Raw genomic sequence first — 61,804 nt, 5'->3', positions numbered from 1 at the left:
ATTCTGGCATATAATTTATCATAACACCAATTGAAGCGAATACATAAAGATTTTGTACAAATATATCATGCCATTGCGAGCAACGTGTCTAGGCGCTAACACAGACACAAACATTATGCATGACACTGACACGTAGACAACTGTAATAATTTAAGGAAATAAAAGTGATTTATGTAATTATGTATGTCGGTGTCGGACACAAACAAGTGTTGAACAGTCGGACTCAAGTACAATCTAAAGTATCAGTGTGGCATACTAGGACACATACAAATCATGATTCTATTAAATAAACCAGAGAAAAATTAATACAACATTTAACAGGATACCAAGATGAAAATTTTAAATAACATTTAACATTGCATTAAGAAAAACATCAAGCATTCTTATTTTTAACATTGTTGTGAAAGTGACTCAAAATTGGAGTTTTGAATATGTCAAAATCGGGGTCCGAATGGTGCTGTCCGGGGCCCAAATTTGGCTGTTGTTTTTCAGCCTGTTGGTACGTGAAAATTCGGTGGCCGAATGGGGGAATTCAGGGCCCGAATTCGCCAGCAGAAAATATAACAGAAACGTATTTTTGGGCTCAGATTTGTTCCAGTTTTTTTAGGATACTTTTACTATAAATCTAGACCTTGTATCAGAGCAAATCTTGAGATACAGGGGGCTGAAAACAAGGGTTTAGAAGGCAACGCAAAAACTAGGGTTTGTATAGAGTTTTCTCTTGGCAACAAACACTAGGGTTAGGGTTGATTCACCTTGGGAAACACTATTAGGATTGAGTCTCTTGGTCACGGGAAGAGATTGAGACTTTGGGTAGAATTAAGTGGGAGACTTATTCTTGCAACCCATTGATATCTCTTTTGTAAAGTGACTCATCATTGTAGTGGAATGGAGGGCTGCTCTCTCCCCCAAACTAGATCAGTTTTGGACCGAACTGGGTAAACAAATTTCGTGTGTTCTCTCTTTCTTTTCTCTCATTGTTTTCTACTTTTGCTTGTGTTTATAACTTCCATACACTTTATTTTGTTGCTTGATTATTACTTGCTCCACACATTAAATATTTTATTGGTGTGATTTTTCATCGAATTCACGGCAAACATCCAAAGGAAATGACTTGAACCAAGGTATCCACGCTGAAGTTGTCTTCTGATAAAGCCTAAAGCTTCTGCTCTACTCTTGTTTCAACATTCTCTCCTCCACAAGCCTAGTCACATAAGCCAGACACAAGGTATTAACCAAAGCTCCAATAAAGGTCCATCCATGTCCAAGGTTCCATGCAAACACAACTAATCCCCACCACCACAGCGTCTCACCAAAGTAATTCGGACGCCGGCTGTAATACCATAGGCTAGTGTCAAGAACAGGGATTACAGGTTTACCAAGCCCTTTCAGCTTGTTGTTTCTACTCATAAAATCATGGAGCTGTGTATGAGCAAAGTATGCGAGAAACTCTTCTATGGTCACAACCCCAAATAAAAAAATATTTGGGCACACTCATATAAAATGGAAAAAATCAAAGGAGAATAAAATTCAATAATATTAATTGATATGACTAAATTATTTTTATTTTAATTTTAGTATTTTACGTGAACGTGCCTAAATCTTTTTTATCTGGGGTTGTGACCATCGTAGAGTTTCACTGCTATAAACAATGCCACTTAAACAACAATAGTCACCCAAGTCCAAGATACTCAAAGGTTTGTTGACAAAAACACCTGCAACAAAAAAAAAAACATTTTCAATGCAGAAAAATTAGGCTCCATTTACTTTCTGAAAATATTTTATATTTTCTTTTCCTAATATCGTGTTAATTTTCCATTTCCTAAAATTGTATTAATTTCACTTTTGAAGTGAACAATTGTTAAAAAATGAAAATATCAAAAGTGTTGTTTCTATTATTTCCAAAAATGCATCATCCCTAACTAGCATTTCATCTTTTTTTCAATCACAATGATTCATTTCATCTTCCAAATAAGAAGATGTAACACTATTGAAATGAACCATTGGGACGAATGCAATATGATTAATATGATGAAAGCTTAGATTTGTATGTACCCAGTGACCAGGGGCGGATCTCTTTGGAGACCCCCAGGTGCCACTGCACCCCCCAGTTTTAATATAAATATTTAATATAAATATCATATTAGGCATGATAAATCAAGTAATGCGCTGTGTTGCAGTGGTTATGCGATCTCACAATCCATTTTATGTCCCGAGTCCGAGTTCGACCCCCTAGCACCCTCCTTTTTAATAATCTTAGCGAATTTTTCATATTTTATTTATAATACTCAAGTATTTGTACCACTACAACTACAACAACTTACTATATTGCATATGTTTTGAAAGCGTTTAATATATATTTGGCCCCCCCAAGTTTTTTTTAAAGATCCGCCACTGCCAGTGACTAGATTGGATTTGACCAATGAGCCAGAAGAGAAGATTGACATTGAAGAAGAAGAGAGCATTGGCAAAGAGAAGAGGGTGGTGATAGCACCATGTCCATACAGTTGAGACAAAAGAAGGGTTGTTTGGGATGGAAATTGATGAGTGATAGTTTAGCATATATGGAGTGTTTGGTATTTTTAGGCAATGCAAGGGAATTATCAATCATTTTCTTTTCTTCCTCTTTTGGTACAAATTATTAATCATTTTCTTATTACAAGATTGAGTTTATTCATTACGAGGAAAATTAATTTGCTTGCTAGTTTAGCAAAACCATCCATGCTGTATCTTAGCCCTATAATTATGTTATATGATCATTTATTTGCTACGACAGCATTCTTGATTACAAACCATTATGTCTTGGTTTTGATCTAATGTTGTGTGTGAGTGAGTGTTTGTGACTAGTTGAGAGTTCCATTCCTATAGTTTGTTCTTCTTCTAACTTAGTTTTATATATAACTTTGATTTGATTATATAAAATATTATTATTATTATTATTATTTTAGAATTGTTTGAGATGATTTATCTATTGCTGCTACTACGGGAATAACATCCAAAAAGATATTCACATAAGGTAACATAATATTGATGCGTTTGTCTCCTACGTATGTAAGGGTGAATTTTTAGGATAGCTAAAATGACAAGAATCTGTTAAGCATGGTGTAACACAAATGACAAATACTTGGGTTCCTTAAATATGTTTTAGACACATCACTGATAAGAATTATTCTCATGTCGCGTACCGCAAACTCGTACCGACCGAATTGTTAATTACGTGACTGTCTAAAATAATGTGTTTTAAAAGATCTTAATTAAAACGAATCCCAATTATTTCCAGAAATTAGTCTTCTCAAATACGTGTAGAAAACATCTTGATTTACGGACAAAAAATTAGAATCCTTTTGCAGTCTTATGTTTCTTTCATTATTACTAGAGTTCCCCTTGAATTAATTTAACTTGATTACTCCCTTGAGGCCAAAAAACTATTCTGATTTAGTAGTTCAAATTCTTTTTGGTTCTAAGGCAATACATATAAACTTCAAATTAATGCAATACTCCTATAAGTAGTTAATGAAATTCATTCCTGCTTTGTAATCTTCAGCCTTCTATTGCAGTTTCAAATTACATGATATGTATATTTAGAGTTTCCAATTTTTATGAATAAAAATTTGTATAATAACTCGATACAAATTCCAAAATAAGTAATCATGTGGATACACCAATACTTCTCTTGCACTGCATCTCTTTCAAACTCTCAATTTCCACCAATTTGTTTTTTGCCACTACTTCCTGTAATGAAAACCAAACTAGACCATTAGTCCAAGGACAACATAAGAGTAAAAGAATCATGTAACGCTATGTCATAATTTAGATTTCATCACTTTCAATATGTAGCATAATTTAAGAACATGCAAGAGTATACACCAAGCATTACATGATATCTTACCGGAACTGCTCTTGCTCCATAGGACCTCACCATCAATTCCAGTAAGATGCTGATCATCGAGGCGCTTCCATGATTTAATTGACTTGACAACTTCCTTTATCTGTCTTCTCCAAGCTAGCTACCACCACTCTTGCCCTCCGAGACCATCCAGCCTTTCCATAAGCATGGTATCCGAACCCTCCAGCATAACAAAGTTGTATATTCATTAGCTTGCCGCAGAAGTCATTGAGGTGATCGTGGCCAACGAAAACGGCCTTCACATCTCCTGCTTCAACCAAGGTTGTGAAGAAACCAGAGTTCACCGAAGCAGAACTTATGCCATCACCGCCATCTGTTTCCATTTTCACGCCTGTCATGTTTGATGAATCAAAACTTGTATATTCCGGCAAGGGGATGTGAAAGTATGCAAGACCAGGAGCAGCTTCTTTCTGTGGCGCTGGTCCTTTTATGTATGCTTTCTGCAGAATAAATAAAGAGTTAAGTCAGATACTAAACAATAAAGAGAAACTAGATAATTTGGTACAAGCTAATGTGATAGTACCCGAAGATTCGCAGACGTTCGCTCAAACCAAAGTTGCTGTGAGGGCTTGATCCAATCATAACCACGAATAGTAGGAACTTTGGAATAATCTCCACTATCTAGAAAGTATAGATTGAGAACTGATTTATTCTCAAAAGCAGTACCTTGAACACCACCAATCTCCAAGTTATTGTTTCCAAAACCATCAATAATGTGTACTCCTGGAGGATTGACTTTAGATAAAGAGTTTTTCATTCCAACAATATATTTCATCACACCTTCCCTAGAGAGTGATCCTTGTTGGTCATGGTTCCCTAAAACAGCCACCCAAGGAATGTTTGATTCAATTGCAGGAGCAAATGCAGCGTCCATCGATTTAGCCGAATCCGAGGAATCAGAGCCATAGATGTTATCTCCTGTCATATCAGAAAAAATAAATTTGCAAAATTGGCTTATCTCATATGAACAACAATCCAAAAAACTTGTAATTGTAATTTGCTTAGATGTACTCAAGATGATTAAATAAAGCAACAATTTCAAAAACAATACCAGTGAAGACAATAAGATTAGGCTTCTCAGCAAGGATCATTCTATGAATGAAAGCAGTAGTATTGAGGTCAGTACAAGAAGCATTTTGTGAAGGAAGCACATTTAAGCAAAGTGTATTCTTTCCATTTGCATAGTGCATATCTGCCACTTGTAATATCTTGAATTCACCATTTTTATCAAACCTCAGCTTCTGGTTCTCTTGTTGTTTTGCAGCCAAGGCACATGTAGTAGGAATTGACCAAAACCATGAAACCATAACCATCAAAATCATAAAATTCAAACCCATTTCTCTCTTGGTGTCAAAATTAAATATTTTACTCAAATTCATCACTGTTTTGATAATTCAAGTGGCTAACACTAATTAAAATCTAAACTTGTTGAGTTGGGGTTTGAGGGCTATTTATCTTATATATATAAGAAAATGAAAATCTTTGCATTTGAGGGCTATTTATCTAAAATTAATTTCTTCATATTTTCCTCGTCACTTTCTTCATATTTTCCTCGTCACTTTCCCTTTCTCTTTCCTACTTCTTCTCCGTCTCTTTCACTTTCACCTTAAATTTTTTTATCCACCTCTCTTTCATAGCCACACCACAACCAAGAGTATCTCATTTTTTCTCAAACTCTTCATATTAATCAGAATTATGTTATGATGTATGAAGACTCGCCATATATAGACAACAACAATTCATCACCAAATAATTAATTAGGATCATTAGATTAAAACAAAATGAATGGTAGTGATTTGAAGTTACTCTGATAAGTTACTCTTGGAGTCAAAATACCTCCTCTCCTCTGTATCGTTAGATTAAAACAAAATGAATGGTAGTGATTTGAAGCAACTCTAAACCTCCCCTCATATATCAATGTATATATCTAATTTCTTTTACTCTTATATCAATACATTGATAATTTTTTGTAATTATTTTTGGTTAAGTAGTCTAGTGACTAGAGAAAATTCAGCTTAAAGATGAATAAGTGGGGTGTCTGAGGTTCGAATCCCGACCCCTGTATATAATATATATTATCCCTTATATATAGGGCTGGCAATGAACCGAACCAACTCGTCAATAGTTCGGAATTCGATTCGACAATTAATTCGTTGCACTTGGTTCATGAACCAAATGAGCTGAACTTGAGTTGAAAATTAAGTTCGTTAAATAAATGAACCGAACTTGAGCTATATATAGTCCGACTCGGTTGGTTCATGAACTGACTCGATAATATATACACATATATATTTAATTAATTACAAGCTTCCTCTAATACTAAAATTATATGTATACTAATTATAAGTAAAGAGATCCTTAAAAAAAAAAAACGAGAGAAAAAAAAGAAGCTAATAATAAACTAGTGCAAGCTTAGGCTTATAACCACACATATGTATACTATAATTTGTCCCACATCGGTAAGTTTACACAAACTAGCGAGGATGAGTAGTTATAAATAGAAGCACATTAGTTTAGGCAGCGCAACAGTAGTAACTGTAAGGTGCGCATGCTCTTTTACTTCTGCGCATGCTCTTTTCCTTCAATAGTTTAATACTATTTTGATTTTTTGAAAAATAAATTAAAAGGTTATGATATACTTTTTTTCGACAAAAATAAAATAAAAAAACTTTTGAATTATGTTACTCGAGCAAGCGAGTTGAACCTAACGAGCCGAACCGAGTTGTTCGTGAACTTTAAACGAGTCGAACTCGAGCCAAAAAAAATGGTTCGTATCGAACTCAAGTCGAGTTTCGTGCCGAGTCAATTCTTATCGAGTCGAGTCGAGCTCAGACGAGCTCGACTCGGCTCGGCTCATTTCCAGCCTTACTTATATATATTCCATATCTATACTTTTACTTATTTATACATGTATATATATATTTTCACGTATATATCCTTAAAAGATTTAATTTAGGGGGTGTATTCAATTGGGATTGGGAAGGATTTTAATAGACTTTTTTATGATGAAAAAGTCATGTGGTATTCAATCAAGACTTTTGTTTAAATTAAAAAAGTCTAGTGGTATTGGATTAGGATTTTATAAACTTTTAAAACAATGTCTTGAAATCATATGGTATTCAATCAAGACTTTTTACAACTCTTAATAAGTCTTGTGGTATTCAAAAACATTATGATTTCGATGGATTGTTAAAAAAATGAGATTTCAATGGACTTTGATGGACTTTTCATTGATTTTTTATCTTTAAAAAGTCTTTACCAACATCATGAGATTTCTACGGATTCTATTTTTTATTTCTTTTATGTTTTTGCATCTCCCTTCTCTCCTTCCCCTTTCTCTCATGTCTATGTATCAAGTATGTTTCTTATATATCCACGTCTCTTCCATTTTCACATTTTGCTATACCACACATATTTCTCTTGCTGCAAAAAAAAAAAAAAAACAAAATGTGATTGCAAAACTCCCAAATACTAACTTCCTGACACTTTTGATAATACTGTCTCATGCATGTGAAAAACAGTATCATCACAGTTTCATCATGCTGTGAAAAACCTTGCAATCAAAAATTGTATTTCTTTATAAAGAAAAAAAAGCTAATAAACACCATATCCATTTGAGTTATAGCAGACACTCATTTGCAATGCTCTATACCAAACATCGTCTAAAAAAAATTAAAAATACCAAACATATAAATGATTGATTTTTCATTAAGTTGCTTAGTAATTAACACCAGATGATTTTTCATTGAGTTACTGACATGATTTACTAGTAGAATTGATTTTTTTTGGAAATAATTTGCATTTTAACAAGTAAGAGTGTGTTGAGAATATTGTGCTAGAGTGTTTTTAAATTGTTTTTTTAATGATTGTTTAAAATTTAAAGAATCCTTTGAAATCTTATAAATCCATAAAGTCATTTTAAATCCTATAAAATCTTATGATGTAAATCCTTTAAAATCCCAATTACAAATCTTAATAGTCTTTTAAAATCTTCAAAGTCATTAAAATCTTTCAAAATCTTTTAAAATCCATAAGACTTTTTTATACAAAAATTGTCTTTTAAAATCATAATCCAATACACCCCCCTTAGACACGTATCTATATTTTTACAGCACAACGCGCTCGGCCATACTTCTTCTAGTATGAATGATGACATTGGTTCGTGGAACAAACAAGAACATCTTAGGACTTGTTATTGTTCAAGAACCATAATGGGTGGAAAAATCAATGTACTTGCGCCAACCAGACTTGACTGATGACACTGCAAATAAGTCATGAATTTGGTTTGTATGTTTTTTTTAAGGGATTGACTTAGAGTCAAAAGTCGTCCCGTTTATATTTTTTTAAGAAATAAAATTACTTTTTAAAAAAATAAAGGTTTAAATATGTTTTTGACCCTATAAATATACCAATTTTTCATTTTAGTCTTTCTAAAATTATCCTTCAACATTTAGTCCCTATAAAATTTTTAATCACTATTTTAAAGTTAATTTTTGTATTTTTAATGAAATTGTGCAGAAATGAGTAGAGTATTGTAAAAATCATTCCCAAAATAAATTAATTTTTTTTAACAAAATAAAAATTAAATTTGAATTTTTTACCACCAAAAAAATAAAAATTCATATTTAATTCATGTTTTTTGGGAGAGATTTTTATAATATTATAAATTTTTCTGCAAAATTTTAATTAAACATATGAATTCTACGTAGTTTACTTTAAAGGATAACCAAAAGTGAAGATAAAAACTTTTAAAGAAATAAAAGTTGAAGAAACTTTTTAGAGGACCTATAAATAACTTGCATGTTATTATTTATAGGGTTAAATAAGTTTTTAGTTCCAATAAATATAACGATTTTTGTTATTAACCATCATAAAAAAAAAGTGACATATTTGGGTCCCTATAAAAAAAATTGGCACGCAAATTTAGTTCCTATTAAATTAAAATTGGTTTAATTGTGCTTAATGAATTATAAGAAATGTTAAGAACATTGAAGTATATTTTTTTTAATAATTTTTGCAGACATGGGCCCGTTTGGATTGAGCTTATTTTAAGCTGTAACTCTCATTCTTCGATTGTTGGATAAGGTTAAATTGTTGTCTTTAGGTTGACTGAAAGCTAAAAAAACCACATTTGTTTTTCGTACGCAGAGGTGGTGGTCGAGCCCTTTAGCTTGTTTAGGCATTGTCTAACTGCTTCTTGTTTTATGTTTCGACAATGTAACACTTTGTATATTTTTTAGTGCTCTCTTAGGCACGCCTTGTACTTTTGGGATTGCTATTGTGGTTATATAATTCTATTTTGACTTGTTAAAAAAAAGAATCAATTAGCATAAAATATACTTTCTTAAAAAAAAATTAGCATAAAATATTCAGGTATAAAATTGAGAATTAATCAATTCTTTAATGATATAGAATATAATGCTAGCATAGACTAGGCATAAAATATTCAGGTATAAAATATTCAGGATTAATTCTCAACTATGCTAAGATGTCAACTTGACAGGAATGCTAGGATTTTTACGTCTAGGCATAAAATATTCAGGTATAAAATTGAGAATTAATCATTCTAATGCTAGGATGTCAAGTTGTTCATAGTGGGGAGCAAGTTTCTTAGAAGTGCAACATAGACGCAATCCTAGCATTAGAATGAGTTAAGTTTAAAATTTAAAGATATATAGAATATAATAGAATAGATAAAATGTATACAAATCATGCAACCAACATGTTTAGACACTGACACATACACGAAAATCAGGCACAACACAAACACGTAGACAAACCTAATATTTTAAGAAAATAAAAGTGATTGTATGTGGCACATGTGTTAATGTCCTGTCGGATGTGTCGAACAATCAAACACAAGTACATCGGTGCTACATACTAGAACACATACAAATCATGATTCTATCAAATAAACAAGGAAAACAATACAACACTTAGCAGGATACGAACATGAAAATTTTACAATAAAAATAAAACATTACATTAAGAAAAACATCAAGCATTCTTAATTTTAACATCTGAAGGAAATGACTTAAACCAAGGTATCCACGCTGAAGTTGTCTTCTGATAAAGCTTAAACGCTTCTGCTCTACTCTCTTGTTTCAACATTCTCTCCTCCACAAGCCTAGTCACATAAGCTAAACACAAGGTATTAACCAAAGCTCCAATAAAGGTCCATCCATGTCCAAGGTTCCATGCAAACACAACCAGTCCCCACCACCACAGCGTCTCACCAAAGTAATTCGGACGCCGGCTGTAATACCATAGGCCGGTGTCAAGTACAGGGATTACAGGTTTACCAAGCTCTTTGAACTTGTTGTTTCTACTCATAAAGTCATGTAGTTGTGTATCAGCAAAGTATGCTATAACGATGCCACTTAAACAGACAACAATAGCCACCAAGTCCAAGATACTCAAAGGTTTGTTGACAAAGTGCACAACATATAAAGGAAGGGACAATCCAATCAAAAACATCTGCAACGAAACAAAAGAAAAAACATTTTCAATGCACAAATGACAAGGTTTAAAACAACAGAAAAATATGCCGTGTTGATTTCCATTGCAATTCAAATTCACTCTCCTGACTAACAACTCACAATAACAAAAAGCTTACATGATTCCGCTGAAAAATAACAGACCTAACACAAAGGAAATATAGATTTTTTTTTTGACAGAAGGAAATATAGAAGATTAAGAGATGGAAAAAAGCAACTCTTGTAAGCATATCTTAGAATTCAATGTGAGTTTCCATAGCTGAAACTAGAAATTCCAAACACAACGATATTAATGTTATCAAGATTTTTGTCTAAACTACGTCTCAGACAACTCTCCTACAGAAATCAATTCTTCACAGAACTATGCCCATTTAATTGTTAGAAAAAAGTAGCATTTCAAATTCAGAAGACACAATCAACAAAACATTGATACAGATAGAGACACCAAAAACAACGCTAACACATAGGCATCGTCATGCCGTCCATTTTGACTGACGTGTGTGAAATTTGAACTTGGTTGTCTATTTTTATTATTTTAGTCAGGAACGCATGTGAGCACACACACGCACGCACGCAAGTGCACACGCACATGCGAGCACACACACAAACTAGTTATTAATTGTTCTAAAACAACTTCAAGTGAAAGATGTGTGAACGATTAACATTATAACAATGTTGATTCCACAAAAAATCCTATGAAATGTTTTTATCGCCATCAAATTTCAGTGAGACAAGAAGTGAATTTAGCGCATTTGACAGAGTCTGTTTTATTTTTTATAGATAGGACTGGATCTGTTAATTGTATAATTTTTTTTTACTGTAACACAAACACTCCCTCTGTTACAAAATATAAGCAAAATTGAGTCAAAGAAAATTGATGTATTTGGACCAAATTTTGAACCAAATATATCAATTTTCTTTGACTCGCTGTTGCTTTTATTTTATATCAGAGGAAGTATTATGTCAAAAAAATTTGTCATGTGCGGACGGATAATTGGCACATTCTTAAAGGTCACCCCTCAACACCGAAAAATAGAAATAACTAATAACAGAATGTAAGCCCATGTGTTGGTGTTGGACACCGGAACATGTCAAATCCCACCAAGCAGGAACTTAGTCCTCCAAATTATATATAATTCAAAATAATCCCTAAAATTGTAAAATTTCAATCAAATATGTCCCTCTTTCATAATCTGATATCAAATGCATCCCAGACATTATTCACTTATTTTCACTTGCATCTCCGACATTACCAACTTAATGTCACTTTAGTCCATATCACTACCAACAAAGGAACGGATTTGATTAACATTTTGCAATTTCAAGGATCAATTTGCAATACTATTAATGTATGAGATTATGTTGATGCAGTTGTACAATTTCAGGGACCAAATTGATTATTTATCCAAAAATTAAACCAAACAGACAATTCATCAAACATGTTCAAGGTGCTAAAGTAAACCAAAAACCAACCTGCTGAGAGACATAAACAGCAAAAAATGAAACCCACCACCAATGTTTTCCATATTGTTGACCCATCTCAGTGAAACGCCAGTCTTCTCTAGCACCCCATTGCCACTTTTCACGTCTAAAGTAATTATGAGTGAGTCTAATACTCCAAACCCAAGTCAACAAAATCACAATGTTAGACCTCCACAAATTATATTGAGCCAAAGGGTGTGTTGCATAGTAATGAACAAGCATCACAGGGATCACTGTCCAATATGGATCAATCATCTGCATCATCACTAACAATAAAAATGTCAATTTATACATACCCATAAACCAAAATTTGAAAATTGAATCATTTAATCAACTTGGTCGTTTAAATTTGCAAAATTTTAAATTTTTCAATCACATTAGTACTCTACAATAGTACCGACACTTCTAATCAAAGATGTGTTTGTCTGGTGTCTGACACATGTCGGTGTCTGACAAGTCTCACACCGACGTAATTACATTCAATTATGTGATTCTCTCAAATAATGATCATGTTAATGTGTCCGTGTCAGTGGAATATGATGAAAGATTGGATTTGTATGTACCCAGTGACTAGATTGGATTTGACCAATGAGCCAGAAGAGAAGATTGACATTGAAGAAGAAGAGAGCATTGGCAAAGAGAAGAGGGTGGTGATAGCACCATGTCCATACAGTTGAGACAAAAGAAGGGTTGTTTGGGATGGAAATTGATGAGTGATAATTGTTGAGGAATGTGAGATAGAAAATGATTGATGGAAGAGGAACTAATATTGCTATCACAGCATTCTTCAAATTTTGATTACAAACCATTGTGTGTCTTGGTTTGTGTGTGATTGTTTGTGACTAGTTGAGTTCCACTTTTATAGGTGGACTTGATTTTGAATATCTATTGGGTGTGTATAATTACATAGATTAATTCATTTGCTCAAGGTAGCTGACATATTTAAGAGATTGACATCTTCTGTTCCGTCAAATGTTTTTTCATATATACTCCATCCGTTTCAAAATACATGTTCAAGTCAATCACTTCACATATGCCAATGCACAATTTTGACCCTTAATATCTTTAATTATCTGAAGTAAAAAATTATAAAAATTTAATATTTTGAAAATATTTGGCGAGACAAATCAAACAACATCTTACATGCTAATATTTGTATTTATACATTAGTTAAAAAGTATGGTCAAAGTAAGTCAAGTGAATAGTGCACATTACAAAAATTGGACATGTATTTTGAAACGGAGGAAGTATATCGATTAGAAATCAAACTCTAGACATGATTAAAGAATTTAAAAATCTATAACTTATGTCACATTTCCTTCGTATAAAATGACTTGGAAACGAAATAAGATGTCTTAAAAAAAATGTGGTTAAAAGAAAGGGTCATGTTAACTTGTGCCCTTAGGGCACATGTTAAGGAACCTAAAAAAAGCAACTTTGCATTGGAAAAGATAACATTTTAACTTTTAAGAAGTTGACTGCACCACTTTTAATACGTATATTTCTATATTGAGTTCCTTAACATGTGCCCTTGAGGGCGCAAGTTAACATTTGCCTAAAAGAAAAGATTGTGCGAATTTGTCTAGTCAAATTCTCCAAAAGAGTTTCAATCATTTTACAAACCCTTAAGGTACTTTTTTTTCCCCACATGATTTTGTGATAGAACTTGCAATTAATGTTTAAAAAAATCTAATAAACATCAATTTTTATTTTTAACCTTCCGATTCTTAAGGGAAGATCTTGATAATCCAGAGTTCACCCGTGATAGACAACAATTATTGTAATAACTATGCACCATCTTTTTTTAATTCTTTTATTAAGTTTACTTATGAATTAAGAGGGTGTATATGATCATTTATTTGCTATTAATTAATTTATCCTACTCAACTGTATATAAACTTTCATCTACTAATAAAGGAGAAAAACACATAAGACATAGTTCAACTGACAATATCAATATCATTAATTAGTTAAACACTTTCACACGGATTCGAATTCAAAACCTCACAGTATGTGTGAGTTTCAAGTGGTGTTTACCACTTCGTCACACAAAAAAGGGAAAAAGGCACAACCCTTCATATCACAAGTGATTAATTGGCGCAATGCGCTTTCTGCTTGTGGCTTCCCACATAAAGCCACGCTCACCTGCTGATATAATCAGCTAAATAATTCATTATCTCACACAATATGATTAGGCGATCTTTTATATCCCCACAGCCAAGTTATCTTAAACAATATGTATTTATAAGAATTTCAGCAAGACTATCCAATGATGCTTAGCATTGTTGTGATGATGTTTGAAGCTTATACAATTGTGCCCCTAATCATGTAATGAATCCTCCCACATGACAACTTTATCATATAATCTTGGTCCCCCCCACTTCTAACCCCGCTTCCATAATCTCTAAAGGGCAACATTCTCTAAATCCCCTCAATATTTGCAGAAAGAAGGAAAAGAAAAGAAAAGGTCTCAATGCCACGCTTGAGTTGGAGGGACTATGTACAAAGCATGCCCCACACACAAGAAGGCCTTGTCAGGATTTTTTTATATACTCATCTACATGCCTAGGCCAGCATGTTGAATGAGTGATCTTTCTGCAGTTATTACTTTGTATAAAGCTTGCCATCAATAAATAGTTTTAGGTACGGCATAGTTTGGAATATTGTATACTTTAATGCAAGTTCTTAAACCAACAAATACAAGATCTTTATCTATTTGTTAGCCTATTGGAATATTGTTTGTACATTGTAATGTTATTCTTGTAACTATTGCAGTTTACAATCATCACAAATGCAGCCATAGTTTCACATACATCTATGTCAATCGCTTTTAAAATATCATGAAATCATGTGACCAATATGTTGAGATTTGCTTACAATAGTTGTTTAGGTTCTTTTGAGACACGATCACATTGATGTCAGGAAAACCCTCTAACATTGCAACAAGGTTAATAAGTTAAGTATGTGTTTGGATTGCATAGGAATCACAGTGTGATTGTGTAATTGCTCTAAACTTATAAATCAAAACTTAAGTCGACACACGGAAAACCCCATGTACTGCATTTATGAACATGCTCTATGCTAACATTAGGTTATACACGCTTCTTGAATCTCAGCGTTTGGCTTCTGATGTTTTGTCGGAGTATAATTTCATCTTATACACACAACATCAAAAATGAGTTCTGCAGTCAGCAGGCGCAGCAGTTACGATCTCGACCATTGTATACGGTTTTATACTGGTAACCCACTTGGAGATATCCCTAGTAATGCTGTCAATGGCTCAACAATTTACAGAAATATATTCATGCCATATGTACACAAGGAATGAGGTGTCCCACACCACACACTACTATTCCTACACTACTCAAACTACAATGGGATGCTGAAAGTGTTTACCATTGATCTAATGCTTTCATTTCTGCACAATCATATATTCAATTGCACTACTGTATCATAAATAAGAGTAGGGGTGGGAACAGGCCAGGCCGTCCGACAGGGGCCTATGGCCTAGCCTATTTAAAGCCTAGCTCGGCCCAGCTCGTTTAATAAAAAGGCCAGGCTCAAGCTTTTTATAAAGCCTATTTACTTAAATAGGCTAGACTAAGGCTTACAAAAAAGCCTATTAAGATCGTCGGGCCGGCCTATTAAGCTTTTAATATATAATATGCATTTCATTATTGATAATGTTGATGCTTTATTTTTATAAACTCAAGCTTTTATATGATTTGGCTATTTAGTAGCAGATATATTGGTGTGATTAGCCCTTCGTAAGTATTTGTTATTTAGTAGAAGTCATATTTGTGTGTTTTAGGCCTTCATAAGTTTTGGCCTATTTAGTGGTAGGCTTATAGATGTTCCTAGGCGTTAGTGTAAAATAGGCTTTTAAATAGGCTTTCAGGCTTCATCAGGCCTTTAAAAAGGCCAGGCCAGGCCTCGAAAATAAGCCTATGACGGGTAATAGGCCAGGCTCAGGCCTATAATTTTTGAAGTAGGCCAGGCTTAGGCCTTACAAAGCCCGGCTCGGCCTAGCCCATTTCCACCCCTAAATAAGAGTATTTGACCTCTTAGACAGTTATTACCATAACTAAATTCTTAATGTGACAGTACATGATTAAATAACAGTGCTGACAAGGATCAGAATTATATAAAAGTAGAAATTCATTATGGAAAAGGTATAACATCTGATATCAATATCCCAAAAATTAGACACCACAGTATATGGCAATTATATTGAATCCAGATGGTTCACAAGGACCAACATAATTGCAGAAGGTATCAAGCTCCCTAAACATCGCTCTATACATGAAAGACATCTCATCATGGAGTTCAAAACACTCCGGAAAAAAGGCTTCTAGAGCAGGAAGGATGCATTGTATCAAGTATCACTGATTGTCTTGCTCCTCGTCACCATGTTGGTTAACATCAGGTCCACCTTCCTCGTAAGTAACCCACGGTAGCATTGACTCAAATAAGACAGCTAATGCGTTTCTATTTGCAACACCACGAGGAGCATGGCCATTGCCTTGCTGGTTAGCAAATTGGTTTTCGTCCAGCATAGCCTCCCCTGCCCTTGGAATGCCCATAAACTGTTGAAGATTTTCGTGTGGGATTGCTGTTACTGAATCGGAGAAATCGGACACCAACAAATGTCCATACCTGACAAGCAAAAGATTGTAAAATGAATTGCCACATGTACTCATTCATAACTTTGATTGGTCAACACAAAATGCTCGTTCCAAATTAAAATAATTTGCACCAAGTTTTGAAGATCCTAAATACAGATGCATCTATAAATGTCGTTAAAGATGGTTTGCGAAACAACATACTTAAATATTTGATGTTTTTTTGGGATCAGAAAAAGTTCCACTTCTACAAAAGAATGCCGTAAAAGTAAACAGGGATTTTTTTTTTTTAGCTAAAGACAAAAGAATTCACTTACTCATTTTTCTCAGAGGAAAATGCTTCTTTTCTGACACAAGACCAATCGTTAACTTCACTTTTATTACTTTCTAGAGTTTCCATGACTTGTTTTGCAGCACCAATCAGCAGTTTTTGCAGATCAGGAAGCCTCCATATAAGATAATTTCTCTCGACATATATATTAATCAAGTGATCTTGAGATGGAATTCCTGTTTGATCATTTCGAAAAAAGGCATGCTTGAGAATATCTGTCCATGCACGATCTTTCAATGGTACTTTTGTCACTAGCTTCTTTATAACTGAAGGATGAAGCATCAATGCTTGTGTCATAAGATCAGATGAAGAAGACTTTTTAGAATCAACACAAGCATCTTCGGAGGCCACGCGCTCAAGGTAAAACCGACAAATGGCAAGGGAAAAAGAGAAATTTGGAAGCAACCATATAGAGTTATCACTTTTATAAGCTTCAGAAAACTTTTCCAGCCATGCATACTCCTCAGACCTTAGAGCAAAGTAGTCAATGCAGAAAATAGCCCCCATGGGATCGTCAGAATCTAGTGAAAGCAACAATTTGCAGACCTCTAAAGCAGATCTGTGACAGCCTCGTCGATCCAAGTTTTTCATGTGAGTGAAAAGAGCTGTGAATATAGGTTTGTTTGTATCATGTTTGTACTTCAATTGGCAATTACCCTGCAGTGGTGTGAATGTGGGATGCCATGCACATTCAAGCGCATATAGACACCTCGCAATAGTATCTCCAGACATCTGTTGTTCACCCACTACCTTGAAATATTCTGCCATTGTTAGAAGGGAATCTATGTGATAAGGACGGTGCTGTAATATGCTCGCTACACCATTTATGTCATTAATTGCTTTGGCAGCTTCAAACGATTTCTGATACTGGGAGTAGGATGGTGAGTGCACATATCTACAAAGTAAAAAAGAGGGTTGAACGGTAGTTAAAAGGGATTCAAAAGGATGCAACTATTTTTATAATTTATGATTCTCACATCTGAAAAATCTTCAACCACAGATTAAAATAGGGAACCATTACACAAAATACAAAATATACATTCAATTTCCAACACAAATAAAGCACATAATCATCAACCAGATAGATAGAAAAGCCTATGTCTCCCAATCCCACTCTTGTTAACCATAAACCCAACCAATGGACTCAACTGTGCATATGCCCTCCATGCAATCCAATCGTTGGATTGAAGATTTTTATGAAGTAGATCAAGTTTACTAAAAAAATCATACTGACCAAAAACTAATTGATATTTCATGGCAATACATTATTTTTATGCAAAATATGTTATTTAAAATGTAATTAGATATCCACTAGTATATATCACATCTATGGATGACTAAATCATCTAAAACCTCACAATTATAATGAAGATAATATTGCATAATTCAACATTTGGATTATCTAACTATTTTACAAAAAGTTATTAAGTAGTAGAACTGCAATATATATAAGGAGACCCTAAGATGAACCTTATATACAATTGTCCACAGTGCACCCATTGTTTTTACCGGCAATTGGAGGTTAATTTATTTTCCACTTTCACTCTTTTTGACGTGTCTTTTTTTTCCGTTGACATCAGTGCATCTCTCTCCTTGAGACAGCAGAATGAGTTTTCTCTCTTTCTATCTAAGATGCAGTGAATCATTGTGGTAGTAAAGACATATTCACTGAACTTTTAGGGTGATTGAGCTACTAATGCAAAAGGGTGAAGATAGTGGTGACTGGTGATAGATACAAAGGATGCTAATAGGTGGTGTTGTTCTACTCTACCCCGCTATTCAACATTCTTGCCCAGATATAAGACTTGTCAGGAAAATAAAAATAAAATATGGGTTCACCCATGGACTCTTAAATATAAGGTCCATACTAGGCTCCATATATATATATATTAGATTGTGTGTATGTGTGTGTGTAAAATATAATCAATATTTGGCCCAACGAAATTAATTTTCCCATTATGTTATTTTTTTTTTTCCTTTCTATTCCAAGGTCTTAAATTGGAACCTTTTTTTTGTTCAAAGTTCTTCGTAAGGTTTTATCTTTATGCCATGTTCTATGTTTGATTCTTCCCATCAATGGACACAACATCTTTTGTATGTGCTTATTTCTATGGCATTCACATGTTTATGATTCGATAGTAGGACACATCACACTTTTGAAGATTGGAGACTAAAAGTCCTTAGACTTTACATATACAACCAGACACGCATACAGAGAGGGGAATTGTCCCAAAAGCCAAAGCACAAAATATTATAAATAACACAATAAGAATGATAACAAACTACATACCTAAAGTAGTGATATCCGTTCTTTATTTCAAGAAATTCCATGGACAAAGAATCATCACATGGGAGCCAAGTGTTTGCTGGAGTGACAAGAACGGTCTTCTTAAGATTATGGCGCACTCGCCTCACCCCTCGCATCTGCCTAGAACTGCTTGGTTGATTGTTATTCTGATTCTCAAATGATTTCACAACCTTAGATCCAAATATTCTTATCAGCTCATTTTCGGCACTCAAATGTTTAGGATCCACTTGTAATATGGAGACAGCATCCTCCTTAACAGCTCTACTTTTGTCCTTAGCATTCACTGCTTTTCCTTCTGTAGAAACATGTTGCTCGCTTGAATGATTCACATTCAGAGCCAAATCTTCTAAAATCAAGTCTAATTCCTTTTCATCTCCCTTTTTACTGGAAACAGCATTATCCTTGCTTTTCTTCTTCTTATTCTTCTTTTTCTTTGATTTTGGATTTGATGTTGAAACCTGAGCAGAACTTTTTAATGCGGATGTCCTCTCCTTATTATCGTCTCTCACCGACGTTTCATCCGCAGACTCATCTCCCTGCAATCAAAACAACCAAATTCAGATGAGCAATAAGCATACTATTAGAGATCCCCACATTCTTTCGAACGAGCAAGAAACCAATAATCTATCTTTAAGGTAAAAAGAAAATTTTCTAGTATAATCAATACAACACCATGTGCTTGTTTGGATTGACTTATTTAAAACTTACCTACTTTCTGAGACCGTTTAAGAGAGCTTATGAAAACAACTTACGACATGTTCATAAGTTGTTTTCAACTTCTTTCTATAAAGCTCTCCGGTATAAACAACTTATGGCTTTTATAAAACAGCTTAACTCTATTTTATCTTCAGTTATAGAAATAACTTGTAAACAAGAACTTATATGATAAACGTTTATGCTTTAAGCGCATAATTAAATTGCTTACCAATTAAAACCTATATCATTCTTTATACAACAATGTGGCCCAACTGTTAAGCTTATTCAATATAACACTATAACGCCATGGGACGGCTTGGATTTGCTTATTTAAGCTTACCTACTGGCATAAGCACTTGTGAGACCATTTGAGAGAGCTTATGAAAAGTGAAAACAACCTATGAGATGTTCATAAGTTTTTTCAACTTATTTCTACAAGTTCTCCAATATAGCTAATGAAAAATTATAGCTTATATAAAAACATTTTAACTCAATTTTATTTTGTTATAGAAATAGCTTATAAATAAGCACTTACATGATAAACACTTATACTTAAAATGTTCATCTAAACAAAACCCATGTCATTTTCTATAATACTTTATGATAACGACAATTTCTAGACACCATAACTAACACTATTGAATTATTCGTTACTAACCTATTTCCAAATACAAAAGCCAAGTTAGAATTTTTAGCTAACCCAATTCACTTTTAGCTTATAAAAAACAAAACCCAGTTGCAAAATTCAAAAGGGTTAAATAATGTTACATAAATTAATTAAATAGCTTCAATAAAAATAAAAAAAAATTTAGAACCTGGTTTTCGGGTTCAGAATCATTGTCATTGAGAAGATCGAAGGGGTTGATTGTTGAAGGTGCAGTGGAACCTTCTTCTTGTTCATTATCATCTTCTTCTTCTTCTTCTTCTTCTTTGATGAATTGTTGTTGAGAAAGTTGATGTTGCTCGTTCAGAATCTTCTTCACCAATCGACCCGACATCGTTTTAGGAATTTCAGCTGAATAATTTTCAGAGTGATGAGAGAGAAAGAGAGAGAGAGGTTAATAGAAATTCAATGGGCTGACCACTCAATGCGGCCCAATATGAATTTCTTTTCGCACCTCGGATTATGAAATTCAAAATGTCGTAGGTGTAAAAGGGTGTTTTTAACGTGTCTTTACACCGTTTGAATTGTATAATCTAAAATATTATAGAGCGCATGAGAAGTTAGTAGTGTGTGATAAAAACTACCAATATTTTTACAATAAATGATGTATGTTGATTAGATGTTAAGTGAGGTTAATGTAAGTTATAAAGTAAGACGAATGTCGATGTCATTTTAATTGTCCTTAGAGAGATTTGAGTGTAATTTTTAATAAATTTTTGATGTCATGATAAAATGGGTTGGACTTATCATGTACACCTGTTCAACCCGTCATTTTTTGATGAAATTTTTAATACTAGTTCTTCGCCCTACCTAACTCACTAAAAAAATTAGGAGGGTTGGCAAGTCGACTCAATATAAAAAAAACTCTTTTTTGCAATTATTATTATTATTTATAACTAGCGTTAAAACAGATACTAAAGTGTCTATCTTTACACTTTTCTATTGTGTTTAATTGTTTATTTATTTTAACGCATATGCTTATAAGTTTTTTTTTAATATAGCACAATCTTATACAAATTTAAACTGAGATTGTTATTGTTATAATAAGATATAATTCATATTATTAATTAAAAATTTAATAAAATATAAATTTGCAATTAATGAACGGTAAATTTGGTATTCTATTAAAATATTTTGAATTTTTTTTAAAAAAATCACAATTAAAATTATATTAAAAAATAAAATTGACACTATTTTTCATGTTGTAACTTATCTTTGTCTCTCAAAATAATTTTTTATATTTTACTAGATGCTAATATATGGACAAACATGCATACAAAGTATAAGAAGGAAAGAGTTGCCCTGTCAAAAAAAAAAAAGGAAAGAGTTGTTCTTGTTTTTTCTCTTCTTGATATTCCTTTGTCCTAATGCATTTGCAGTTTTTTTTTTTTTTTTCTTCTTTTGTTTAAAGTTATAGGCCAGATTATGTTTAAAGTTATAGGCCAGATTATGCTTCTTCTCTTAGTTGAAGTGGGAGTTAATAAGGTTAATGTTTTCGAGTTCAAGGTCATATTCCATGTATTTTATTGTTACCGGTAGCATATTAACACGTGCTATTTTGTCATCATCTCATTGGTGCCTAAACTTTAATTTTCAAAAAATGAGTAGTAATCATATTTGGACACAAAATGTTGACAACAATACGAAACCTTGGTAGTATTCATTCATATATTAGTACTTGGTTTTGTATTGGTAATTGTTATAGTATACCAGGTTGTTGCTGCATGGTTATGATTGATGTAAGTGGATTCTTAAGTTTTTATTATTAGTGTTTTCCACCAAAAGTACCTTCCAAAATTATTATCAACATATAAAAGCACTCTATCTATGTGTGTATTTTTCTTTTATTTATAATACTCAACAAGATGCAAATCAAATTTAAAAGTTAGATATCTCCTAAAAGAGTGTATGTCTTGTAAGTTAAACAAAATGACGTAGCTTAACCTTGATAAATGAAACTTCTGGCTGAAATATTTTATCAGTGCACCTCTATAATTTTAAAAATTCTTTTAATATTTTGGGAACATATGAAACAATCAAAATATTGTATCAGTAGGATGGATCAACTGATTTTCTACCTCAAAAACGGTTCAAACACCAAAAACACCTCTAAAATCAAATTATCCATCTGTATAATTTTTTGACAGATAATATATACAGCTCAATAATACATGTCTATGTAAAAATTAAACAATAAAATTATTATTAATTAATATAATTATTAATACCAAAAAATTACACGAACTAGTGATGATACACCCATGTCATAATGTTATAATTAATTTTTGATGAAGCATAAAACTATTATACAATGAAGTTACTGTTAGAGTAATAAAGCACACAATCAAATTACACAAATACTACAAACTAGTGCATCTATGCCTTGCTGTAGAGACAATCAAGACACAATTTGGCATCTATGCCTTGCTGTCAACACTCATGGTTTCAGCATCCTTTGGCCTCTTTGGCCTACTTTCCTGCATGTTTTATATAAATGTGGAAGGTTACATACTGAGACAATATTTTGGCTTTTCAACTTGACATCATATGAACTGTCTAGAAGTGAAAATGTACTGGAGAATCAATAGAGATGGAATACTCACATTACTGTCTCGATAATCCAACTTTTCGTTTTGTTGAGCATATCCCAATAAGAATAAGAGTTAGCCTCCTCACCATAAATGACTTGTGCCGTCGTATACAACCTCTGCTGACCCCTGGTTAATAAATCGAAAGAAAATTCATTTCAGAAGTAAAATCCCAGCGCACATCCAAAATTCAAATAATTGGACCAAACTACACTCAATAAGTACCTGATCGCATCGTTTGCGGCCTTCAGGAGCTGCTTGTTCATGTAATACCCGGTTATTGTTCATTAGGACACAAAAGAAAAAGAAGTGATTTTCTATAAGATGAGAGACAACAACTATACCTCTATATAAGCTTCATCAAACACATCACTAGAGGAATTATCATTTACAACCTGCATCATGGTTTCAGTTTAAGAAAATATACATGATAGAACACATAAAATGAACAAAGTAATTTAGTATATTAATAAAGGACCTTGCTAACCATGTCTTTATAATCGTTCAATATAATCTTGCATTCTCTAAGGAAAAAATTGCAAAAAAGCTTCAAATACCGGACTTTTTTCTTCTCCTCATCACTAAAGGAAGTATCATGCTCTATGAATTTTAGAGCCTGCAATTTGGTTTCAGTTTAATAAAAAATAAATGACAGAACACACAAAATGAACATGGTAATTTAATTTTGTATAATATTATACTGATAAAGATGAGCTTAGAGGCCATAAAATGGTGGAATAACAAAATGGAAGAGATACACCAGAGTTGAAGACTTCACCAAGAGCACTATGCTCCTGACCCGAGAGAGAGAGACTCTCTTAACCAACTCTAACAATATTTTTGAATTCTTTCTCCACTACCCATCACCTTCCCCCCAACCCCACCTTCCTTCCCCTAGTGCACTCCTTCCAGAAACTGGGCCTATGAAGATTTTACACACCACTTGGCTCACAAGTCACAATGGACCATAGGTCCAAGTGTCCTATCACTGCCTCCCTATACAGAAACAGCACTGTCCACAAGGCTTAGAGAACTCACCATGATCTCTTCCTTCTTTGTTAGTTTCATTGCAGGGCGTCAGTTGTCACTACCTTCATGCCTTCTTCCCTCAATATACTACGAAACTAGTACGGCCAGGTTGAATGTGTTGCACTGCCTCTGTGCTCCCATCCAACGTGAATTGCCCTCTAATTCCACTCCTTCCCCAGCCACATGAAATAAAGTATCATTTCCTTCCAATCGAGTAATACCTTCCCAAGCTTTTTTAACCATGCCACTCCCGAAACATGTTCGCAGCATCTAGTTCCATCACATACACAACCACCACAGCCGTAAAGCTTACTAAGTCGACTTCTAGCTTCAAACACTACCCCATCGTACACCTGCTGACCATCGCCCAACCTAACTCTCTGGGAAATTGTCATCACTTCGGACAAAATGAAATTGTGGCGCGCACCTGGGTCTACCGAAACGACAATTGGTATATCCATCAAGCTTCCCATAACTATTACGACGGAATCGGTGTTCTTAGGATTATTGGCTCCGGTTATATCAACTAACCCATGGTGTTGCATTTGAATGTGTAAGCAACCTCGTCTCTTTTAGTCTCAATTGCTTGCACCTCCCCTACTTCATTTGCAGCCTCATCGTCACCAAAAATCATTAGGCGAAGCTGCTTCTCTGTACACTGATGTGATGGTTGATAGTGCTCCCCCACACCGGAAACAATGAATGTGAGCTTTGTGATCCATCAGCTTTGAGTACAGGTGTTAAATCCCCTGTTGAGATCGCCCGCATTTCCTCATTTGCGGCTCATCTTTGCTTGATGGCAGTAGTTGAACATCATTAGGGTTCAAATTGGATGATTCCCCTTCAAATAGATTCCCTGAAGGTGTGCCGGTCCAACATTTCCTCTTGTTCCGTAATTTCCTTTGTTTGGTTATTAGATGACCCAATACTCCCCTTATTATGCGACTCATTCCAACCTTTTCCCCTCTAATGACGCGATTTTGAGGATTAAGGGTTTAAACCCTCAATCGAATCCCTAGTCAAAGTCCTCCAACAAAATACTTGCTCCTTCGAGAGACAACCCACCAGCAAGGACACATGATTGAAATTTGTGATAAATTCATCCACATTGTTGTCTTGATGCAAGTCTATCAGTTGTTCAAAAGGATTAGCTTTGATTGACCATATCAAAGTTTGCTTCAATTTAAGTTCATCTTCCATTCAATGACTCCTAACCAGAAAGATAAACCAAAGTCAAAGACTTCTAACCAGAGAGAAACTATGTTCCCTAACCATATTTCTGAATGCCCTCTCCAATACCTATCATGTCTCTCTTATAAGTTATAACCATACTCATGAGACTGGTGCACACATCACTAACTAACTTATTCTCTCCCCGTGTCCCATCTTCCTTTCCCCTCGTACACTCGTTCCAGAAACTGGGCCTATGTAGATTTGTCCCAAGGGTTTGTACGCCATGTACCATAGGCTCAATTCTCCCGTCATATTGAAGTGGAGCGGATGAAATATATAAATGAAAGTTTTGTTACCTGTTCAAATCTTTTAGAAGCTCTTGCATATTTTTGAGCTTTATACAATGCAATCCCTTCAGCTTGCTTCTTACTTGCAGCTTCTATCTTCTCTTCAGTGTTCATGTCCCATGACTCCTTACCCTAAAGCAAACAATGAACAAATGTCTAAATGCAGAAAAAAAGAGACAGTGAAATCCAACCAATAAATTTTAAGAGATAAAGTCCAAAAAATAGACAGCATTCTTATTTAAATCTTCTTAAGTCTTAACCAAAACCTGAGGAATTTGAAAATTATACGTTGAAAAATGTTACGTTTAACTCTGCTAACCAATGATACATCTTTTCAAAGGAGTAATTTCCATAATTTGAATTATTAACCATCAGAGCCTTGAAAGCAAGGTTAAGCATTTTCCTCTTTATTAGAAATTTCCCAAATTTACAATAACAAAGACTTCCATACTAAACCAGGAAGATGGCAACATCGAAACAACAATTTTATTCATGACAAGAAATTTAGTTGGGTTTGACAATCAATATTAATAATAAATTATTAACTCAGAAATGAAATATGGTAGAAAAAAGAAATGAAAAATACCAAACTCGGAAATAGCATGAAGAAATAGAATAAAAATAAGACGCAATTCCCTGCTTTGTTCCCTTTCAATAATAGAATTTAATTAACCAACACTGAAAGATATCAATTCATAATTCCATAACATCATATCCTAAGTTATTTATTTACCTTGACAACTGAAACTAGTTCAACCTCATAATACAAGGTTGAATTAGGAGGAACCACCGCTAATTCCTGCCGAGACTCTGATGAACCAAAAGCATATTCAGGCCCAATAGTCAACAATGCTACCTCCCCTTTCTTCATGGTCATTACAGCTCTATCAAGCCCATCAATCACCTGCTCTGCTATATACAACAAACGTTCACTTTAGTTGGCATAAAAACAAATTAATGTGAGAGTGAAACATCAGGAAAACTAAAATTACCCTCGTCTGTTTTAAATTCAAACAGCTCTACTTCACCATCATTGTAACCCTTCTTAAAAAATACAGTGCCATCTTGCAGCTTACCAATTAGTTTCACTACGAAAATGCAAAATGAGGAAATATCACATCAAAACTCATGCCCTAAATCCATTAAAAAAAACAAATGGAAAAAGGAGCCGTCATTAGCATCAATGATGATTTACATTTCACAACAGCTCCCTCGTTACACTTATATCCTTCTCCTTCCTTGACGACCTTCTTATCAAATATTACTTCAGAAACAGTCTTCCAAGAAACCAACTCAAGAGTAATCTGCAACGTTGCATTAGGTGGAACTGAACCTTCATTGCCGTGAGCTGGCTTTCCCATGTAACGAAATCCATCTATAACCCAATATGAGATAACTAGTGAAATCCATTAAAGAGAAAAAGGTGTTATATAGGGCTTGTTGGATTCCCTTCTCAAACAGTAATGATGTATTATTATTTGTTTTGTAAAACTGTTATGCAAAACTTCTTTTCTTATATTTAAAGCTAAAAAATCAAATCAAACTTGTTTCAAAATACATTTTTCATAGCAATATAATAAAATAGTTTTTAAAAACTAAAACACAAGCAAACAAATCTTTCCCAAAGTGTTTTGTAGACAACTTACATTGGGGCTTCACAGTCAAAATCGCTTTCTCTCCCTTCTTCATGGTTTTAACAGCCTTTGACAATGCAAGGCAAAAATGACCTATCACAAGGTGGGTAAACATTAGTAAAGACTCTTGGAAAAGGAAATTAATCATGACAACAATAAAATTTGTACACACTGACCATCCTTCACTGTGAACTCCACCCCATCAGATTTTTTTACAAGCGTTCCATCATCAAGACGTGCTTCGTACTTAACTGCAATAGCACGAGAGGAGTTTATAGTTAACATCCGGATTACCATGACTCCCTTCCTCTGAGAATTGGATGGTTAACACTTAACACCAGAAAATAAGATAAAAGGGTCGTCCAGCGAAAAAACAAATATGTTAGAGACACGATCACGTATACCTAAAACATCATCAGGATCATTAGGGTTTTCCCAATCCTCCCCTTCCTTTAGTATCATCTTTAACAAACCTCCATCCTTACATATATCCTTCACACTAGTTGCAGGAGAACTAGATTCACCATGAACTAACTCAGGCGTGACAACTCTCGCTGCAAAGCCAAGGTAGCTTATGTTTGTCAAACAAAGATTGCACATTCACAATTAAGACATCATACTAGTAATTCATAATTCCAATAAAAAAATACTCAACATGTAAAGTTCCCATTTGTAATGGTAGCATCTGCATTGGAGAAACTAATCAAATTAACAATTCAATAAACGCATGCAACACCGACACCTTTGATCAAAGGCATGTCCGACACCGACATATGTGATTAAGTTCAAATATTCATTTTCTTCAATTATTACTAGTGTCGACGTGTCTATATTCATGTCGTGTCTGTGTCAATGCTTCATATCAGATACCATTAAGGAATCAACTTATTAATGAAAACAGTGAATTGCATACATTCACAATTAGATTACTATGGAGCACACACAAGAAACCTCGAAGTCAAATAAACTACACATTATAAAGCATCGACACAGACACGAATATTGGACACATCAACACCGGTAATCACATTTCTTTGTGTCAGACACGTCTTCAATCAAAAGAGTCGGTGTTACAAAGACTACACATTAAAAATAAAAAAAAAAAACAGAGAACGAGCTTACTTACCAATAATCTCCTTGTCTTCGTCTTTGGCGACCTTGGGAATGGGAACAGCCGCCGGCATTTAGAAATCTGAGAGAAGAGAATTTTTTGCAATGAGATGGTCGAAAGGGTTTTGTGAGTTGAAAACGATAGATGGCGGCAAAAGGGTTTCTACTTTCTATCACGTCAATAGAAATTAAAAATGTTTTAATAGTATGTTTTTGTAGGAATAATTAATTAATTCTAATTTTAATTTTTAGCAATTATCACATTAGAATATAAATGCATCATTTATTATTTTTCTATTATTATATTCTTATTTATTGAATTTCTTTCAACTTAACTACTACAATTAATAAAAGTATTTTAGTAAATGTTAGTTCTAATTTTATTATTGAAATCAACATAATTAATAATTTTTTTTAAAATCGTGCGCAAATCTTAAACGACTATCATTTTGAGAAGAATGGAAGTATTTTGACTCAAAAAATAATTTATTTAATTTTGTGGTATTTTTAAGATTATGCTAACCTGTGGCTAATGACATTGTTTAAGAAATCATTATAAGAAATTTTATCGTGAAAATATAAGTTAATCACACGTAAAAGTAATAACATTTTTGAAGAAGTCAAACTAACCCACTAAATTGACATCGGTGATAATTGAAGTACACGATCAAATTACACAAATACTGTACTACAAACTAGCGCATCTATGCCTTGCTGTAGACACAATCAAGACACAATTTGGCTGGCATCTATGCCTTGCTGTCAACACTCATGGTTTCAGCATCCTTTGGCCTAGTTTCCTGCATGTTTTCTATAAATGTGAAAGGTTACATATTGAGACACAAACAAAATAAATCATATTTTGAGTTTTCAACTTGACATCATATGAACTGTCTAGAAGTGAAAATGTACTATAGAATCAATAGAGATGGGATACTCACATCACTGTCTCAAGAATCCAACTTTTCGTTTTGTTAAACGTATCCCAATAAGAGTTGGCCTCCTTATTAACATAGATCACCGTGTTCCGAAGCTTCCGATACATACTCTTCTTCTCACCCCTGGTTTATAAATCGAAAGAAAATTCATTTCAGAAACAAAAAAAAATCCCAGCACATCCAAAATTCAAATAATCGAACCACACTCAATAAGTACCCGATCGCCTGGTTTATGGACTTCAGCACCTGCTTGTTCATATAAAACTCAGTTATAGTTTATAAGGACACAAGAAATTATTTTCTACAAGATGAGAGACAGCAACCATACCTCTATATATAGTTTCTCGTTGGAAATGGAATTATCATTTACAACCTGCATCATGGTTTCAGTTTAAGAAAAGATACATGATAGAACCCGTAAAATGAACAAGGTAATTAAGTATGTTAATAAAGGATCTTGCTAACCATGTTCAACATAATCTTGCATTCTCTAATAAAAAAAATGCAAAAAAGCTCCAAAGTCCGGACGTCTATCTTCTCCTCATCACTAAAGGAAGTATCATACTCTATGAATTTTAGAGCCTGCAATGTAGTTTCAGTTTAAGAAAAAATAAATGACAACCCGCAAAATGAACATGGTAATTTTCTATATTATAATGATAAAGATGAGCTTAAAGGCTATAAAACGGTGGAATAACAAAATGAAAGAGATACACCAGAAACCGTGGATTTGTCCCAATGCTTTGTTCACCACGAGCCTCTCTACAGAAACAGTACTTGCCCTCACGGCTTAGTGAACACACCATGAACTCTTCCTTCATCGTCAGTTCTATTATGAAACTAAGAAACAAAGGGATTTTCCATTAGATTGAATTAGTAGAGTACAATCACTATTTATATACATTGCAATGTACTATCAATCTACTAAGATTGTACTACACTACATTTGCTTGCACTGCAAGTAACTGAAGAATGTACTGCGCTGCTGTTACTTATATTGCAAGTAACAGCTGTCTCCTCCTCATTGGTTGGAGAAAGCTCATGGTGTAATAGCCCCCCACAAGTTGGAGATTGGATATGTTGACCATTCCCAACTTGGATAAAAGATTGTTGAATGGTTGAGGAAGAAGAGACTTAGTGAAGAAGTCTGCAACTTGGTCCTTTGAAGAAACTGGTAACAGTTTGAGAATCCCTGCTTGAACCTTCTCTCTGACTATATGACAATCAATCTCTAAATGTTTGGTACGTTCATGAAACACTGGATTGGCTGCTATGTGGATAGCACTAAGATTGTCACAATATATGACTGGTTTCTTTGTGCACTGAATCTGCAAATCTTTCATCAAGTATAACAGCCATTGCATCTCACAGGATGCTGAAGCCAGAGCTCTATATTCAGCTTCTGAGGAAGATCTTGACACTGTCAATTGCTTCTTGGTTCTCCATGAAACCAGTGATTTGCCTATAAAGAAACACTGGCCAGATATGGACCTTCTAGTGTCTTTACATCCTGCCCAGTCAGCATCTGAATACCCTGAATGTGCAAATCTGAATCTCTGGGAAAGAATATACCAGAACCTGGACAACCTTTAAGATATTTGAGAACTCTCATCCCAGCATTGTAATGAATTTGTGATGGTTTGGTGAGAAATTGACTGAGTTGCTGTGTAATGAAGGTTATGTCAGGTCTAGTTGTATTCAGGTATAGCAGTCTGCCTATAAGTCTTTGTTGGGACAAAATGTGTTTAACAATGATCCTTAAAGAGTTTTGATGATAACAAGGTATTAAAAATTGTAAATTGGACTAGCTAATATTTGTTCAAGTGTACAGGACCATAGTTAAAAATTCATATCATACAAAGGTTCTGAATGAGCAAATAAAGAGCAAAAGAAATCAACGAAATTGAAGCTTAGATGCTCCTGAAGGCAAAGTGCTCCTGAAGACTAAAGCGCTCCTGAAGGCAAAGTGCTCCTGAAGACTAAAGCGCTCCTGAAGACTAGTGCTCCTGAAGACTAGAAGTCCTGAAGCGCCACGTCATCAGAAGCTACATCATCAGAAGCTGCCTCATCAGAAGTTGTTTTTCACCAGAAGCTGAAGATCAACTGGATTTGCAAAATTCAAGAATTCAAGAGTTGTTTCATGGATCGAAATTCATCTAAGGACAGCAGAAGACTAGTGGAACTTTGCAACGGTCATTTCAAAGGTGTTTGAAGGCATTTGCTTGCAAAAGAAACGAAAGCGTTGACATTGTACTTTGTACGAACTGACAACCACCTTCTCCACTACTCTGCAGTTGTCCGCGCTACAAGACAAGAAAACAGCTCCAGAATACGGCTTCGCCTGCAAAGATGTTCCTTCACAATGGGAATGGATTTCAAATTGGTTCTTCATAGGACAACAACCAAATCAGGCAAAAGATCATTGGTGAAAGATCAAGCTTCAACAACGACTCTTTTGATGTGCTAGCAATTTCACAACGTCTCTTTCACACCTCTATATAAAGGAGTGAAGACTTAGAGATTGGCATATGACTCTACTACAATTTACAAGCGTCAAAACTATGCTGAAATTGTTCTGCTATCAAAGTCACTTAGAATTTCTGTTTTCAAGTTCTTATCTTAGAAATTCTTAAGTCTTAGAGTCTGTATCTGATTGTATTATGAGCACCTCTGATTGTATATCAAGTGTTCATCCTTAAACATTATTCTTTGTAATCTTGTTTGTTTAGAAGTCTCTTGCAGTTGTGTTTGAGCATAGAAGTCTCTTGATTGTGTTCTTGAGCATAGGAAGACTCTTGCGAAGTGTGCTTGAGCAAAGGAAGTCTCTTGCTGTGTGCTTGAGCATTTGTAATCAGATATTACATTCTAGTGAAATCTCCTTGGAAGTGCAAGGGGGACTGGACTACTTCCGGATTGTGGAAGGAACCAGTATAATTGTTTTGTGTCTTTCTTTTTTCCTTCTCTCTGTTTTATTCCGCTGCATACGCTCCTGACCACTCCATTCAGAAGCAGTTCTACAAGCTTCTGAACTTAAGTGTTCTGAGTTTTAGAGAAAACGAAGAAACGTCTACACAATTCAACCCCCCCTTCTTGTGTTTTTCTCACCTTCAGTCTTCTGTATGATGGAATGTCTTGATAAGGAGGACTAGAATCATGGTGTAATTTGACATTTGCATCAGAAGGAGTAGAAACATGTTTAGCACCAAGCAGTCCTGAATCATCTATAAGGTCAAGGCAGTACTTTCTTTGACACAAAGAGATTCCTTTGGAAGAGTAAGCAACTTCAAGACCAAGGAAGTATTTAAGCTGGCCCAAATCTTTAATTTTGAATTTATCATGAAGAAGAGACTTGATTTTAGTGAATTTAGTGACTGAGTTCCCAGCAAGAATAACATCATCAACATAAACAAGAATGATTGTAAAACTGTCATTTGTTTATTTGATGAATAAAGAGTGATCAGATGAAGCTTGATGATATTGTTGTTGAAGCAAAACTGAAGTGAGCTTCTCATACCACTTCCTGCTAGCCTGCTTAAGTCCATAGAGAGATTTATGAAGTTTACAGATTTGGTTAGGGTTAGACTGAGGTACTCCTGGGGGAATGACCATATACTCATCTTCTTGAAGTTCTCCATGCAGAAAAGCATTGTTGACATCAAGTTGATGCAAGTGCCAGTTGTTGATTGATGCCAAAGCAATAACAATTCTGACTGTAGTAAGCTTTGCCACTGGAGAGTATGTGTCAAAATAATCCAACCCTTCAATCTGTGTATAACCTTTGGCTAACAATCTGGCTTTGTATCTCTCAATTGAGCCATCAACATGATGTTTGATTTTGTAAATCCATCTGCAGCCAATTGGTTTGATGTTATCTGGAAGATCTACAACTTCCCAAGTACCAGTCTTCTCAAGAGCAGTCAACTCATGTTGCATAGCCTCCCTCCAACATTCAAACTTGCTTGCCTCAGCATAGGTTTTGGGTTCAACATCATGCAAAAGAGACAAAGCAAAAGAGGAATGAGAATGAGATAGATTAGCATAAGACAGATAGTTAGAGAGGGAGTAATTGCTAGCTGGTGTGATAGTGTGATTGTTAGGAATGGTAGAACAAACAAAATCCTGAAGGTAAGCAGGAGTTTGTTTAATTCTAGAGGAAGTTCTCAGAGGAATAATAGGTGGAGGAGGTGGAGGTGAAGGTGAAGGAATTGAAGATGAAGATGAAGGTGAAGTAGTAGGTGGAGAAATTGAGGCATCTGTGTCAGATGAAGTATTGACAGGAGGTTCATCATAAGAGGAGATGACAGATGTGGGAGTAGATGGAAAATAGGTCCATGAAGAAGGTGAAGATGAAGTAATGGGTATGTAAGGGAGAATGTGCTCATAAAAGGTGACATTTCTGGAAATGAAAATGGTGTGGTTATGCAAATCAAGTAAGACATAGCCTTTATAGCCTAACTTGTATCCCAAGAAAACTGCTTTTCTGGCTTTAGGTTGTAATTTGGTTCTGTGAGCTTGAAGAGTGGAGGCAAAACATAAACAACCAAAAACTTTAAACACAATAGGGTCAGGGATAGAGTCATATAACATTTGAAATGGAGATTTATGGTGCAAAAGGGGAGTGGTGACTCTGTTAATAAGGAAAACTGGATGAAGAACAGCATATGTCCAATATGATTTGGGTAATTTGGATTGAAAAAGCAGAGCTCTCCCTACATTAAGGATATATTGGTGCTTCCTTTCAACTCTAGCATTTTGCTGAGGAGTTTCAACACAAGATTTTTGGTGAATGATACCCTTAGAGGCATAAAAGGCAGAGAGATAGAATTCAGGGCCATTATTAATTCTAAGAGTCTTAGGAGTGATATGGTGTTGGTTTTCAATGAGAGAAATGAAATTTTGGACATGCAAAGAAACTTCAGATTTAGATTTAAGCAATATTATCCAAACATATCTGCTATAATCATCCACAATGGTTAAAAAATATTTATGGCCATGAATGGATTGAATAGCAAGAGGTCCCCAAATATCAAGGTGTAACAGTTCAAATTTAGAAGAAGCATGAAAAGAACTATTAGAAAAGGGCAATTTCTTTTGTTTAGCAAAGTGACAAATGTCACAGGCAGCTTTATTATCAACAACAATATCAGGATACAACTTGTTCATATGATACAATCTTTGATGAGATAAATGGCCAAGTTTGAAATGCCATAAAGCAGATAAAGGAATTGAAGTAGCAGAATCTACACTAGAAACAGAAGCTTTATTAATGGATTTATTACAATGACTAGACTTAGAAACAGAAACATAAGGGGAAAAATTGGTTGGGAGCTTCAACTTGTAAAGACCATCATGTGGTTCACCCAAACCAATCACCTTCTTGGTTGTCAAATCCTGTATCATACAACCAGATTTATGAAATTGAACAAGACAAGACAAAGATTGAAGAAGTTTGGAAACAGATATGAGATTGACTTTGAATTGTGAAGAAAACAAAACATGAGAAATGTGGAAATCTGAAGAAAAATGGACAGTACCAGCTTTATTAACACTAACAGTTTGACCATTAGGAAGATTAACATTCATTGGAGTAATAGCATGAATATCACTAAAAAATTGAAGAGATAAACAGATATGTTCATTTGCACCAGAGTCAATAAGCCATATGGGATTAATAACATGCAAAGAATTAGAAGAAATGGTGTTTATACTTGCTGAAGTAGAAGGGTTAGAAGTAACATGATTGGAACTGACAGGAGGTGATGCTGAGGCAGTTAAGTTTGATAGCTGAAGAAGGGACACAAGATGAGTATATTGCTCTTGAGTTATACCAGCACTTGAAGAGGATGAGGAACCCTCAGCACCATTATTCATAGGCTTAACATCAGAAGCTTCATGAATAGAAGCATTTGCAGAAGGCTTGGGCTTATTGAATAGAGGAAATCCATGCTTTTGGTAACAAGTATCCACAGTGTGATTGGTACGGTTGTAGAAAGAGCAATACCTGGAACCTTTGCCACCAAAACTATTCTTGCCACGCCCATAGCCTCTGGAAGTATCAGCATCATTCACCAAGATATTGGAGTCATCAACAGAAGCAGGAGAAGTAAGTTGAGTATTGTTACTTTCCTCCTGAACGACCAGAGAATACACTTTATTGATAGAGGGAAGAGAATCCATCAATAGCATTTGAGTTTTAACCACTGCAAATTGGTCATTCAAGCCAATCAAAAACTGAATGACTTGATCCTCCAAACGAAAGTAACATGCAGAACGCATAGCTTCACATCTGCATTGATGAATGCAAGTACATTGAGGCATAGGTCTATGAGAATGATTGTTGATAGAGGAACGCAACATAAAAACATGAATTCTATCAGCTTTGGAGAATCTATCTTTGAGTTCTTCCCAAACATCAATAGCACGCACATGAAAAATGATTGTTTGAGCAATTTGTGGAGAAACAGAATTGAGGATCCAAGAATGGATCAAATGATTGCATCGTTCCCACGCGGTTCTGTTCAAATCATCTTCATTAGGTTCTGGAGTAGATCCATTGATGAAAGCAAGCTTATTTTTTGCGCCAAGTGCTCGTTGCATGGATCTGCTCCAAGCTAGATAATTGGAACCAGTGAGAAGAGGCGTAACTGTCACGATGTTAGGACCTTCGCTAGGATGAACATAGAAAATGGAATCAACATCAGGATAAGATTGTTGACGAACCATAGCGAATCAAGGAAGAACAAGAAAACAGAGATCTTGAAGAATCTGGAAAATTTCCAGAACGACTGAACAAAACCGAAAAAAAAAATCAATGAATTCACAACGAATTCAAAGGAAAGATGATGAATTCACAACGAATTCAAAGAAAAGATGATGAATTCACAACGAATTCAACGAGAAAGAGAAGAAAAATTGCGCGAAAAACTCAAGAAACGCGCGAAAAATGCAGCGGAAAAAGTAGTTGTGGATCGTAACAAACTCTTTCTTCAAAGAGAGCTCTTGATACCATAATATGAAACTAAGAAACAAAGGGATTTTCCATTAGATTGAATCAGTATAGTACAATCACTATTTATATACATTGCAATGTATTATCAATCTACTAAGATTGTACTACACTACAATTGCTTGCACTGCAAGTAACTGAAGAATGTACTACACTACTGTTACTTATATTGCAAGTAACAGCTGTCTCCTCCTCATTGGTTGGAGAAAGCTTATGGTGTAATAAGTTCTATTGCAGGGAGTCAGTTGTCACCTGTCTTCTTCCCTCATTAAACTATGTAACAAGCATGGCTGAAGTATGGGTTGAATGTGTTGCACCCCCTCTGTGCTCCCATTCAACGTGAATTGCCCTCTAATTCCACTCCATCCCTTACCACATGAAACAAAGAATCATCTCCTTCCAATCAAGTAATACATTCCAAAGCTTTTTTAACCACGCCACTCCCAAAATCATGTTCACAGCATCTAGTTCCATCACATACACAACCACCACAGCCGTAAAGCTTACTAAGAGGACTTCTAGCTTCAAACACTTCTCCATAGTAGACACCTTCCGATTATCGCCCAACCTAACTCTCGGGGCTTGATTTTGTTTCGGCCTTACTCCTAACGCCGTCATCAGTTCAGACAAAATGAAATTGTGGTGTCACATGTGTCTACCAAAACCACAATTGGTATATCCATCAAGCTTCCCATAAATATTACGATGGTGGAATTGATGTTCTTGCGATTATTGGCTTCCGCCATATCAACTAACCCCATGGTTTTGCATTTGAATGTGTAAGCATCCTCGTCTCTTTTTGCCTCGATCGCTTGTGCTTCCCCTAACTTCATTTGCAACCTCATCGTCGCCCAAAATCATTAGGCGAAGCTGCCTCTTTGTACACTGATGTAATGGGTGATAGTGCTCCCCCACACCGGAAACAATGAATATGATAGTGCTCTCCCACACTGAATGTGATCCATCAGCTTTGAGTACAGAGGGTGTTAAATGTGTTAAATCCTCTGTTGAGATCGACCACATTTCCCCATTGAGACTAATTTTTGCTTGTTGGCAGTAGTTGAACATCATTAGGGTTCAAATTGGATGAATCCCCTTCAAATAGATTCCCGGAAGGTGTGCCGGTCCAACATTTCCTCTTGTTCCATAATTTCCTTCGTTTGGGTCCAAGTTATTAGATGACCCAACACTCCCCATACTATGCCACTCATATTCCCAACCTTTTCCCTTCCAATGACGTGATTTTGATGATTAAAGGTTTGAACCCTCAATTAAATCTCTAGTCGAAGTCCTCCAACAAAATACCCTAGTATTGCTCCTCCGAGAGACACATGATTGAAATTCGTGATATACACAACATCCGCATTGTCGTCTAGTTGCAAGTGCATCATCAGTTCTTCAAAAGGATTACCATTGATTGCCCAAATCAAAGCTTGCTTCAATTTCATCCATGTCAGTTCATCTTCCATTCAATGACCCCGGACCAGAAAGATAAGCCAAAGTCAAAGATTCCTAACCAGAGAGAAACAATGTTTCCAAACCATATCTCTGAAGGTCTTATCCACTACCCATCCCGTCTCTTTTATAACCACATTCATGAGACTGATGCACACCTCACTAACTAACTTATTCTCTCCTCGTGTCCCGTCTTCCCTTCCCCTCCTACACTCGTTCCAAAAACTGGGCCTATGTAGATTTGTCCCAATGCTTTGTACCAAAGGCTCAATTGTCCTATCACATTGAAGTGGAGTGGATGAGGGTGAAATATATCAATGTAACTTTTGTTACCTGTTCTAATCTTTTAAAAGCTCTTGCATATTCTTTAGCAATATACAATGCAAACCCTTCACGTCTCTTCTTTTTTGCAGCTTCTATCTTCTCTTCAACGTTCATGTCCCATGCCTCCTTATCCTAAAGCAAACAATGAACAAACGTATAAATGCAGAAAGAAAGTAGCAATGGCATCCAATCAATAATATTTGAGATGATAGTCCAAAAAATAGATATCATTCTCATTTAAAAAACACCTGAGGAATTCGAAAATTATTCATTAAAAAATGTAACATTCAACTCTGCTAAACAATGATACATTTTTTCAAAGGAGTAATTTCCATTATTTTAATTATTAACACTCAGAGCCTTGAAAGCAAGGTATTATTTGAATTATTAACCAATACTGAAAGATATAAATTCATAATTCCATAATATCGTAAGTTATTTATTTACCTTGACAACTGAAACTAATTCAACCTCATAATACAAGGTTGAATTAGGAGGAACCACCGCTAATTCCTGCCGAGACTCTGATGAACCAAAAGCATATTCAGGCCTAATAGTCAACAATGCTACCTCACCTTTCTTCATGGTCATTACAGCTTTATCAAGCCCATCAATCACCTGCTCTGCTATATACAACAAACATTCATATCAGTTGATATAAAAACAAGTTAATGTGAGAGTGAAACATTGGGAAAATTCAAATTACCCTCGTCTGTTTGAAATTCAAACAGTTCTGCTTCACCATCACTGTAGCCCTTCTTAAAAAACACAGTGCCATCTTGCAGCTTACCAATTAGTTTCTGATATCAGTGGGACATATAACACACAAACTCACAAGTAAACTAACAAAGAGAACAATGGAGAATTTCTTTGAACACACACTAATCTTATTCACTCAAACTTGATATGTCACAACGGTACAAGCATGGCATTTTATAAGCAAAATACTAAGACTTTTCTTAATGACTAAGCATACTTAGCTTCCAAGTAATTATACAAACATAAGACACCTAGTATCCATGTGTTGCTCTTTTATGCAACTCTTAATTGTTAAGTAAACTTAATGGACAAGTAAGGTACTAATAGCTAAGTATTAGTGTTCAATTCAAACTTTGCAACTTAAGTGGCAATCTTATCTCATAAGCCACATCATACTTCTAAAATCTTCTAGATTATGCTTGATTTAATTTTCTAAAATTGCCTCCCTTAAATCAAGCTTGCATCATTCCAAGCATTTTCTTCATTTTGTAAAATGACTCGGTCTTCAACGGTTTTGTAAAAATATCTGCAATCTGCTCTTCAGTGGGACAGTACTCGATCACCACTTCTTTCTCATCAATTAGTTCTCGGATCTTGTGAAATCGAATATCAATATGCTTGGACCGTCCATGAAAAACTGGATTTTTGCTTAGTGCAATTGTATCTAATCTCGCAACGGGAGCAAATACTTCAAAATAATCAATACCTGGTTTTTGTTTGTAGCCTTTAGCCACCAACCTCGCTTTATAGCGATCAATTTCACCATTGGGTTTGTACTTTGTCTTGTACACCCACTTCACTCCTATTGACTTCTTGTTTGCTGGTAATTCAGTCAGCTCCCATGTTTTATGCTTCTTAATTGCATTGATTACTTCATCCATAGCTTTTATCCAATTTTCATCACCAGCAGCTTCTTCAAAAGTAACCGGCTCACAATCCGCAAATAAGGCAAAGTTGATAATCTCTTCATCGGATGGATCATTATCGGTACCCAAGACACAATCTTGCAGTCGAGCTGGTACTCTTCGATTTCTTTGTGCTCTGTTTGATGTTTTTGGCTCATCAGGTTCATCTGGTTCATCAGGTGTTGTATCTATATTCTCAGCCTCCTCTTTATAATCATTTGGAGTTACTATCGGCTCCTTTTGTGACTTTGATGACCAATTCCACATTCCTCCTTCATCAAATGTCACATCTCTGCTGATAATCACCTTCTTGGTCTCTGGATTGTAAAGCTTGTATGCCTTTGAATTTGAGATGTAGCCAATAAAGATACATCTCTCGCCTTTATCATCTAACTTTTTTCTGATTTGATCTGGTACATGAGCATAGGCAATACATCCAAAAACTCTAAGATGCCTGATTGAGGGCCTCCTTCCACTCCATGCTTCTTCGGGAGTCTTATCTTGAACACTTTTTGTTGGACACCTATTCAAAATATAAATTGCAGTAGCAACTGCTTCTGCCCAAAATTCCTTTGGCATTTGTTTGGCTTTTAGCATGCATCTCACCATATCCATGATTGTTCTGTTCTTCCTTTCAGCTACTCCATTTTGTTGAGGAGTGTATCTGGTGGTTAACTGATGTTGGATTCCATGTTGCTCAAAGAAATTTGTGCCAGCGAGGTATTCTTGGCCTCTATCTGTTCTGAGTGCTTTGATCGAACAACCGCTTTGTTTTTCCACGAATGCTTTGAATGTCTTGAAGGCATCAATAGCTTCTGATTTCTGCTTCAGAAAATACACCCAAGCCTTTCTGCTAAAATCATCAATAAAAGTAATAAAATACTTGCAACCACCAGGTGTTGGTATTTCAACGGAACATAAATCTGAATGAACGATCTCCAGGAGTTTCTTTCCTCTCCAAGATTTTCCAGTTGGAAATGATTCTCTATGCTTCTTTCCAATTTGACATGTCTCGCATACACCACTTAGAATGTTCACAACAGGCAAACCAGAAACATATTCTTTTCGTGACAGATAATTCAAGCCAGAAAAATGAAAGTGACCAAATTTCATGTGCCACAACCAATCATCATTTGGAATTATTGAACTCAAGCAAGGAAATTGATCATGTTGAATTTTCAGAGGGAATAGGCAGTTAGATGACATTTTTACCTTTGTGATGAATCTTCCATTTCTATCGATCAAAGTGCAATAACCTTTGTGAATGTGCATGTTGTAACCTTTCTCTGACAGTTGTCCCATGCTCAAGAGATTGTGATGAAGACCAGGAGCATAGAAAACGTCGCCAATAAAATTTTGCGATCCATCTTTCAATCTGATAGCAATTTGGCCTTTCCCCTCAATTGGAATATTTGAATTATTTCCAAACTTCACGGTAGATTTTACCGTTTCGTTTAGAGAAGAAAATAATTCCTTTTTCCCACACATATGATTACTACATCCGGTGTCCAAATACCAGATATTTTGTTCTTCCGAAAGTGTATTGCTTGCTAAAAATAAACTGTGTTGATTTTGGGAAGACTCACCAGAGTATTGATATGAATTCTCTACCATGTTTGCCTGATGTTTGTATCTGCAATCAGCTGCTTTGTGCCCGTACTTTCCACAATTAAAGCAACCATTACATGTCCTCTCTTGGTTGTAATAACCTCTTCCTCTGCCACGGTTGTTGGAGCCAAAATTGTTTCCACCTCTTCCTTGATGAGATGGATTGAAATTGTTGTAATTGTTGTCTCTCCATTGGTTGAAGTTGCCACGTCCTCTTCCTCTAAAGGTTCCTCGACCTCTACCTCTGAAATTTCCTCTTCCTCCATTGTTGAAATTGTCACGTGCTCTGGCTTCACCCATCTGACTGGATTCAGCAACGTTGTTGAGGTTCACCTGGCTTTTCAAGGCTTCCTCCTTCACTTTTTCAGTCTTCTCTAATATTCGGTTGACGTGGCTTTCAATACTTCCCTGCAACTCTGCTACCAACAAGGTATCGGTATCGTGGGATTCTAATATCGTAGTCACCACATGATCAAACTTCATCGGCATGGTGCGTAGAATTTTCTCCACCACCTTGCTATCCGGAATATCTTCTCCATACACCCTCATCTTGTTGACAAGATTTATAACACGAGTAAAATATTGATTCACTGTTTCAGAACTAGACATTTCATATCTTTCATATTCTCTACGCAGAGACTGTAGCTTTGATTTCTGAGCTTTCTCCACTCCTTTATGTGACAGCTTCAATATGTCCCACGCCTCTTTCGAAGTCTTTGCATTTGCAATTTTTCCAAAAATTGAGTATTCTATTCCTTGAAGAATTTGTGATAGTGCCAGCTGGTCCCTTCTACGAGCAAGTTCATCAGCTCCTTGTTGTAAACCAAACTCCACATAGCTCCAGATGTTGTGAGCTTTAAGATGTGTTGTCATCATAAATTCCCAATAACTGAAATCTAATTCAGAATTCAGTTTGGGGCCGGACCAAACGATATTGAAATTGTTTGCCATATCTCTTTCAAAATACGCTCACAATAACTTTGAAACAGTGAGAACTCTTTTGTTCCTCACACACTCGGACTATTTTTGACACTGACTTTGACACGGTGAGAACAATTTTGTTCCTCACACACTCAAACTATTTTTGACACTGACACTTTGCAAGACCTAACCTGCTCTGATACCAATTTGATATCAGTGGGACATATAACACACAAACTCACAAGTAAACTAACAAAGAGAACAATGGAGAATTTCTTTGAACACACACTAATCTTATTCACTCAAACTTGATATGTCACAACGGTACAAGCATGGCATTTTATAGGCAAAATACTAAGACTGTTCTTAATAACTAAGCATACTTAGCTTCCAAGTAATTATACAAACATAAGACACCTAGTATCCATGTGTTGCTCTTTTATGCAACTCTTAATTGTTAAGTAAACTTAATGGACAAGTAAGTTACTAATAGCTAAGTATTAGTGTTCAATTCAAACTTTGCAACTTAAGTGGCAATCTTATCTCATAAGCCACATCATACTTCTAAAATCTTCTAGATTATGCTTGATTTAATTTTCTAACAGTTTCACTACGAAAACGCAACATGAGGAAATATCACATCAAAACTCATGCACTAAATCCATTAAAAAAATAAGATGAAAAAAGGAGCTGTCATTGGCATCAATGATAATTTACATTTCACAACAGCTCCCTCATTACACTTATATCCTTCTCCTTCCTTGATGACCTTCTTATCAAAGATTACTCCAGAAACAGTCTTCCAAGAAACCAACTCAAGAGTAATCTGCAACGTTGCATTAGGTGGAACCGAACCTTCATTGCCGTGAGCTGGCTTTCCCATGTAACGAAATCCATCTATAACACACAATATGAAGATAACTGGTGAAAATCCGTTGAAGAGAAAAAGGTGCTATATAGTAATGATGTATTATTACTTGTTTTGTAGACAACTTACATTGCGGCTTCACAGTCAAAATCGCTAACTCTCCCTTCTTCATGGTTTTAACAGCCTTTGACAATGCAAGACAAAAATGACCTATCACATTGCGGGAAAACATTAGTGAAGACGCCTTGGAAAAGGAAATTAATCGAGACAATAATAAAGTTTGTACGCACTGACCATCCTTCACTGTGAACTCCACCCCATCAGAATTTTTTACAAGCGTTCCATCATCAAGACGTGCTTCGTACTTAACTGCAATAGCACGAGAGGAGTTTATAGTTAGCATCCGGATTACCAAGACTTCTTCCTCTGAGAACCAGAGGGTTAATATCATAAAATAAGACAACAGGGTCGTCCAACGAAAAAACAAATATGTTAGAAACATGAACACATATATACCTAAAACATCATCAGGATCATTAGGGTTTTCCCAATCCTCACCCTCTTTTAGTATCATCTTTAACAAACCTCCATCCTTACATATATCCTTCACAATAGTTGCAGAAGAACTAGATTCACCATGAACTAACTCATGCGTGACAACTCTCGCTGCAAAGCCAATGTTGCTTATGTTTGAAAAACAAGGATTGCGCATTCAAAATTAAAACATACTAGTAATTCATTCCAAAAAAGCAAGTACTTAACATGTAAAGTTCCCATTTGTAATGGTAATATCTGCATTGGAGAAACTAATCAAATTAACAATTCAACAAATGCATGCAGCACTGACACCTCTAATCAACGCAGTCTGACACCGATTCATGTGATTATGTTCAAATAATTTATTTTCTCAAATTATTACTAGTGTCGATGTGTCTATGTCCGTGTATTGTCTGATGTCCATGTTTGTGTTCAATGCTTCATCTCAGATACCATCAATGAATCCATGTATATTTGGAAGAGCATATGTACATCTTACATTGGTTTATTTGATGACAATTTACATGAAAACAGTGCACAAACATTGATATAATAAGCATTTATTCAACTGTAAGTGTGTAACATGGAGATATTTATTTTGGGTGCAAATATAACATGGAAATTAAACTTAGTACTTAGTACCGTCAAGAAATGTCGAAGTAAAATGAAACTAGACACTATGAAGCACCAACACAGACACGAACGTTGGACACGTCGACAACGGCAATCACATCTGTTGGTGCCGGACACGCATTCGATCAAAGTGTTGATGTAAAAAAAAAAATATTATTTATATTTTAGTGGATTTTGGCTATTTCAACAAGATTTAACAACCTTTTTAATTGATTATTTAAATTTTGTATATGTTATAATTTTTGTGGATTTTCGCTATTTCAATGTTATTTAAGTAATTGTTTTGATTTTTCAATAAAATTATATAAAAAAAAATTTAAATAAAAGGTAAAATTGTTTGAGTAAAAATTCAATCCAAAAAACGTATATAAACCCCATTATATATTTTGTTAAAATATTAGTGTAAGGTAACAGTTTGTTTCTTCTCTTTGAGCCGACGTCTGGTCTCAAGGTGAATTTTCATAAGAGTATGTTGGTCAGTGTTAACATTCGTGATTCTTGGTTGACATAGGCAGCCTCTATTCTTCATTGTAAAACGGGTCGTTTACCTTTCCTTTACTTGGGGTTACGTGTCTGTGGATACTCTTACAAACTAAACTTTTGACGTCCTTTGGTAGATCATATTTAGTCAAGATTATCGTGTTGAAAGAGTATAAATCTTTTATTGGGTGGCTGATTGGGACACTATTTGTTAGGTTGGAGGTGCAGAGGATTAGGGAATTTAACGTGGTGTTGCTTGCTAAATGGTGGTGGAGGATGAGGGTTGAGAATAGGAGTTTGTGGTATAGAGTTTATGTTGACAGATACGGGGAGGTATGAGGACGTGTAGCGGAGGGGGGCAGAGTAAATTTTGTTTGCTGGAATAATTTGATTTGAATTAAAAGTGGCATTGGTGGGGGAGTTGGGTGGTGATTTGATCATAATTTAGGGTGGAAGGTCGGTGATGGCTCTCATATTTTATTTTGGTGGGTTCCGTAGATTGATGGTATGGTTCTAAAGAGTAATTTTCAGCATCTCATTTGATATTGCTGAAAATAAGATTGTAATGGTGGCTGAAATGTCTTGGGTGGGGGGAAGGAGGGTGAAGGTTGGAAGTGGAAGTGTAGGTTATTAGCTTTGGAGGAGGAGAAAGTTAGGGAGTGATGTGAGATATTATCTAATATTGTTTTGCAACTTAATATTCTTGACAAGTGGTTTTGGCATTTACATGCTTCCAACAAATACAATGTTACAAGTGCTTGTAATTACTTATTGTCGTCAGTTAACATTATGAGTTACGACATCTGATCAAACAAATGCAATTTGGAACAAGGAAGCCCCTTTGAAGGTTAGTCGTTTTGCTTGGCGTCTGTTCACAATCGCCTACCTGCTACATATAATTTAGTTAGGAGACACGTTCTTCATCCTAATTCTCAGATTTGTACGGGCTAGTGTGGCACTATGGAAGATATTGATCATTTCTTTCTCTCTTGCGATTTCTTTGGGAAAGTTTGGCTATGTATCTCTAATTGGCTTGGTTTCAATACGGTGCACCCTGAACATGTGGCAAATCACTTTCTTCAATTTGAAAATTTAGGTGGGTTTCCAAAAAGCATCCGCATTCAACTCATTTTGTTATCATGTGTGTGGGTGATTTGGTGCGAAAGAAATGCTCGGGGTTTTTTTTTTCGTCAAAAAGAGGAATTGTTACAACAACTTCTCGACAAAATTAAGTTACAATCTTATTGATGGCTGAAAGCGAAATACATTAATTTGCTTTTAACTATCATCTATGGTTGTTTGATCCTTTACCTTGTTTGGGAATCACCTTGTAAAGGGGTTGCTTTGATCTCTTTTTTTCCCTTCTTTTTATTTGTTGTATGCTATTGTAATTTAACTTTTTCATCCTGATTTTTTCGACACCGCTTGTGCTTAAACTGCCAAGACCTAGGTTAATATACTGAATGTCTAGATTCGTCCTTGAAAAAGATAGAGGCATATTCCTAACATATTAGACATCAAATTTATGCTTTTGCTTTGAATTAATTTCTTAGGGAATGGTGTGTAAAATTGCAAACAAAAACAGTTATCACAAAGCATGCAACTTTAGCATCTCATTTGAGTACTTAATTCATATAATCACGGTAAATTTCATACACAATTTTCTGATCATATATACAATTTTTTAAAATTATTCTTTGTGTCGACGTGTTTGTGTTTGTTGTATTGTGTTCGGTGTCAATGTCCTTCTTCGTATGAGTTATTCATAATTTTTCGCTATGTGAAACTCAAATTGTGAATTACTCATACGAAGAGAGACATTGACACCGAACAAAAACACAAACACGTCGACACAAATAATAATTTTAAAACATTGTATAATTGAATGTAGCCACACATATAGATGACATGTCATCTTTTGATACCAAACACACCTATCCGCGCTAAACTAGAAAGAAGACATGTTGAACACATTGAAGCAGAACAATGAAAGCTAACCCACATTATATTCATGTATTTTCATTTAGCTACGAACAACTATCAAGAATAGTTTGTGAAACAATTTATATACAGTCTCTAAAAACCTCAAATAAAATAAAAGAAAGGGAGAATGGTAACTCCAAATGTTGCAAGATGAGGGAAAATAAGGATGAAATATTCCCGTTTAACCAATAATGACCTCACAGCCTCTTTTCTTGCTTATTTTTTACTTAATCAAGATACCACATCAACAATGAAATATAAAAAATGATTGTAGAGAATCCTAAAATTATGAAATGGTGGACTGAAAATTTAGTTTTATAAATATGGACTAAAACTTTAATTTAGATAAAATAGGGGGACTAAAAAATACACGTTTTACTTATCATTCATCAATGCATTACTTTTTTAATTTATTTAAATTGAAAAATATTCATGTAATTCTTATATTGTTATATCACTTATTGCTAACTATAAATCAGTAGATACACCTATTATGACCTATAGTATAGGGACCAGGATTGAACTGGTCTTGGATAAATATTGTTGAAGGTAGATGTGAATATAGAAAATATCTAATATTTTAATTTTTTTTTGCTAATATGTAAAATATGTTTAGTTAGGATACAAACTTACCGTATAATAAACGACATGCACATTCAGTTCTTGTTATAAAAAAAATATGCAGTTCTCAACTTGGTATTAACAATCACGTAGTGACAGAATTTTACCAACTAACCATATGTGTGTGAATATATCATTCATTGACCGCCAACCACACGATTATATATACTGCAAATGGTTTTTGTTTAATTGCAGGCAAGTAAAGAAAGGAACAAAAAACTTTGAATTCTGCAATATGAGTTTGAGCAAGTCTAATCAAAACGTGCACCCTATGGAACTTAGTTTTGGACTTGCCATTGAATTATAATTTACCTAATCTTGAGAAAGACCAGAGCCGTTCCTATGAAATAGGAGGTTTGGCTCTATTTTTAAAATAGGTCCCCTAAAATAAAAACATAATTTTTTTGTGTAACTAAGCTTCATTAAAAAATCAGAATTAAAAGAACTTCTAATCATGAAATGAAATAAAAAAAAAAATTAAGTGAAAGAGATGTGAAATTTACCTAACGGTGTCGTTTGGATTTATCATTCCTCCGTTGTGGGAAAGGGGAAACAAATGGTTTATGCGAAAAAGAAATGATTGTTGTGATTCTTTTTATTGAAATAGCTTTCCAAATTGTCTGTTGAGTGATTATATAAATTGGGGGTGGTTTGGTAGCATCATATTTATGTTCAAAGGAGAATTAGAGTCTAGAAAAAACTCAAACGTGTACCGAAAAAAGAAAAAGAAGTAACATATATATTTTTTTATTTAACTGGGTGTGGTATTAGACTTAATTTATTTTTTTTGAGACCCATAGATTTTGGAGGCTCGGCTTGGTTGAGCTGCTTGCGCACCCCCAAGGTCGGGCCTGAGGAAGACTTTTTTTTTTTTTTGTTCGGGGTTCGAACCTCAAATTATACATATATTATGCAAGGTCCTTACCAACTGAGCTAAGCTCACGGGAACTCTTAAGGAAGACTTTAAAAATAAGAAAATAGTTTTGATACAACTTATTTCTTTTATAAATGTACTAGACTTTTGACCCGTGCGTCGCACGGGTTTTATCGACTATAATAGAGACCAATAAATAATCTTTAACGGTAAGATCATTGATATGGTAGAAAATATTTTCTTCAAAAAAAAAAAGGTAAGCGGATAGGAATGAAATTGGTGTGCAATGCATAGTTTTAGATGGAATTTGTTAGGTTGAATAATTGCAAACCTAATAAAGCAAATGAGCGGAAAAAAATTAGGTTAAGTTGCTGCAGACGTAACAAAATTAATAAATAATGATGATGAAAAAATAGGTCAGACATTGTTTGTATGCGTGCTATAAATTAATTTTATACACCCCCGTAGGTAGCTCAACTATAGCAACCAAAAACAATATCGACTGGAATCTGTTTTGAACTCAAAATTCTTCACTCCTTTACACTTAAAAATATGTAAATCTAATCATTATACTACTTGATAAAAAAATTACTGACACCTGAGAGTCTAGGATTTTACAATTAATTTTTTTTAATATAATTATAAAATGGGCTTGTATATATGAAAATATACTGAAATATTATTTTGGATGTGGTAAACTATGTCACCATTATTCTCTAAATTTATATAAATGTTGATTGCAATTGGTTAAGAAATATGTGATTATTCAATTTTGTTTTTTATTTACAAATTGCTCTCTCCCCCCTCTCTCTAGTGTAAAATGTAGGAAGTCAACAGCTGTTTTGTTATGTATATTAAAATTCGTTTCAAACCTTATACATTTTATCAATACAAATAAATAATTTGACAATTTGCATAATATGCGTTGGATATTCCAGTGCTTCATGCATACTTTTATTTAAAAGTCGTAATTGTTTTGTGGTGGGGTTTAACATGGGAAAGGGGAATTGTTTCCCACCATGGGAAAGTTTTTTATGACCATTAGATAATGTAAGGAACATAATATTGTCATAGTCTTTCAACACTAGATTATTTTTACATTGTCTTCCATCATCCTTCTTTTTCCTCCATGTCTCTACTCACCCACCACCACCAACAACAACCTCTCAAATTCCAGCTATTGACCACCACTGACTCCATCTTCATCACGTTGTTCTTAAAACACCCAGTAAATAAAATTAAAGAACAATTAACATGAGATACCATTGCAGATTTTGTATGATTGTTTTTAACTTAATGTTTTCTTCATTAATGTTCGATTTTGTTTTCCTATGAACAAACAAGATTCTGAGTGTTATAATCCAAAAGTCATATAATTATTTCATGAAACACAACAAAATTTATTTTCGATTTTTTACTTAATTTTTTGTTGAACAATTAAGTTACAAACAAAACAAGTTAATTCATAGGAAAACAAAATCAAAACCATTGCCGTGAGCAACTTTTGATGTTTGTTTTTAACTTGATTTTTTGTTCATTAATGTTCCCACACTTTTTTATTCTTAGACTTGGTGATTTTTATTTGCATGTGTTTTAAGGTTCTTGCAAAAAAGGCCAAGAATCAATGTGTTTTTGAGTTTATGAATGTTACCTGGAAAGGCTTTGGTAAAACATGGATTTCAGATCTCTGCAAAATTTTGGTATCCATGGGTTGAAGACAATATGAAAGAGAAAGAAAAAAAATATAATACAGGCAGTCTATTATAAAATATGTACACCTAATTAATCTAATGGTCATAAAAAACTTTCCCATGGTGGGAAACAATTCCCCTTTCCCATGTTAAACCCCACCTTGTTGTTTTGTTAAGAAATGAAATAAAAAGAATGTCAGCGAGAAGTTTGTGTTCGTCCTCAACATTGAAAAAAACAATCCAAAATTGTTTTATCTATTGGAAAATGACTCAACAAGTTTTTTTTTTATAAATGGTGCATAAAAATATAGTATATTTTAGAACTAAAGGTTAGAGACCAAATCTATATCAAACGTACATTATTTTGTTCGATTTCTTTTTATGGTACTACTTTGACATTTTTATGCACGCACGAGATAACTTAAAAAACAAAGGTCTATTGTACTTTACTCATCTAATGTTATCGTGGATGATTTGCACTATCACATCCCTTTCAACTTCTAATTAGGACCCTATTCATCATATTTATAAGCACTAATGCAATGCTTTACAATCATGCCTCTCATAGTTTTAAGAATCTTGTGGAGGGTGTCAACACTCAAAGTTGAAGATTTTTTAGTGAAAATTAATGTTTGATTATTTTGAAACAATTGGTATTTATCTCAAAACTACAGTTTGATTAGAAGCTACAATAACTTGGATTATTTAAACAATGTCTCATGTTCGAACTTAGTGGATTAAAAAAAAAATAGTTGGAGGGAATACTCCACTAAAAAAATGATTAGTCTAAATTCTCAACAAAGATTAATTATCAGCAAAGTCGGTGTATATTTTACATCAATAACATGATTATAAACGAGAAGCTACTAAAACTAATTTATTTTAGTTAGTTTTTTTTTAGAGATATTATTTTAGTTTGTTAAAATATTAATTAGCTTTTGACTATATACAAAAACTTTCACACATAAATTATGTACTACTTTAAATAAACTTTACACTATTACAAAGTTAACTCATAATGACATAAATTATGTACTACTTTAAATAAACTTTACACTATTACAAAGTTAACTCATAATGACATTTGTGAATCACTGTCCAAATATATAGAAACGTATCATGTACAACTTCACCGGTGGTGGTGGTGGAGTCTAGATCTCACACGGCTTATACAATTTGTTTCATAAAGTTAAAAAATATTGTCATTAATCTCGTGTGTGTTTCAAACTCACACAAAAAAAAACCAGTGTCTGAGTGTGACAGATTTACTTAACATGTTACAACAAAGAACATAACTGTATATATGCAAGTACAAGAGTATAAGATCTCCAACCCATTTAGAGGAAAAAAAATTGATTTATCATTTTCTTTCCGTGAAGCAAATGGTTGAACAGATATAAATATTGCTTCTTTTTTTTTTGTAACAAAAAAAAAAATATTGCTTTTTAATTTTTTCTGTTTTGGGTTTTGGACCCTCTTATTTTCCAAAAAAATATGAATTGTGTAAAAAAAAATCAATTAAATTGAGTTGAAATAAATGAAATGGATTATGGAGTAGACCATAATTTTGGGTCTTAAAATTGTAAATGTGTTAACAGTTTAGGACCAACACTTATGAAATATCAAATTGTCTAACCTAAATTGTTGTGGATTTGCACCACCACTAATAAAAGTTGGAATAAAATACATGAACTCTTGTTGATGTTTCGTCGATCCTCCAATCCCTTGTATGTCAGTGAAGAAGGAGGCGTAAGTGAATTTCCTGACCGACCCATTAGACAAAAGATCGACACTTAAGCTTGCAGATGTTATGGTGTACGGATGGGTAGGAGGAAAACATGGATGTGTGAACTTGACTGGGGGTTTCACCACTTGTGGGATTAAGGATCGTGACTTTTATGATAGGACATACAGCCCTAAAAGTTGCGTCAAGCAAAATGGTCAAACATGAAAAAACGTATTTTGACAATCAACATGTTTTTATACCATTTGTTTTTAACATTTTTGGCTTCCCAACACCAGAGGTTATTGACCTTCAACATAGAGTTCAAATGGCACAACAATGTCATGTCTCCTAAATCTATAATGTTGTGTTCACGGCGATTGATTTTGCCTTCTAAAAAAGTTTAACGATGTAGCTTATTGTCCGCTTAACTTTTATTCACGTGTAATAAATATTTGCTATATATCAATAATTGAGTCCAAATTGCAAATTAATCGTTTACTCCATGTATTTATTTACCGCATGCACATGGTTCACTTTGCTTTGAGAGAATGTTTGTATTTTCATTGCAAAGCTGTGACCTTAATTTTTTACAAAGTTTTCTAAAAAAGCATACATAAAAACCTACCAAAAAAGAAGTGTTTCCTATGGAAATACTTTTTTTTTTTTACTTTAAAGTCTAGTTTGGTTTAATGGTAAAAAGATATGTCTCAAATTTGGAGGTCTTGGGTTTGAGTTTCTACCACTTACTCCATCCGTCTCTAAATTATAGTCGTTTAAGGTATGTGCACGATTATTAAGAAAATGTTTAATTATGTTGATTTCAATGGTAAAATTAATATCATTTACTAAAATATCCTTATTAATTGTAGTTAGTGGAGTAGTTAAGTTTGATGAAATTCAATAAATAAGGGTATGATAATGGAAAAAATAAATAAATGCTGCATTGGTATTCTAAAGTGACAATTATTTTGAGAAAAAGAACAAATGTTAAAGAGACAATTATTGTGAGACGGAGGGAGTATATTTCTACTTTAATGCATTAGGTGTATGACTCATATGAGTTTATCTTACTTATACAATGTTTTACTTTTTCATCCAATGTGATAATTTTAACTCACACTTGATACATCAAACATTTTTTTTCTTCTCAAGTGTAAGATCTCCACATCCTTGACCCAACAATAGGAATTACTCCGCATCTCCACCAAGCCGAACCAGAAACTTTGATATCATCGTTGAAATAATCTTAAAACGCTTGGATAGATCAACACATTAGATAAAAATCAACCAAATAAATTAGTTTGGATATCACTTCTTCATCTAAAATATTAAAACACTCATCCAACCTTCTATGTTGAATTGGTGGCAATAAAAATATTTAAATTTGTTCTATAAAGTTTAGACAAATCTAATCTTTTAAGTTATCTTTTGAGATCATAACATTGCAGAACAATATAATTAAATATTTGCATAAGACTTTATTTACAGTGTAATCATACAATTAATTAATAAACTCATAGTGGTTCTCAAAGAAAAATGATAGATTAATAAACCAGTGGAGCAGCAAACAATAGTTGATTCAGTTTGGTGGCACCATAGAAGAGAAAGAGGAGAGACATGAAGAAGAGCTAAGCACCATTATCTTTTTTATTTAGTCTGCAATATTGGTATCTATCTAGCACCACACGTTTAAATGTTATAAACTATCACTACCAAAAAAAAAAATGTTATAAGTATATATAATGTTAATGGAAAATACTTGTCAATCAATCATGACATGTATTGTTCATCATCATCGTTGAGAAATTCCACTCTTCCACTACTGGCCGCCCAAAAGTAAACGCTCATATATTCATTTCGTTAAATTATTTTTAATGCCAAAGGAAGGAACCATCCATTGCTACTTTTAATAATGAATTGTTTTTGTCTCCACTTGTCAACTTCACCCCATTTAAATAATTCAATTGCACATATAGTCTAACCTTCTGATATAGTTTATTTTTTTTAAACGGCCATTAAATGTTACTTGAATTTAAATCTAAATATATATGAGTAATTATTCAAATTCGTCTAAACTAACGCTAGCAACACACTTTTCAACACACACTCTTTGATTGATTAAAATTTGTATAGATCCCACCAAATCATGTGGGTCTCATATAAATTTAGTAGGTCCCATAAGAATTTTAACCAATATTGAGTTGAAAAGTGTGTGTTAAAATATGTGTTGCTAACATTTCTCGTCTAGAATCTATCGAGTAAGTCTTGTTATTGTATATCGACAAAAGACACTTAAAAAGACATTTCATATAATTTAGGGAATAATTTGACGATTTTTTCTCTTTTTTGTATAAGAGAAATTTGGGAGACTAATTTCACAATTTACTCTAAACTGTATCATAAATCCTTAAAAAGTGATCATTCTTTTAGAGTTTGGAGAGACCTATACCAGACTTAGATCCTCTAATGCAACACATAAAAACATATGACATGCCTCCCTAACTATCTTTTTTCCTACCAACTCATAGTAATTAAAGTCCTTTAATTAATCAATGAACATTTTAAGATTTTCGCATAAACTAAAGCGTTTAGATCAGTTATGACTAATCTTTGTGTTATTTGATCGTAAGAAAGTTCAAACAATCACCACTTAAATTTTAAACAACGATATAAACAGATTAAACATCACATTTTAACTCAAAATCTTAAAGCAGTAAATATATATGTCATCTCAAGAATCAAGATGCTACTCAACACCCAATTTTTTTAATTCAATGTGATAACCTTATACCAAAAACTATATGACCAATTCTAGCAACATCATTGTAAACAAAACATTGATCTAAATATTTATATATTGAATTCAATTCAATAATAAACAAATGAAAACGTCACCCCCACTTCTCTCTCTCCCCCCCACCTTCATTTCTCATGGTCAATGGATGGTCATGGTCTCACCCCATGCCACCCCCAAAAATCTATTCCCTCATTGGTTCATCTCATCCTTATGTTCCCTTCATCTTCTTCCTCTTCCTCCATCTTCAACACTCCATCCCTCAAATTCAAACCAAAGTCTCAAACTTTACCATCAAACTAACTAACTCATGAGATCAACATCAAATCAACCCTCCAACCCTTCTTCCAAAAACTACATATTTTTCTCCAAACTAATGTCCTCTTTCAAAAAAACAACCTTTTTTCTAACCTTATTCATTGTCCATGTCTCTTCTTCTTGTAACCAACTTGACAAAGATTCTCTCTTATCTTTCTCTTCAAATTTCTCAACTTTTTCACCTCACCTACCACCTCTTAACTGGTCTCCTTCCATTGATTGTTGCAGTTGGGAAGGTATAACTTGTGATCAAAATAATCACCATGTTACACATCTTTTCTTACCTTCTAGAGGACTCGCTGGTTTCATTTCATTTTCTCTTATAACTTCCCTTGAATCTCTTTCTCATCTTAATCTTTCACATAATAGATTTTATGGTAATCTTCAAAATCACTTTTTTGATCTTCTTAATCAACTTTTAGTCCTTGATTTGAGTTATAATCACTTCTCTGGTGAATTACCACCTTTTGTTAAACCTAGCAATGGAACTGGAAATGGAAATAGTAGTGTTATTCAGGAATTGGATTTGTCTAGTAATTCATTCAATGGAACATTACCAGTTTCGCTGATTCAGTATCTTGCAGAAGGAGGGAATTTGATTTCTTTCAATGTAAGTAACAACAGTTTCACAGGTCAAATTCCAATTTCAATCTTTTGTGTTAATGAATTGAACAATTCTGCTATAAGATTCTTGGATTATTCTTCCAATGATTTTAGTGGTAATATTGAGAAAGGTTTAGGAGCATGTTCTAAGCTTGAGAGATTTAGGGCTGGTTTCAATGTTCTAGCAGGGGAAATACCAATTGATATTTATGATGCTGTTTCACTCATTGAAATATCATTGCCACTTAATAAGATTGATGGATCAATTGGTGATAGAGTTGTCAATCTTGTCAATCTCACTGTTTTGGAGCTTTATTCCAATCATTTGATAGGTCCTATTCCTAGGGATATTGGTAGACTTTCCAAGTTGGAAAAGTTACTTCTTCATGTCAATAATTTGACTGGTACAATTCCACCATCTTTGATGAATTGTAACAATCTTGTTGTGTTGAATTTGAGGGTGAATAATTTGGAAGGAAATCTATCGGCGTTCAATTTCTCGGGATTTGGAAGACTTGCTACGCTTGATCTTGGTAACAATGGGTTTAGCGGTGTTTTACCGCCGACCCTTTATGATTGTAAGTCACTTGCAGCATTGAGGCTTGCAACTAATAAACTTGAGGGACAGGTTTCATCTGAGATACTTAGACTCGAGTCTCTTTCGTTTTTATCGATTTCTAATAACAGGTTGAAGAATATCACTGGTGCTCTTAGAATACTCACTGGCCTTAAGAAGCTCAGTACCCTGATGCTCTCCAAGAATTTTTACAATGAAATGATACCACATGGTGTGAACATCATTGACCCTGATGGATTCCAAAATATCCAAGTTTTAGGGTTAGGTGGTTGTAATTTCACCGGTCAGATACCAAGTTGGCTTGAAAATTTAAAGAAGCTTGAGGCCGTAGACCTGTCCTTTAATCAATTCAGTGGTTCAATTCCTTCCTGGTTAGGTACACTTCCTCAGCTTTTCTACATAGACTTGTCTGTGAACCTACTTACAGGTCTGTTTCCTATCGAGCTCACAAAACTCCCTGCACTAGCATCGCAACAAGCAAATGATAAAGTAGAAAGGACATACTTAGAGTTACCTGTCTTTGCTAATGCCAACAATGTTTCTTTGTTGCAATACAATCAACTTTCAAGCCTTCCACCAGCAATTTATCTCGGAACCAATCACCTCAGTGGCAGCATCCCGATTGAGATTGGCCAACTGAAAGCTCTTCTTCAGCTGGACCTGAAGAAAAACGACTTCTCTGGCAATATACCCGATCAAATTTCAAACTTGGTTAACCTAGAGAAACTAGACCTCTCGGGAAACAACCTATCCGGTGAAATTCCCGTTTCACTCACTAGATTACATTTCTTGTCCTTTTTCAGTGTAGCACACAATAATCTTCAAGGACAGATACCAACTGGTGGTCAGTTTAATACTTTTTCCAACACCAGCTTTGAAGGAAACTCGCAATTGTGCGGTTTGGCTATTCAGCACCCTTGTTCTTCTCAACAAAATACTACTAGTACTTCAGTTAGTAGCAAACCCAGCAAAAAACTAATAGTAATACTTATTATCGCTGTCTCTTTCGGCATAGCTACCCTGATAACGTTATTGACACTGTGGATACTCTCCAAGAGAAGGGTTAATCCCAGAGGAGATTCTGATAAGATTGAACTGGAATCAATTTCCCCATACTCAAACAGCGGCATTCATCCTGAGGTTGATAAGGAGGCTAGCCTGGTGGTATTGTTTCCAAACAAAAATAATGAAACCAAGGATCTTTCCATATTAGAGATCATAAAAGCCACTGAACATTTCAGTCAGGCAAATATAATAGGATGTGGCGGTTTCGGTTTGGTTTATAAAGCATCATTTCAAAATGGAACTAAGCTAGCCATCAAGAAACTTTCAGGAGATTTAGGCCTCATGGAAAGGGAATTTAAAGCAGAAGTAGAGGCTTTGTCAACAGCACAACACGAGAATCTGGTATCGTTGCAAGGCTACTGCGTGCACGATGGTTATCGGCTACTCATATATAATTACATGGAGAATGGAAGTCTCGATTACTGGCTGCATGAAAAGTCTGACGGTGCATCTCAACTCGATTGGCCGACTCGTTTGAAGATCGCACAGGGAGCAGGTTGCGGTTTGGCCTATTTGCATATGATTTGTGATCCACACATCGTGCACCGCGATATAAAGTCAAGCAATATACTCCTCAATGATAAGTTTGAGGCACGTGTTGCTGATTTCGGGTTGTCGCGGTTGATTCTTCCGTATCAGACTCATGTTACAACGGAACTTGTAGGTACATTAGGTTACATTCCTCCGGAGTATGGGCAAGCATGGGTGGCTACTCTTAGAGGAGATGTGTACAGCTTTGGTGTTGTAATGCTTGAGCTTCTCACTGGAAGGAGACCTATGGATGTATGCAAGCCTAAAATTTCAAGGGAGTTGGTCAGTTGGGTTCAACAGATGAAAAACGAAGGAAAACAAGAACAAGTATTCGACTCAAATCTACGAGGGAAGGGATTTGAAGGAGAGATGCTGCAGGTACTTGATATAGCATGCATGTGTGTTAATATGAATCCTTTCAAGAGACCAACCATCAGAGAAGTTGTTGAATGGCTAAAGAATGTTCCCAGAAATAAAGACTAGAGAAGAGGAACATTTGTGATTCAACGAAATTGTGACAGTAGATATTGTATACTTGTGCAAATTTTACTTTTTTTTGCTTTTCTATAAATACAGATTGTCATTTTTTACCAATCATATATGTTGACTCAACTTGTGAGAATATTATTGCCATAAAGATTTTGTGAATTGTATTATGTGATCAATATCGTCCATTTTCAGTTGCAGAACCCTGTATTATAGGAACTAGTGTTATTGCTTGTGCAGAAGCTATTCCTTCACATTTCAATAGCTTGTAATAACAATATCTGATTAAGAATACATCATCTTAGGCAATGCAGGCCTCTGTTAGATCAATTCTTGTTTTACTTCTCAATCTTACTGTGGCGGTTCTACAACTTTGAGTTTAATTCTTGGTAGATTAATGAAACTGGTGAGAGTACATACTGGAACTGACAATCTAATAAAATGGAAGCCAATTTCATATTTCAAATTTTTTTTTTTTTTTAGTCTAGACACTCAGTATCCAGAAATTATATTGGACTCCGACTAATCTGAGTCAAGCTAAATGAACCCGTATTAGAGGCAAAGCTCTCTCGGTGTCTACTGACATGAATACATAACTCTGCTTGAGAAGAACTAACATACATTGGTCCAAATGGTTTATTTTTGCTACTAAAGGAAATTTTCCATAAATACACATGGAACAGCTTCAATCACAGAACAACTAGTCATGTTAAAACAAATAACAGTCTAAGTTCCGTTGCCTTCATGTTCCTGCTGTTTGTATCAAGATATGCAGTGTATTTTAGTGGTCTTGGTTTTGTTCACCCACCTTAGTGTAATCATGTGACAGTAGACCGAAACCATTCATGTATATCTCTTCTATGAACCTTTGACACAGACACAATATTGACCCTGACATGTAGGCAATGATAATAGTTTGAAAAATGAATTAATTGAATACAATCGCATGTGTTGATATTGAACATCGATATGTGTCAGATACCATACATGTCTTCAATACGATGCCGAAGATATTCTCTTTCTGCCTGTCATCTAAAATTAGAAAAAGTCGTGCTAAGCTACCATACTTTGTTCAACACGAAGAGGAAACACACAGTACATTCATCTTTTGATACTGTGAACTTCATGGTTTGGTGATATGTGATTCAACAATAATTGACATTTTGGAATTTGTACAGTGAAGCTAACATGCTTTCAAGATCAGAATGTTGACAGTTGTTTATTAACATATGGTATACCTTCTGTTAATTTGAAGTACTGTTATGCATCAAGAAAAAATGTGAGGCCAAAAAACAAGATCAGAATTGCACGCAAGCAAAATCAACATTTTGATTTGTTTTTTTCCTTCTGGAAATCTAAATTTTAGAATGATGTGATATATAAAAGACATTTTAAAGAACTTATTTATAGTTTATTTAGGCATGCTGAATGAGAAGGTAATGTTTGGATAAACACATTATCGTGTTTATACTATTAAGATAAGTTGAAATAACCTAAATTAACACTTTCAATTGTTTGGGAAAATTCACAAAAATAACTTCTGATATACCATAGAGGGGTAACCCTGGCGTAACCGGTAAAGTTGTTGTCATGTGACTGCAAGGTCACCATCCCGGACTCTGCATATGCGGGAGCTCTAGTGCACGAGGTTGCCCTTTTTTTAACTTCTGATATACCATAAATTGTTTTCAGCTTTTTTTATTTCTGAAGATAACGTATAGAAATTATGTAGCACTGACAATTTAGATTGAAGGTGTATTTTACGACACTGATACATCTGGTTACATTCAATCACCTCCATTCCTCTCAAATTATGACCTAACCTACGTGTAAGGGACAATTTCGTGTCCGAAGTTGGTGTGTGTGCATGTGTCAAGGTATCATAATATGGAAATAGTTGAGAGATATGTTGGAAGCTTATTGGAGATGTGACATAGCACAAATATAAATTGCTAATGACTACTATATTGACTATCAGTATCCATCTTTTTGGTTGCATTGGTTACAAAGAAGAAAATCATTCCTGTCCATTTAAATGTGAGGTTCAATTTTCAGTGGTAGGGCAGCAAAAAAACATAATGCTAGGCTATGCATGATTAACCAACTTTCACTAGACACAAAATCAAATGGAAAGATATATCATTATGCCCTTCAAAGTGCATGAAATCATATCATGCTAGAATTTGATGTTTTCAAATTTCACTAGAAATTGCTAGTAAGCTTCCCTGGATAAGTACGGATAGCTAACATTCAGATTTGGTATATGTCATGCTATGACTACAAAATAATGCTATGAGTGTTGTAAATTTTAGGATATTGAGTTTGTGTCTTATTCATAAAGAAATTTCCTTATTTGGGACTAATGTCTCATTTTCAATTCTTATAATGAGAGAGTAAATATTAGTTTAGTAAAGCATACAATATTACTTTATTACATCTATGATATGATATCGATTGCATTTCTTAATTCACATGATAAAACCTTAAACAACTTACTATAAGTCTATAACTGCACCAATATCTAAATGATGAGATTTTTTTTTATAGCATGAAACTATTTTGCCAAAGTTGGTTCAATTGATAAGAAGTGGCTCATATTCCGTAACGGGTGGGTTTAACTTCCGCTTTGGATGTAAGGACCTTGTTAGTGGATGATTAATAGTAATAAGTGCCTCTATTAATGCTCTATGAGTCTGGAGATATATCTTTATCCTGGTGAGTCATCGATACCCAACTCATCTAAATTGTATTCTATAAAAAAAATTATTTTACATTATTGTGCATACAACTTCTTTTTTCATAAAAAACCGGTACGGAGTCATGGCTTGGATATTACAAAGCCTGCTTTGGAACCTAATAAAAAGTTGTGTTGGAATATGGCGAAGAAAAGAAATGATAGCAAATATCACAATTAAGAACGACGGGACACAATTTTCTTGTGTGTGAAGCTCAATGTTTATTTGTTTGGTTTCTATTAGAGAAGCACATGAGAAAATAGAGAGGCGTAAATGAAAAATGATTCCTCTGAAAGATACATTACAGCTGATCTGATTAATTTCCAACCAGCCAGGTTAAAGTCAATTCCAGGTAAAGAGAAAATCAAAACAGAAGAAGAGTACAAAGTGAAACCATTCTTAAATAACAGTAATGTAACAACAGATAACAAAACAAAACTGGACAAAACATATATTTAATTCCAGCAAAACAGAAATACAAAATCCAGAGTTATTATTAGAGAAAAAACCAAATTAGTCTATGTTAAGAAACAGATGGGACTTGCATAAGCAGACTATGAACAAGGACCCACCCAACTTTGATCCTTTTTTCGATGAGTATGAAAATAAAACTCTGTCAGTGATGGATCTGTCCCTTTTGCCTCCTTCTGTAAATGATAAAAGTACTTTTTAATGTTAATCATTCTAAAAATTAAATACAAAACATAATAGTAAATGAAAGCACTTGCTTTCAATGCAAACAATGACGAATTGATCCGCCAGTGTAAAGAGATGCACCAGCCATAGACTCAAACGTTTCTTTTATTTATTTCAGACTTTGTTTTGTATTTTAAGGACTCCCGATGTGCCTTCAATTGTGCTTACACACACTCTTCCATCCAAATTGGTTTTTGATCTAAATGTTTTCGAATCATTTTAGCTGAAATACTTTTCTCAAAGTTACGTCGCACCAAGTATGTAAAGGTGGCCACGTAAACT

At 34.5% G+C, this 61,804-nt stretch overlaps 5 protein-coding genes and 2 pseudogenes across 7 annotated transcripts; 1 reads left to right on the top strand and 6 right to left on the bottom strand.

Moving 5' to 3' along the window:
- Nucleotides 1–3,529: 3,529 nt before the first annotated feature.
- Nucleotides 3,530–5,342, bottom strand: LOC146897383 (putative inactive purple acid phosphatase 29; annotated as a pseudogene). The gene is made up of 4 exons (XR_015021654.1): nt 4,959–5,342; nt 4,431–4,825; nt 3,890–4,347; nt 3,530–3,732 (listed from the first exon to the last, which is right to left on the bottom strand). The product of XR_015021654.1 is annotated as a putative inactive purple acid phosphatase 29 (transcript).
- Nucleotides 5,343–9,582: 4,240 nt separating this feature from the next.
- Nucleotides 9,583–12,716, bottom strand: LOC146897382 (3-oxo-5-alpha-steroid 4-dehydrogenase (DUF1295)). Its single transcript, XM_085733186.1, has 3 exons — nt 12,450–12,716; nt 11,878–12,141; nt 9,583–10,384 (listed from the first exon to the last, which is right to left on the bottom strand). Exons 1-3 carry the CDS (start codon nt 12,693–12,695, stop codon nt 9,905–9,907), a joined length of 990 nt encoding a protein of 329 aa, XP_085589312.1. The 5' UTR covers nt 12,696–12,716; the 3' UTR covers nt 9,583–9,904.
- Nucleotides 12,717–16,026: 3,310 nt separating this feature from the next.
- LOC146897381 (transcription factor-like protein) lies at nt 16,027–20,879 on the bottom strand. Its single transcript, XM_085733185.1, has 4 exons — nt 20,659–20,879; nt 19,130–19,683; nt 16,826–17,734; nt 16,027–16,542 (listed from the first exon to the last, which is right to left on the bottom strand). The coding sequence occupies exons 1-4, from the start codon at nt 20,839–20,841 to the stop codon at nt 16,269–16,271; spliced, it is 1,920 nt and encodes a 639-aa protein (XP_085589311.1). The 5' UTR covers nt 20,842–20,879; the 3' UTR covers nt 16,027–16,268.
- A 1,827-nt stretch (nt 20,880–22,706) lies between these two features.
- Nucleotides 22,707–28,523, bottom strand: LOC146897380 (peptidyl-prolyl cis-trans isomerase FKBP62-like). Of its 2 annotated transcripts, none has more exons than XM_085733183.1 (13): nt 28,405–28,523; nt 27,683–27,832; nt 27,455–27,529; nt 27,291–27,371; nt 26,840–27,019; nt 26,637–26,732; nt 26,378–26,553; nt 25,654–25,776; nt 23,574–23,711; nt 23,440–23,490; nt 23,321–23,349; nt 23,111–23,224; nt 22,707–22,984 (listed from the first exon to the last, which is right to left on the bottom strand). In XM_085733183.1, the coding sequence occupies exons 1-13, from the start codon at nt 28,460–28,462 to the stop codon at nt 22,945–22,947; spliced, it is 1,311 nt and encodes a 436-aa protein (XP_085589309.1). In that variant the 5' UTR covers nt 28,463–28,523; the 3' UTR covers nt 22,707–22,944. The 2 variants fall into 2 exon arrangements, with proteins under 2 accessions (XP_085589309.1, XP_085589310.1); XM_085733184.1 differs by having other exon boundaries at nt 23,583–23,711; nt 28,405–28,521.
- Nucleotides 28,524–40,914: 12,391 nt separating this feature from the next.
- LOC146897379 (uncharacterized) lies at nt 40,915–42,610 on the bottom strand. Its single transcript, XM_085732787.1, has 2 exons — nt 40,969–42,610; nt 40,915–40,922 (listed from the first exon to the last, which is right to left on the bottom strand). Exons 1-2 carry the CDS (start codon nt 42,332–42,334, stop codon nt 40,915–40,917), a joined length of 1,374 nt encoding a protein of 457 aa, XP_085588913.1. The 5' UTR covers nt 42,335–42,610.
- Nucleotides 42,611–54,826: 12,216 nt separating this feature from the next.
- PSY1R (Leucine-rich receptor-like protein kinase family protein) lies at nt 54,827–58,460 on the top strand. The gene has a single exon (XM_085733182.1). The coding sequence runs from the start codon at nt 54,888–54,890 to the stop codon at nt 58,086–58,088; it is 3,201 nt and encodes a 1,066-aa protein (XP_085589308.1). The 5' UTR covers nt 54,827–54,887; the 3' UTR covers nt 58,089–58,460.
- A 2,884-nt stretch (nt 58,461–61,344) lies between these two features.
- The window catches only part of LOC146897376 (uncharacterized), a 9,597-nt pseudogene continuing 9,137 nt past the window's right edge, over nt 61,345–61,804 (bottom strand).

This window comes from Medicago sativa, chromosome 8 (genome assembly GCF_051527215.1).
Source record: "Medicago sativa cultivar Bolivia chromosome 8, Bolivia_mono, whole genome shotgun sequence".
Taxonomy (NCBI): domain Eukaryota; kingdom Viridiplantae; phylum Streptophyta; class Magnoliopsida; order Fabales; family Fabaceae; genus Medicago; species Medicago sativa.
Note: the sequence above shows the minus strand (reverse complement) of the source record. Positions and strands in the feature narration are given on the sequence as shown.

Coding starts and splice junctions, on each gene's coding strand:
- LOC146897382 (XM_085733186.1), bottom strand. CDS start 12,695: ATGGTTTGTAATCAAAATTTGAAGAATGCTGTGATAGCAATATTAGTT. Junction 12,142..12,449: donor AAATCCAATCTAGTCACTGG/GTACATACAAAT, acceptor GTGATGATGCAG/ATGATTGATCCATATTGGAC. Junction 10,385..11,877: donor CTGTTTATGTCTCTCAGCAG/GTTGGTTTTTGG, acceptor GTTTCGTTGCAG/ATGTTTTTGATTGGATTGTC.
- LOC146897381 (XM_085733185.1), bottom strand. CDS start 20,841: ATGTCGGGTCGATTGGTGAAGAAGATTCTGAACGAGCAACATCAACTT. Junction 19,684..20,658: donor ATTCTGAACCCGAAAACCAG/GTTCTAAATTTT, acceptor TTTTGATTGCAG/GGAGATGAGTCTGCGGATGA. Junction 16,543..16,825: donor TTTTCCTCTGAGAAAAATGA/GTAAGTGAATTC, acceptor TTTGCTTGTCAG/GTATGGACATTTGTTGGTGT.
- LOC146897380 (XM_085733183.1), bottom strand. CDS start 28,462: ATGCCGGCGGCTGTTCCCATTCCCAAGGTCGCCAAAGACGAAGACAAG. Junction 27,530..27,682: donor TGATCCTGATGATGTTTTAG/GTATACGTGATC, acceptor GTGCTATTGCAG/TTAAGTACGAAGCACGTCTT. Junction 23,491..23,573: donor ATAAAGACATGGTTAGCAAG/GTCCTTTATTAA, acceptor ACCATGATGCAG/GTTGTAAATGATAATTCCTC.
- LOC146897379 (XM_085732787.1), bottom strand. CDS start 42,334: ATGGCAAACAATTTCAATATCGTTTGGTCCGGCCCCAAACTGAATTCT.
- PSY1R (XM_085733182.1), top strand. CDS start 54,888: ATGTCCTCTTTCAAAAAAACAACCTTTTTTCTAACCTTATTCATTGTC.